Consider the following 72,089-nt stretch of genomic DNA (forward strand, 5'->3'; position numbering starts at 1 on the left):
ACACAGCTAAAGCGAGAGGAGCGCGAGCTAGAAGCTAGGCTGAAACAGCAGGAGATAGAAGCTAACAAGGATGTGGAGCTGAAGCGAGCTAAGCTAGGGCTAGCTCCACCTGCTCTGCCACAGGGCCATTTGGTCACTACTTGGTCCGGGAGACATCTCCCGTCACGCAGGGTGCAGTTGCGCCTCCACAGATCTCCAGTATCATCTTTTGATACTGGTAATGGCTCGAAAGGGCCACCACTTACGGGCTATTCATGCCCGTGCCACCTCTTGGGTGGCTTAATCTTCATCAATCAATCAATCAATCCGCCACAGCAGGAAGACCGCCGAGTGAGGGAGCGAGATTTGCGGGTCTTTGTACCAAACGAAGCTGAAGGTTTCTTCGACCACTTCGAAAGGGTTGCTACTTTGAAGAGGTGGCCGAGGGCGGAGTGGGTGGAGCTGGTTCAGGGTAGGCTCACCGTTGAAGCTCATGAAGCCTACAATATGCTCGACCTCCAAGAGTGCACCAACTACGATGCTGTAAAGAGAGCTGTGCTCCATTCTTTCAAGCTCACGCCGGAATGTTACAGGAAGAGATTCAGGGAATGTACCCGTTCGCCAGGAAAATCTTATGCGGAGACGGCGAGGGACATGGAGAGGAAGTTCCTTAAGTGGCTGGAGTCTGAAGGAGCGAAGTCGGCTGAGGATGTCAAGAGGCTTATGGTCATGGAGTAGTTTATGTCCATGCTCTCTCCTGAGATTAGGGTGAGAGGAAAGGAGGCGGACATAAAGGACCTGAGGGTCGCAGCCGACAGAGCTGACATGCTGGAAGAAGCCTTACGCCCGCGCAGAGAGGGACAGCACTGACCGCCCGTATACTCCGGAAATGGTAGAAATTATAGGAGGACGGACGGATGGAGGACAGGGGCGAATTCTCCCAAGTCCCACCTCTCGAGTGGGGACAACAGAGGATCGAAGAGTGCTGTGGAGCCGGTAAAGAAGTCCCAAGCTGAGAGCTCAGGAGCTGTTGCTGCGACGAAGGAGTCGACGGATGGTGCGAAGAAGACACACGGAGCGATGGCCTCTAGAGGCGGTGCCAGGGCGAGCGGTGGTGGATGGTCTCCGACGAGGAAGATCCGCTGCTACAACTGCGGAGTATTCGGACACGTCGCGCGGGACTGCAGTCGCCCTAAGCAGCGAGGGAACGTTACTTTCGTGAGGGTCGAGGACCAGATGGCCGAGAGGGTGCGGGATGAACCCGTACTGAGTGGGGAGAAAAGAGTTCACCCATTCGTGTGTGAGGGAACCGTAAGGATGGGGGACGCAGACCCCCATCCCGGTGAAGATATTAAGAGACACTGGGGCAGATTTTACCCTGGTGAGTGAAACCCTGCTCACCGAGGGTTACGAGAGTACCAGTGTGGGGGTGGCAAGTGTGACCACTGTGGGAGGCCCAGTGAGGATGCCCCTACACCAGGTGACTCTGAATTCTGATTATGGCTGCCAGACCCTTGTGGTGGGGGTCTGTGCATCAATGCCCAAGATGGAGGCACAAGTCATCTTGGGAAATGACGCATGTGGAGGATATGTCCTCCCGAATCTCGTGAAGGGCGAGGAGTGCTTAGAGCACTATAAGGAGACGGGTGGAGTGTTAGACGCCTGTGGGGACGAGAAAGGAATCGCCACGGTGGCGTTCCCGGTTTGTGCTGTGATGTCGAGGCAGCGCGAAGGACACAGAGGGTGTGGATCTGATGGGGCTGAAGAGACGTCCGACAGCCTGGGAATCGATCACCTCTTCATGGGACCCGGAGAACGAGCGGAGGGCGAAGGCAGCCCGAATGGTGAGTTACAGGTGACCCTCACCAGTTCTCTAGGGGTAGACCGCACTCGTCTTGGAGAGTTGCAGCAGATAGAGTTCCCCGAATTAATTCGTGAGGCCAAAGGAGGACGTGTGGGTCCTGAGAGGGCCACTCATTTTTACATACGGAATGGCATGCTGATGAGACAGTGGAGGCCTGTGAGGATGGAGGCCGGAGAAGAGTCTCTAGGTACGAGGCACCAGGTAGTGTTGCCGGCCCAGTGCAGAGCGGCAGTGTTGGACCTATCGCACTCTGTGGACTCTGCAGGTCACCTGGGGGTGACCAAGACGCTGCGAAAGATCAGGGATCATTTCTACTGGCCAGGTATGGACGCCGATGTGAGGCGTTATTGTAAGACGTGCTTACCGTGCCAGAGGGCAGGGAAGAGCCAACCCGCGATACCGAAGGCCCCGTTGGTCCCTGTTCCTGCGTTTGGGCCTGCATTCGAGCGTCTGTTGGTCGACGGGGTGGGTCCGTTGCCACGGACGAAACGAGGGAATACCTACCTGATGACGATCATGTGTGCGTCCACCAGATTTCCAGAAGCCGTCCCGATGCGACTTTTGACGTCGAGAGGAGTAGCCGGGCAACTACAACGATTTTTCTCTTGGGTGGGGATGCCCAGAGAAATTCAGACAGACTGTGGAAGTATATTCTAGTCTAAGTGGTTCCGACAGACGGTGACAAGTTGGGGAGTGACTCAGATTCGGTCGTCGCCCTACCGACCGCAGTCACAAGGGGCGATCGAAAGGTTTCACTCCACGTTGAAGACCGTTCTGAGAGTGTTCTGCGCAGAACAGGGGGCTGAGTGGGATGAGGCAGTATACCCCGCGTTGTTTGCCATACGTAACGCGGTGGTAGAATCGTTAGGTTTCTCGCCTTTCCAGCTGGTGTATGGACACGAGGTGCGAAGTCCTCTGTCCATGCTGAAGGAACAATGGACACCGGGAGTGACCGTGGGAACGGTCAATGAATATGTTCAAAAGTTCGAGGAGCGTCTCACTCTAGCAATGGAACTAGCTGGGAAACATCTGAAGGAGGCGCAGCGTAAGATGTCGGAATGGTACGACAAGAGAGCTACGCCGAGGGAGTTCCAGGTTGGGTCCCAGGTGATGGTATTGCTGCCGGGTAAGAGTAGAGTGACCGAGTCGCGGTTCGAGGGACCATACCAGGTGCTATGGCGGTTGGGTCCTGTATCGTATGAAATCGGGAAGCCGGATAGACCCCGCAAAAAACAGGTGTGTCATGTAGACCGCCTGAAGCCTTTCTTCCCTGAGGAAGGAGGAGCCGCCGTGCAGGACGGGACTGTGACCCGAGACCCCTAGCAGAAGACGATTTTGTGCATGCAGGTGGACCAGGAACTTCCAGAGGAGGAAGGAAAGTGGTCCAGGGCGGACGGCACCCGTCTCACCAATACGGAGAGTCTGGCGAAGATCGAGGACAAGCTACTACACCTGGAAGGGCAACAGAGCGCGGACCTGACGAACCTACTGAGGGAGAATGCCTCTCTCTTTACCGATGTGCCCCGACGACACAAGAGTGTAACGCACGAGGTGGAGGTGAGGGACGCCAGGCACGTCAAGCAGAGCGCGTATAGGGTGAGCCCGGAGAAGCGAGAGCTGATGAGGAAGGAGGTGGAGTATCTCCTTGAGAACGACCTTGCGGAGCCCAGTAAAAGTGAGTGGAGTTCCCCATGCTTGTTAGTGAAGAAAAGCGATGGTATCTTCCGCTTTTGTACAGACTACAGAAAGGTGAACTCCATCACTGTGGCAGATTCTCACCCCATGCCAAGAGTGAGCGATTGCATCGACCAGGTTGGCAGTACAAGGTACGTATCCAAGGTCGATCTGCTCATGGGGTACTACCAGATCTCTTTGACTCCTGAGGCCAGGAAAATATCAGCTTTCGCAACTCCTGACGGGCTGTACCAATACAAGGTGTTACCCTTTGGAATGAAAAACAGCGATAGCTGTTTCCAGCGCATGATGAATGAGTTGCTAAGGGGGGCCGAAGGCTGCACAGTATACATTGATGGCATCGTCGTGTACGCCGACGATTGGAAGACGCACCTGGAGAGACTCAAGGAATTGTTTAGAAGGCTAGAGGAGGCTAACTTGACTGTGAATTTAGCAAAGAGCGAGTTTGGGAAGGCCCACTTGGAGTACCTAGGCTTTGTCATCGGCCAAGGAGAAGTAACCCCTGTAGATCACAAAGTGTCAGCCATTAAAGAATACCCCGTGCCCAGAACGCGTAAAGAGTTGTTAAGGTATCTCGGGATGATAGGATACTATCGTGGGTTCTGCAGGAATTTTTCCACGGTAGCGCATCCCCTGACCGAGCTACTCTCCAAGAATGTGCGATGGAGATGGGGAGAGGCCTGCCAAGAGTCTTTTGAGAAGACCAAGAAACTGTTGACGGAGGCCCCGGTATTAATATCCCCAGATTTCTCAGCCAGATTCATCTTGTACATGGACGCCAGCGACGTTGGGATTGGGGCCATGTTGGCTCAAGAGAGAAGTGAGATACATAGGCCGGTAGCTTTCTACTCTAAGAAGTTTGTGAAATATCAGCGGGCCTATAGTACCGTTGAGAAAGAGGCATTGGCGCTAGTTATGGCCCTGAAGCACTTCGATGTGTACGTGGAAGGAGGGGTGAGACCTGTTCTGGTGTTCACAGATCACAACCCTCTAACCTTTTTGTACAAAATGAGGAACTCCAACCAACGTCTGACGAGGTGGGCGTTACTACTGCAGGAGTACCGGCTGGACATCAAGCACATCAAGGGGAAGGACAACGTGGTTGCGGATGCCCTGTCCCATATACACTAATTAGACATGACTCTTATTTTAAGGGGAGGGGTATGTGACGGTGTTCCCCCCCTTATATTTCTCCCACGCCTGCTGTAAGAGTCATGTCCACTTTACCCGAGCGTTCTCTACGTCGCAGGCATCAGTTTGATATATGTGGGAGAGTGTAGTGTTCTCGAGGTGCCGAGAAATTTGTAAAAGAAGAGTATTTTGGGCTGTGGTTTAGGCCCTTTAGGAAGCCAATATGGCGCTGGCTACTCTGTTTTGCCGCCAAAACTGTGTGACGTCAGTGGCACCAGATTGGTCACCGACAGCGATGTGGCACAGGGAGCCAATGAAAACTTCCCATGGCGAATATGACGTCACGAAGGAAGGGGGGTCCGGTCAGAGCGCCACGGCAGCGCCATCAGTCTGACACGACACGTCAAGGTGGTCGGATGTGTGAAGATTGATCCTGTCAATCTGACAGTAACACGCCACTCCCGTGGATCTTACGCGTCACCTGTAGTCTGCAAGTACGCCAGAGGTCTTCCTTCATTCCATGTGTGGACCGAAGAGGGAATTGACGGAATATTGAGCATCAAGTGCTCCAGGATCGGGTGGTGTGCAGGTGGAGTCTAGGCAGTATCGTCTGGGACGTCTAATAGCTTCACAGTGACGGCGTAGCGGCTGGGCCAATCCACTGGGAAGCAGTGAAGAAGACACTAATCGGGAATCCGAACGACTGCAGCCGAGACGTAGGCAGGCAGCCATAGCTGGGAGGAGAAGTTGATGGCCAGGAGACCGACTCCAACCCTACAAGAAGTCGTGGAGGAGCACGGACCTGCAGTGGAAAGGCACGGAGACGACGCGTTTATGGTGGGACGTTGATTGAGTTCCTGGAGGACACGACAGGGTGTGTGTGGGGGCGTTCCCTACACGAGGCAGGAGCCTGGACCAGGAGCTACAACTCAACTCTCACCGGAGGATAGGTGGAAGTAGGTGATTCTAGTTTCCCTTCCAATTCCCCTTTAGTCAGCTATATTATTTAGCCAGAGTATTTTGTATGTCGTGAGCAAGGCTCACCTATGTCACAGTAAGGCACAAGTGTGCAGTGGGGCTACATAGAGTCTTCACGATATTTATGATTATTATTGGTGTGTGCAGGCACCCAGAGTAATTGATGAATTTACTGTGTTGATAATGTCTTTCATGAGACTTTAATATGATCAGTTATTGAGAGAGTATATATATATAAATATACCAGTATTTGGTGTTAGGCTAAGTGCCCAGTAACTACATCATTACTATTGTTAATGTCTATGATTTATCTATATATGTATATGTATATGTAGGTGAGATGAATAATATTTCCATGTGTGAAGTGATTAATTGTGTTATCGCCTACGAGAGGAATTACTGAATCTAAGAACAGTACCGTGGTTAAGTGCATCCATTGTAATTATTATTAAGTACAGTGCATTACTCTAGTACAGTGAAATATCACGTTGTGTGCTGTAGGAATGAGTTATTGAACTTGAGATCAGTGTGGTGATTCATTGCGTTCTATTTGCCATTATAGAAGTATTGTGTTGATGACAAATATAGTGACTCATGCGAATTTAAAGAAACAGGCGCCTCACGCCAGGCAAACAAATAAACGAACATTCGCGCGGTGGGAGTCGCCCAGCTGATTTTGACATTGACGTGAGGGTATTCGTTTGCCTTGTTCGGGTAGAAGGTAGACACAGTAGTCGCTTCTGTATACATTTATTGACCGAGACAGCAAGGTATATATCTGCCTAGCCGAGGTCCTTCTACTCTGAGTCTGTGAGGATAACTGAGGCTGCTGGGAGCATGGCTTGATGCTCCTCTGTCTGGCATGACGTCAGAGGCCTACTTGCCTGTGATTGGTTACATTTCAACTGACAGAATTTGAGTATAACACCGCTCGGACACGCTACCAAGTCGACGTCCCTTGTCGACAAGCTCTGGCTAGCTATATAGTTACAATGATACTGAAAGGACCTCGGTGGCATTTTGTGCGTAATACTAACAACTCGGCATATATGCACCAAAAAAAAAATTCATCATAATAGGTGAAAATCATGGTAACAATGCTTTGATTAAACCAGAGTATTAAGAACATGTGTATGTCTACTGATCAGATATGAACAATACAACTCAAGGTATTGCCTAAACAAAATTATTAACATGTGTCAATGGCATGTGCTTGAAAACCATACAAAATTAAACAATTATTGCATTAATGGAACAAAGTTCTGACCTAACAACCACAATTGAATTTCAAGATAGATTATGATTTTCTTTTTTTTCTCATTTTTTTTTTTTTTTTTTTTTCTCTGAAATATACAATATATTTACAAGACCAATGTACAATATATTTAATGTGCAATATATTTACAAGCTATATACAAGACCTGGAACAAGAAGACTAACATCTGCGTGATAGCACTCAGGATTCACTGGCCTCAATGTGGTTGCTAGAACAATAATAACTCTTATGACAAGCACTGTAAAAATACAAATGGTGGTAGACTTAACAATGGCATCTAATTTATAACAAAATAAAGTTGAGAAAAACTATACATTATATATAATGGTAATAATAAGACACATGTGGTAGAAATACTGCAAATGCCTTTTTTTTTTTCAAAACAAACAGAATAACTGCAGAGTGCATTCAATTATAAATTCTGCGGATATCTACACCTAGCTCATCCAGAGCACTATATAACTCTGGCTCTGACTGAAGGTCCGGAACAGATGAAACTTCATGTGACAAACTATCATCTTGAGAGATATCCTCGTTAACATCTAGCCAATGGACATGTGGTGAGTGCACGGTTGAAACGAGAGGTCTAGATCTAAGATTATAATTTCTAGTATGGGGTTGCTGAACATCCAGTGGTCTGTCAACCACAGAAGGTGGTGTCCGAGTAGGAGTATCTGTCTGGGTAAGTTCATTGTCATCTTCCTCATCAGTCTCGTCAACAGTCATTTTAGCTAACTTCATGTGGTCTAAATGTTCATTTATATACTCTCCTGTTAACAAGTTCTTAAGTCTGTATTTGTTACCTTTGATAAGCTCGGTTACCTTATATGGACCCAAAAATTTCTTAGTTAACTTGTACATAGGACCAGACCTGTGTTGGTTAAGTATCATTACTACAGATCCAATAGTTATTTTATTGGGTTTAGCTCGTGCATTCCTTGCTAGAGTGAACTCGGCTGTTGCTTTGGACAGTTGTTCTCGTATTTTCTTGAATACTAGTTGCATTTGTCTACGCTTCACTTGAACAAAATCATCTACGTTATATAAGGGAGTAGGAGGTACGTTAATCAATTCATTAGGGAGGATCTTATCTATACCATAAAGAATAGCGTGAGGTGTGTCACCAGTAGAAACATTAATTGAAGAATTTATAGCACACTGAATTAAGGGTATAAAATCATCCCAATTGTTGTTATCAAAATTCAACGTGACTCTCAAGGCATCTAACACTTTCCTGTTAGTACGTTCAGCTAGTCCATTACTTGCCGGATTATAAGGCATGATGCTACATTTTTTGATGTTATATAAATCACACAAGCTAGTTAGAATACTATTACTGAATTCTGGACCATTATCTGAAAGGATTACTTTAGGCATACTATATCTACAAATTATTTGGTCATGGAATGCGCTGGCTATGGTTTCTGCTGTTTTGTTCGGGATAGGAACTAGTTCGCAAAACCGTGAAAAATTATCGACCAATACAAGCAAATGTTTGTTCCCTTTCTCTGTTTCCGCAAAATTTGTCAATAAATCCATCGATATTCGTTCCCAAGGAGCTTTAGTTGCTGGGTACACCTGAATTGGATTAGGTCCTGAAACATGTCCCTTGTGCTGTAAATAAGTTAAACATCTGTCAACATAATGAGCAATCTCCTTAGCCATTTTTGGCCAAAAATATTTCAATCGACCTTGTTGGAGTGTACGATCCTTTCCTGGATGTGCACTTGCAGGAGCATCATGGATAATTTTTAACACAGTTGGTACCAAGACAGCTGGAACAACTAACTGACAACATTTCCTCGGGGCTGTCCCTAGCTTTACTACTCTACACAGTAAATTGTCCAACATAACTAGTTCTTTCAATGGTACTGGCGGTTTATGAATCGGGCGAGTGTCTTGCTTAGTCAAAAATTTAATGACGGGTGCCCATATGGGGTCTTGTCTTTGTTCCGTTTCTACTACTGTAGCATCTAATGCTGGGTAATTTAACTGAATCGCAGCTACGTGTCGAGAAAACGCATCGGCTACAACATTTTGCTTTCCTGGAATATATCCAAATGTGGGATTGAATTCTTGAATTGTGAGCAAATATCTAGCAAACTTTCCAACTGGATTCTTATTTTTGAACAAGGGAATTAATGGTTGGTGATCTGTAAGAACATGAACTGGGTAATTATAAATTGTATCCTTGAAATGTTTAAGTGCCCAGACAACTGCCAAGGCTTCTCGTTCTGTTGCACTATAATTTTTCTCTTCTTTGGATAATGTGCGGCTAGCATAAGCTATTGCGTGATCTCTGTGACCTTCTGTTTGAAGTAATGCAGCACCTAGGCCTATGTCACTAGCATCTGTAACCAACGTAAAAGGTTTAGAAAAATCTGGGTACCTAAGGACAGGTGACGAAATCAAGGCTGATTTGAGTTTTTTGAATGACTGATCCTGGGCCTCTCCCCAAACAAAGGGTTCATCTTTTCTTTGCTACTTGTAAAGTGGAGCGGCTATAATAGAGAATCCAGCAATAAATGAACGATAAAATCCTACAAGACCTGTGAACTGTCTTACGGCTTCTGCGGTACGAGGTGTTGGAAAATCACGGGCAGCAATAATTTTTGATTCATTCAATGTAATACTTGAAGGTGTAACTGTATGACCTAGGAAATTAATCTTTTGCTTTAAAAATGAACATTTTGCAAGCTTTATTTTTAAATTAGCTTCAGCGAGCTTTGCAAGTACTTTCTCAAGGTTCTGGAAATGAGTCTGAACATCTTGCGACATGATTATGAGATCATCAAGGTAAACTAGAAGAGTACTTCCTATCAATCTACGAAATAGATTTGTCATGAGCCGTGAAAAGGTTATTGGACTACTACGCAAACCAAATGGCATTCTTTTGAAATGAAAATGACCATTGGGAGTACTAAAGGCTGTCAATTGTTTACTTTCCTCATCAAGGGGGATTTGCCAGAATCCCTGCAACAAATCTAACATTGAGAATACTTTGTTTCGACCAATACTTTGCAACAAATCATTGAGAACTGGAAGTGGGAAACGATCAGGTATTGTTACTCTGTTAAACTTGCGATAATCGATTACAGGTCTCCAAGTCCCATCTCGCTTTGGTACAAGAATCAATGGAGCGTTCCATGGCGAATTACTTGATTCAATTACATCACTCTGTAACATTTCCTCTACAAGTCTATCTGCTTCTGCTCTCTGAGAATGGGGAAGACGGTAAGTTGGTACATAAATAGGCGTAGTTCCTTGTTCAAGGGGAATTTTATGTGTAATAAGAGGAGTGAGACCTAATTTTTCTCCTGGTAGAGCAACAACAGCTCTATTCTTGTTCAAAATTTTCAAAAGCTGAGCCACAGAGTCAGGAAAATCAGTAGGACTGAGGTGTTGCGCTTGCACCTCTGGCTGAGATCCCTGTTCTCCTGGTGTGAGTGTACAAACAGTATGATCCATGGAGACATCATCCACAACTCGCACCGGTAACGAGTAATGGGCAAAATCTACAACATGGGTACCAGACTGGAGATGGATATCGGCATTACTTGTGTTTGCGATAAATAATGTGACAGTACCATCCTGCACTGTGTGCCAGGAGGGTTCAACAAATGTACCATTCACTTTACATGTTTCACTTTCCGCAATCACATCCGACAACTCAGACACTCCCTGAACCTTAACTCTTATTCTGGTGAGAGAATGAGGGTGTAGCACAGTGTCAGTAGCCATGGAACCACTGACTTCAGAGATGGAAGCTGCCAGGCGAGCGAGACAACGAGAATCCGTTAGGGCGTCCCCTTCCAGAAAGTCCCGATACTCATTCTCCTTAACAACTGCACAACTACTATGCTTCAATCGAGTGCCTGTTTTCTCGGGTATGCTACCACGACAATGATCTGACAACCCTACGCTAGCAAGGCGGGTGTCAACAAAATTAACGTAATCTGATTGAAGGTTGAACTCGTGGCCCTGTCGATACATGCTACACAAGGGTATGACATGGTCTTTGATACTTATGTTCCAACGATGGGGAAACAATGCAATATTTTCATCAATCATGGTGTACAGACCTAAGAGAATGTCTCCAGGAAAATGAATAATGTCAACAACTAAACATGTTATAGACAATGTGACATCATTGAACTTGAGTGGGAGGTCAATTTCACCCTGAACTTTTACTTTATTTCCTGAAATACCACTTAGAAAAGGTATGTGTGACTGTTTTAAAATAGTAGGGTGCTTACTCTCAATGTCTCTAAGAGCTGAGGGCTTGACAATATTAATTTTTGCACCTGAGTCAAGAAAAACTTTTAAAACTCTACCATGTACAATGGCTGAGACAAGGGGGCCATCACTTGAGACTGGACAAGTTACTATTTTTGACTTATGTTGTCTGGGATATCTGTGTCTTGTTTGTGTCAAATTTACTGTGGATCCGTCAACATCTACAACTGGTCTAGAGTCAGTGTCCTCCTCTGTCAAGTGTCCAAATCTATTTTGGGTAGCTACTGAATACACAGGGAGGGCACTAGGATTGGCTAGCTTGAATTGGTTAGCGGATGGCCTTGGGGGTTTCCCGACGACATGGAGTGAACATTCTGAGCTCCAGCATTCTGTGACTGAGCATTATAATTTGAAGTTGCATTATAGCTGGGCTGGGAGTTGTAATTACGAGAGTTCTGATATTGTCTTGGACGCTGTGAGCCTCGCCAAGACTGACCATGGGAGTTACGAGGTGGAGATGTCCTTTGCCTAGCTCTACAATCCGCAGTGTGGTGACCAACTTGTTTATGGTACGTGGAATATGGAAGCCTAGAATGATTAGATTGACGAGGGGGCCGAGAGAATTGTCTAGGAGGTGATGATCTAGGGGCGGACCAACAGTCTCTTGCAAGGTGGTTACTCTTACCACAATGCCAACATGAGGGAGTGGATGGTTGTGGACTATGGCGTTTCGGCAATTTATGAGGCGGCGAATTTGACTGGGGGCTACGAGCATGGGTACGCTTCTGCGACCAAGAGTTTTGAGAATTTGTGGGAGGATGCTGAGAGCTTGTAACTACATTTACAGCATCAGAGGGTGGCAACAGTTGAGCACTTCGGGGAGCTAGTTTATCTGCGGCATTGTTAATAGCCTCAAATACTTCACCAATTTCATGTTTAACACCAAAATTTTGTTGCTCAACGATTGGTTTTGTATGCTCGGGGGCAAAATGCATTAAAGTACCAAATGCTATCATTTTGGCCATAGCCTCAGGGGACAGATTATTGTCTTTATCTAACCAAGTCGAATTATTCATAGCAGACACTAAGGCATAAAGATACTGATCGAGACGGCTAGTAAACGCATTAAACGATTCACCAGGCTGCATAGTGGCATTGGCAATTTTCTTGACTAACCTATACGGGTCGAGGTCTCCTTTATTAACAAAGCGACGGCGAAAGAAATCCTTAAATTCAGGCCAAGACTGGAGGCTAACAATGGCTTTCTCATCAATAACAAAACGTGCATCACCTTTGGTTGTGTCCACGGCTGACCGTGCAATTGCTAAGTATTCGGCATCAGTAGGCTTAGAAAAACGTGCAACTGTTTTCGCTTCAACCTTACTAAACCATGATTCTAATAAACGCGATTCCCCAGCAAAAAGAGGAATAGCCATTTCCTGAGCTGATCTCTGGCCATTGGGACGAGCAACTGTTCCCATTGATTCTGAAGGGGTTTCAACAGTGGTAGGCATTGTCACAGCCGTGGAAGTAATATTTGAACGCAGATTATAATTAAGTGCACCTGGCATCAGAAATAGTATACACAAAAATAAACACACAAAAAAATATCAACTTGGCTAAAGTAAAAAAAAAAATGGCAGAAATAAAATTATTAAATTGGGCTAGGCAAGAAAATAATTAAGAACAAGCAATTGTAAACTAAATTTAGCAATCTTTCATTAAAAAAATTACTGGAATTAGATGTATGTAAATTAATTAAACCAGACTAAGCACAGCAATTGAGAATATAAAAACTGGAAGTGCAATTGCAAAATTTCATTAAAAAGATTCAACACAACAAGTGGCAATGCAAGAAATATGTATGTAGCACATAAACTGGACACAGGAATGTATATAACTATGGTAAAAAAATTATAATATGCAATGTTAAAGGAATAAATTTCAATTTTAGGCCTGGAGGAATTAAAAAAAAAATTATATTGCACAAATCCTTAACTGCTACTAAAACAAGGATTTCTTACTTCACTGGAATTTGAATTTACCAATAACACTCTAGGAGAACAATTAAAATTCAATGAAATTACTGTAAGAAGCAGGAATGTTGAAATCACACAAGAAAACTGTGGGGAATGGAGTACTGAACCAGCTCCAATATTTAACAAGTCACTGAATGGTTAATTCACAGGATATTATGGGAATTATTACATAAGTCACGTTTTAGAACTTGGCACATTGTTCTCAACTAACAATTACTTATCTCAGGGTTGCAATTCATGAGAATCACCAGTAGCCAAAATTGGAGGAACGTCGTGAAGACCTGAAGAGGCACATGTGAGGTTTGTTTACAAACTGGTGCGATGGCAGCGCTCCTGGCAGCGGTGGCGCGAGAATCAGGGACCCCACACTGTTGACGCTGGAAGCGCGAAGATAAATTCTGACGACGACGATATTGCGACGATGTCGGTGGAGAAACACGATTGGGAGGCAGGAGTTCACACAAAATGATGTAGCAGGGGCTGGTGGCGAGGTGTGAGCTTGAGAGGGAGGCGAGGTGTGTGAGCTTGGGGAGGCTACACTAGTCAAACAATTTCAGTCCACCAAATATTCTCAAGGAACAATACAGCACATACGATGATCAGTTGATAGTTGCGACGATGATTGACCACGATTGCAGTAGCTTGAACACTCACAAAGCTTAGATGCTGTCAGCTTGGGTGGTGGTGATGGTGGTGGGTGTAGGTTCCTACGTGGTGGCGCGAGATTCAAAAATGGCTGGCGCGGAAGCTTCCTTCCTCCTCACTGATGAATTAGCGTTCTCACAGGAAAATATTGACCCTTACTTCTGAAACGTTGGCCTGGAGTAGTGGTTGATTGCAGGACCCCGGTCTGGCACAATATTTGATGCGTGGGTGGCAGGGTGGCGGCTTGTGGAGGTGGCTGATGGCGGTGGCGGCGGTGGTGGCTGTACTGTGACATACACGGCGATGCTGGGTACTTGAATTTTAGTTTCCAGAAAAAAATTTCTGGGTCCCACTGCTGCTACCAGTATTCGTTTGCCTTGTTCGGGTAGAAGGTAGACACAGTAGTCGCTTCTGTATACATTTATTGACCGAGACAGCAAGGTATATATCTGCCTAGCCGAGGTCCTTCTACTCTGAGTCTGTGAGGATAACTGAGGCTGCTGGGAGCATGGCTTGATGCTCCTCTGTCTGGCATGACGTCAGAGGCCTACTTGCCTGTGATTGGTTACATTTCAACTGACAGAATTTGAGTATAACAAGGGGGAGTATTGCCAGCTTGGCGAGTTCATGATTATTTTGTGAGAACGAGCGACTTCCGCATGAAACAGTTGTTTGCTTATTGATATAATCTTGTGATGTCTTGAGTTTTAAGTAAAATACAAAATACCTTGGTGTTTATATCATCCCCTCTATATTTCTTGTGGCTATATAATACCTGAAAGGAAATAGAGTGATAGAAATAAATACCTGCCTGATATCAGATCTATTGAGTGTGTTCTTGCCACTGCTACCACAATTCAACAAAACCACTGACGTGTTACTGGACACCGGAAACACCAGTTGGCGACCTTGTGGTTAGTAGTAGAGCCCATGCCGGGGCGGGCACACAGCAGTTAAGAGAACAAGCTGTGTTCCCACTCTTTCTCGATCAGAGGCCGGTTGGGATTGACTGGGATACTCTCGTGGCGTACAGTGGCACCGCGAGGATAGAGTGAAGACCCGCATGGCTACGGTGAGTGACCTTGAGTATACTGTTACTCGCCCCTCTTATGGTGGTGAACCCCGACACTACAGACTGTCAAATTCTCTGACTTTGTTTAGAGTGTCTATGAATTTTTTGCTGGTTCTACTCATCGCTGGAATATATTGACATCACCTTTAGGAAAATATTATGTAGTCAAGCGTCTGTCTGACAGACGATGGTCAGCACATTTTGATGCTGTTCATGTTCTGTATGGGGGGGGGGTAGTCGAGAAAATAAAACATGGACAAGATTCTCTATCAGCGACAATGAAGAACATGTGAATACAAGGCGAGAGGCAGAATGATTGACCAAAAAAATGGAAAACCCGGAAACAGTCTTTCTCAATTCTTTGGATTAACATCCTAGAAAGAATGAACAAAACAAACAAGGTTCTGCAATCAAAGGATGTTCACATCCTTGTTCATATGAACTCAAAGTCAGGAGTGTGTGTCTAGGTACAGATTACAGTTTTGGGAAAAAACGGGAACGACAACGAAGTGTGCGTCTTAGTAGATATGATGGAACAGCAGAAGAGGTACTTCTCATTAAAATGAAACACTTAAGGTGGAAACTTTCCTCCAAATTCTGGACACTCTAATCTTTGAACTGACAAAACGCGCATAGGCTTATTAACAGATTGGAAATCTGTTTCCATTCTTCTGCGAATTGAAAACTATTGCTTCTGATGCCCTAAAGAAAAATTGTGAACATCTGGCTAATATGTATCACAATAACCTGAATTATCATAACTTTTTAAATGATTGTAAGCGTCTCAAGCACTCAGTCCGTCCTCCAAAAATGGGGAGGTAAATGTAAGAGCACAAGTAAGTGCAATTAGATACTATTCAAAGCAGTCAGGACTTGTACTTATTTTCACTTAGTATTAAATCGTACTGTCAAATATATTGTGAATATTTGAGTTTACCTGAAAAGCTGAATAGAAAACCACAACCTAACCTAATCTTCTTAGTGTTTCAAAATAAGCATTTTATTGCTTCTTAATTAGAATTAGTACTTAACCAATAGCTATATTGATATTACAGTTTTAGAAAACAAATAAAACAAAACTAAAATATATCAATAAATTGTAAAGTAACTAAGAAAATTTTCATTTTTTTTTATAAAATCTCTATTATTCAATGAAACTGAAAAAGAAATTCATGCTATTTAAAACTTTGTATAACAACTTAAACATGGAAACTTTATCCTAAAATTCTAATGCATACATCCCAGTGTCGGTCGTTTTCCAATAAGTTCCGAGCTTGACATGCCCTACAGCAAGAGGCATGTGTTACGCCGTTGACAAATCTCAGTGGCTGGAAAGACGTTGGACTGGGCACATTTACCAACAGCATGCGAAGAAAGAAGCATTCATCTTGATTGGGATGCACGGTGTACAGTCCGCCTATCGTAGTTTATTTGAATATGCCAGGTTGTCCGTCGACTCGCTCTCCTCGTTTGCGTCGTTCAAATGATTTTCTACTGGCATTCCATGTGTAATACGTAGGCACTTCCGAATACAGCAGTGTTTTCGCAAACACGTCATTTTGACATAACGTGAAGAAAGCAGTTAACGTTGTAGCCGGTGGATTCATAGCTGTTTGTTGAACATTTGCAGTTGTGAAATAAACGTGTTGTCCATTTTCTTGTTTTCAAAACGAAAACAAAAAATACTAACGAAATATTTAAATTCAAACGCAGATGAATTGACATAGCTCAATTTCACCACCAATTACACTGAAAAATAAGAAGAACAGTTAAAAAAACGAAATGAAAAACATTGCAAAAAGAAACAAATAAGCTATACCCACGAAATGAACGGTATGGTAAACAACACAGCTCAATTCCAATGCAACGTCACACAAAATAATTAAATCAAAAAGAAAATAAATCAAAATCTAAGAAAATTCAATTTATCAATGCAATCGAAAACATTGAAATAGAATCGTAACATATTTTGGTATCGTGTATGGCTCTAACGTACAACAGATGGTGCTGTTATTAAAAAAACGCTTATTTTTACCTGTCACAGGTATTGCATCTAAATAGTAGGTATATAAAAACACGCACGTATTCGAATGGAAGATTGTGTCAAAATTTCAATGCAATCGATGATGAATTTGCGGAGATTACAGCATGTGTTGCTCGTACGTCCTACAGATGGCGCTGTTTAAAAAAAAAAACTTGTTTTTTCCTGTCACAGGTGAGGCATGCATATAGGAGGTATGTAAAAACACTTGGCTATTCGAATGCAATGTTGTGTCAAAATTTCAAAGCAATCAGTAAAGAGGTTTCGAAGATTTCCCTCACATGAAAAACATCCAAAAAACACAGCATTTAAAAAATGTTTCTTCCCCTTCACAGATGTGACAGCTATATAGTATGTATATAAAAACCCGCTCAGATGCAAAGGGAACGTTATGTGAAAATTTCAAGCCAATCAGTGAAGAACTTTTGGAGATTATCGATTTTGAACAAATGAACATTTCCATTTTTATTTATATAGACTAGCTGTACCCGGCCACGTGTTGCTGTGGCTCAGCAACGCAATGTGCATTGCTGAGCAACAGCAACCATCCTCCTACCTACCAGTCCTCCCCACCATTCCCCCCTCTCCTGTCCCCTCGTCCTACCAACCATTTCTCACTCCCCGGTACCCTCGTCCTCCCAACCATTTCTCACTCCCCGGTACCCTCGTCCTCCCAACCATTCACAAATACACTGTCCCCTCGTCCTCCCCCCACCATTCCCTCCCTCCCTCCCTCCCCCATTCCTATGTCCTCCCCACCATCCACCAGTCCACCGTTCCCCCGTCCTCCTAACCATTCCCCACTCCACCGTCCCCTCGTCTTCTCCACTCTCTCCCATGCCCTCTTCCCCTCGTCCTCCCTACAATTCCCCCCTCCCCGGTCCCCTCATCCTCCCTACAATCCCCCACTTCCCTGTCCCCTTGTCCTCCCCCCCACCAATCTTCATTCCTCTGTCCTCTCGTCCCCACCATATAATGTTTCCATCAGAAAATTGGGAACATCAAATGATCTGATGTTCTAATCACTGATATATAAGAAAACAATTAAAAACGAAATGAAACAAATGAAAAAAATAAAAAAAATAACTTTACTCACGAAATGAACAGTACGGTAAACAACCAAGCTCAATTCCAACACAATGTCACACAAAATAATTAAATCAAAATGAAAATAATTGTAAATCTATGAAAATTCAATTTATCAATGAAATCAGAAACATTGAAATGGAATCGAAACATATTTAGTATAGCGTGTGTGGCTCTTACATGCAACAGATGGTGCTTTTTTTTTTTAAATCATGTCTTTACCTATCAAAGGTGTGGCATCTATACTTATACTCACGAAATGAGTATTTACACTTGTACTTATGAAATGAATGGTATGGTAAACTACACAGCTCAATTCCAACACAATGTCACACAAAATAATTCATGCGCCTTTTCGAATGGAACGTTGTGTCAGAATTTTAAAGCAATCGGTGAAGAACTCTGGGAGATTACAGGGTGTGTTGCTCTTACATCCAACAGATGGCGCTGTTTTTATAAAAAAGCATGTTTTTTTCCAGTCACAGGTAAGGCATGTATATAGTAAGTATATAAAAAACACACTCCTATTCGAATGCAACGTCATGTCAAAATTTCAAAGCAATCGGTAAAGAGGTTTCGAAGATTTCTCTCACATGAAAAACACATTTAACAAAAATCATCTTTTTTTTGTCACAGACGTGACATCAATATACTATGTATATAAAAACCTGCTCGGATGCGAATGGAACGTTGTGTGAAAATTTCAAAGCAATCGGTGAAGAACCTTCGGAGATTAGCAATTTTGAACAAACGAACATATCCATTTTTATTTATTTAAATTATTTATCTCTACTACTTTTACTGGAACGAAATTATATGTGTATGTTTTTATTATTAGTTTTTCTTACTGTGAGTGTTCTTGATGTTTCCAATATTTCTCAGACCCATATCATTTTCGTTCCCATTTCTGTATTCTGTAACCATAATGACATGTGACATCTTTTGGTCGTTAACTTTCACACTCAGACCGCTAGTTTATGACCGTTTAATTAAACCATGTTTATTTGGCCCTTCTGGCCAGATAGCTACGGGCACCATCATATCTAGAAAGGTGGTGCTTGCATGCAGAGTTCTGCCCAATGTATGCGTTTCTATTATTGATTTTATGGGATAGAGTTATCAAAACAATGCCTTTCAAGTTAGCAATAACCTCAAACTGATGTTGACAACAGCTCGCTCCAACAAAGAAATTTGCCAAAATTCCGCTTGCGAATAGAATGTCTCAATTTTCTTTAATTATATTTAGTGCTAACTTAGATCTGTTTAGATGCTCATCATTTCGGCCCCTGACAATAACATTCCTGCCACCACAGAGTTACTGGCCGATGAGATAGTTATCCTCAGTGTTCTCCGTGTCAGACTCGTTACTTATAAGGGGCCCAGGGAACACTCCCTCATCCTGTTACCTCAATAAAAGGTCTGGTCTGCATATCTTATGTAGGAATCACCAATAACTAAGAAAGCGCTACCTCTCTGTTGAACCACCTCCTCCATCCTACTGTTGATGTAAGGAAGAGTTGCTGATGACAGCTGACGTTGTAAGCTGATGATTGCTACTGATGTTGGCTGACGTTCTAAGCTGACTGTTCCTTATGACTGATGTAAGATCCTGATGGTTGATAACTGCTGAGGTCCCGTGTGATAACTGGTGAACACAGAGCGGTCACAGGCACCTGGGAGGGTTCGTATCCCGCCCCCTCTCTTAACAGGACAACGGCAACCACCATGGCAAAGCGACATCATGGCAAACGTGCACTTCATTCCTGGCTCCAACTCTTGTGTGAGTGATTGGAATTTTCAATTTCCCCTTTGTTGGATTTCATGTCTGGCTCCAACAAACAGACGAACGTTTATAGAGTTCCACTTCAAAGGCTTTTTGTGAAACGGAAAGTTTTAAAATGGAAATGTACACAAGTCAGTAAAATAGAAAGATTCGCGTCGATTTAATTTGTCGTGTTTTGATTCTTCTTCCATTTTTATATAATTTCTTCCTTCCTTTATATTCCATTACACCATCATCCATCCTGCTCTCCCCGTCTCTCCCTTTCTCTTTCCTTCTTTTTTGCCATCTGTCTGTACCTCTTCCACCAGCCACGTTTGTGCTACCTTTTCTACCTCTAACTGATATTCCTTCCCTCTCCCACCTATCCCATCACCCTCCCATCTCCCACCATACTCCTCCCTTCACCACCTCCCCCATCACCCTCCCATCTCCCACCACACTCCTCCCTCCACCACCTCCCACATCACCCTTCCCACTCCCCTTCACACTCCTACTGTTTTCTACTTAATTGTTTGTTTTAAGTTATGCATTGACGAAAACATTGTTTAGTGATGGTGATCAGACTTCATTGTTTTAGTGAAGGGTTGGGAAGGTGATGAATGGTTGGGAAGGTGAAGGGTTGGGAAGGTGAAGGGTTGAGAAGGTGAAGGGCTGGGAAGGTGATGAAAGGTTGGGAAGGTGATGAAGGGTTGGGAAGGTGAAGGGTTGGGAAGGTGATGAAGGGTTGGGAAGGTGAAGGGCTGGGAAGGTGATGAAGGGTTGGGAAGGTGATGAAGGGTTGGGAAGGTGATGAAGGGTTGGGAAGGTGAAGGGTTGGGAAGGTGAAGGGTTGGGAAGGTGATGAAGGGTTGGGAAGGTGAGAGGTTGGGAAGGTGATGAAGGGTTGTGAAGGTGAAGGGTTGGGAAGGTGAAGGGTTGAGAAGGTGAAGGGTTGGAAAGGTGAAGAGTTAGGAAGGTGAAGGGTTGGGAAGGTGAAGGGCTGGGAAGGTGATGAAGGGTTGGGAAGGTGAAGGGTTGGGAAGGTGATGAAGGGTTGGGAAGGTGAAGGGCTGGGAAGGTGAAGGGTTGGGAAGGTGAAGGGTTGGGAAGGTGATGAAGGGTTGGGAAGGTGAAGGGCTGGGAAGGTGAAGGGTTGGGAAGGTGAAGGGTTGGGAAGGTGAAGGGTTGGGAAGGTGAAGGGTTGGAAAGGTGAAGGGTTGGGAAGGTGAAGGGTTGGGAAGGTGAAGGGTTGGGAAGGTGAAGGGTTGGGAAGGTGAAGGATTGGGAAGGTGATGAAGGGTTGGGAAGGTGAAGGGTTGGGAAGGTGAAGTGTTGGGAAGGTGAAGGGTTGGGAAGGTGAAGGGTTGGGAAGGTGATGACGGGTTGTGAAGGTGATGAAGGGATGGGAAGGTGAATGGTTGGGAAGGTGAAGGGTTGGGGAGGTGATGAAAGGGTTGGGGAGGTGATGAAAGGGTTGGGAAGGTGAAGGGTTGGGAAGGTGAAGGGTTGGGAAGGTGAAGGGTTGGGAAGGTGAAGGGCTGGGAAGGTGAAGGGTTGGGAAGGTGAAGGGCTGGGAAGGTGAAGGGTTGGGAAGGTGATGAAGGGTTGGGAAGGTGAAGGGTTGGGAAGGTGATGAAAGGGTTGGGAAGGTGAAGGGTTGGGAAGCTGATGGGTTGGGAAGGTGAAGGGTTGGGAAGGTGAAGGGTTGGGAAGGTGAAGGGTTGGGAAGGTGAAGGGTTGGGAAGGTGAAGGGTTGGGAAGGTGAAGGGTTGGGAAGGTGAAGGGTTGGGAAGGTGAAGGGTTGGGAAGGTGATGAAGGGTTGGGAAGGTGAAGGGTTGGGAAGGTGAAGGGTTGGCACTAACGACGACACAGTTGACAATGATTATAATGCTTGACTCTCCTGGCACCGTTGCCACTTACACCTGGCACACCTTCCTGTCCTTACACCTGGCACACCTTCCTGCCCTTACACCTGGCACACCTTCCTGCCCTTACACCTGGCACACCTTCCTGCCCTTACACCTGGCACACCTTCCTGCCCTTACACCTGGCACACCTTCCTGCCCTTACACCTGGCACACCTTCCTGCCCTTACACCTGGCACACCTTCCTGCCCTTACACCTGGCACACTTTCCTGCCCTTACACCTGGCACACCTTCCTGCCCTTACACCTGGCACACCTTCCTGCCCTTACACCTGGCACACCTTCCTGCCCTTACACCTGGCACACCTTCCTGTCCATTCACCTGGCACACCTTCCTGCCCTCACACCTGGCACACCTTCCTGCCCTTACACCTGGCACACCTTCCTGCCCTTACACCTGGCACACCTTCCTGCCCTTACACCTGGCACACCTTCCTGCCCTTACACCTGGCACACCTTCCTGCCCTTACACCTGGCACACCTTCCTGTCCTTACACCTGGCACACTTTCCTGCCCTTACACCTGGCACACCTTCCTGTCCTTACACCTGGCACACTTTCCTGCCCTTACACCTGGCACACCTTCCTGCCCTTACACCTGGCACACTTTCCTGCCCTTACACCTGGCACACCTTCCTGCCCTTACACCTTGCACACCTTCCTGCCCTTACACCTGGCACACTTTCCTGCCCTTACACCTGGCACACCTTCCTGCCCTTACACCTGGCACACCTTCCTGACCTTACACCTGCCCCTTACACCTAGCACACCTTCCTGCCCTTACACCTAGAACACCTTCCTGCCCTTACACCCGCCCTTACACCCGCCCTTACTCCTGGCGCACCTTCCTGTCCTTACACCTGTCCTTACACCTGGCCACCTGGCACACCTTCCTGCCCTTACACCTGGAACATCTTCCTGCCCTTACACCTGGCACACTTTCCTGTCCTTACACCTGCCCTTACACCTGGCACCCCTCCCCCCTGAGGGACGGCACTTCACATTGTTGAAGTAGTTCTTAGTGTTATTCAGGTCGTAAGCTGGACGACCTGACGGTAATGAGGCCATTGTCCTTGGCTTGCTCTCATGGTAATTCCCGGCCAGTCCCTCCCCCTCACACCGTCCACTTACGGAGGAGTGACACCCTCATCCTCAGTCACTCATGCTCAAGTTGACTACCTCAGTAATCTACCTCAGTCACTCGACATATACAAAAAAATTAATATTGAAACAACGGAAAGATAACGCAATTTGCCTGCATGCTAATATATATAAAATATGTGTACAAATAATTCTTGGAGTGCATACAAGTATAGTTCACTCTCATGAACTTGAATTTCCACTATTGTCAATACGTCGCTACTAAGGTAAAGGTTCATATGTGTCAATAAGTTATATTATAGCTCCAGTGCTTATAAGTTACTGCTGACATATATGAGGACTCTATCTCTCCCCTCACATACCATGCTCCTCTACCCTCACATACCACGCTCCTCTCCCCTCACATACCATGCTCCTCTCCCCCTCACATACCATGCTCCTCTCCATTCACATACCATGCTCCTCTCCTCTCACATACCACGCTCCTCTTCCCTCACACACCATGCTCTTCTCCCCTCTAACACCATGTTCCTCTTCCTTCACATAACATGCTCCTCTACCCCCTCACATACCATGCTCCTCTCCCCCTCACATACCGTGTTCCTCTCCCCTCACATACCATGTTCTTCTCCCCTCACATACCATGCTCCTCTCCTTCACATATCATGCTCCTCTCCCATCACATACCATGCTCCTTTCCCTTCACTTACCATAGTCCTCACTCTTCACATACCATGCTTCTCTCCCCTCACATACCATGCTCCTCCCTCCTCACATACCATGCTCCTCTCCCCTCTCATATCATGCTCCTCTCCCCTCACATACCATGCTCTTCACTCTTCACATACCATGCTCCTCTCCCCTCACATACCATGTTCCATTCCCCTCACATACCATGCTCCTCTCCCCTCACATACCATGCTCCTCTCCCCTCACATACAATGCTCCTCTCTCCTCACATACCATACTCCTCACTCTTCACATACCATGTTCTTCTCCCCTCACATACCATGCTCCTCTCCCCTCACATACCATGCTCCTCTCCCCTCACATACCATGCTCCTCTCCCCTCACATACCATGCTCCTCTCTCCTCACATACCATGCTCCATTCCCCTCCTATACCATGTTCCTCTCCCCTCACATACCATGCTCCTCTCCCCTCACATACCATGTTCCTCTCCCTTCACATACCATGCTCCTCTCCCCCTCACATACCATGCTCCTCTCCCCTCACATACCATGCTCCTCTCCCCTCACATACCATGCTCCTCTCTCCTCACATACCATGCTCCTCTCCCCTCACATACCATGTTCCTCTCCCCTCACATACCATGCTCCTCTCCCCTCACATACCATGCTCCTCTCTCCTCACATACCATGCTCCATTCCTCTCCTATACCATGTTCCTCTCCCCTCACATACTATGCTCCTCTCCCCTCACATACCATGCTCCTCTCCCCTCACATACTATGCTCCTCTCCCCTCACATACCATGTTCCTCTCCCCTCACATACAATGCTCCTCTCTCCTCACATACCATACTCCTCACTCTTCACATACCATGTTCTTCTCCCCTCACATACCATGCTCCTCTCCCCTCACATACCATGCTCCTCTCCCCTCACATACCATGCTCCTCTCCCCTCACATACCATGCTCCTCTCCCCTCACATACCATGCTCCTCTCCCCTCACATACCATGCTTCTCTCTCCTCACATACCATGCTCCTCTCCCCTCACATACCATGTTCCTCTCCCCTCACATACCATGCTCCTCTCCCCTCACATACCATGCTCCTCTCTCCTCACATACCATGCTCCATTCCTCTCCTATACCATGTTCCTCTCCCCTCACATACTATGCTCCTCTCCCCTCACATACCATGTTCCTCTCCCCTCACATACCATGCTCCATTCCCCTCCTATACCATGCTCCTCACTCTTCACATACCATGCTCCTCTCCCCTCACATACCATGTTCCTCTCCCCTCGCATACCATGCTCCTCTCCCCTCACATACCATGCTCCTCTCCCCTCACATACCATGCTCCTCTCCCCTCACATACCATGCTCCTCTTCCCTCACATACCATGCTAATCACTTTTCACATACCATGCTCCTCTCCCCTCACATACCATGTTCCTCTCCCCTCACATACCATGCTCCTTTCCCTTCACTTACCATACTCCTCACTCTTCACATACCATGCTCCTCTCCCCTCACATACCATGCTGCTCTCCCCTCACATACCATGTTCCTCTTCCCTCACATACCATGCTCCTCCCTCCTCACATACCATGTTCCTCTCCCCTCACATACCATGCTCCTCTCCCCTCATATACCATGCTCCTCTCTCCTCACATACTACGCTCCTCTCCCCTCACATACCATGCTCCTCACTCTTCACATACCATGCTCCTCTCCCCCTCACATACCATGTTCCTCTCCCTTCACATACCATGCTCCTCTCCCCTCACATACCATGCTCCTCTCCCCTCACATACCATGCTCCTCTCCCCTCACATACCATGTTCCTCTCCCCTCACATATCATGCTCTTCTCCCCTCTCATACCATGCTCCATTCCGGTCACATAATATATTGGGATAATTGTGGGGTAATGTATTGAGGTGATGAAGGTATACTTACATAAAAAAAATTTTAGGTAAGCCATCTGCAGTCATCAGGATTCTCTCACCAAGTCTCTCCGGGGGTTAAGAGAGTGAGATGACTGGGCGTGGGGGGTATAGAACATCCCAATCACTTATCACTCTGCTAAGGGGGACATAACAATTTGTTCTGGTGCATTGAGACCTGCAGAGGCTGTCCACAAGCCCTCACACAGCCTCGGAAAGTTAAAAAAAAAACGGACATTAACCAACAGACTTCTGGTGAGGTCTCCCTCTGTCAGGTCTCAGTCAGCTCAGACCAAACACAGATGATGGCCCATTACACCCATACACAGAACGATGGGGGCGATAACCTCAGGACAACCGATGAGGGCATGATTTTCTAAACTTCTTAAGGCTTGTTCTGTGCATAGGGTAAAGTAATATTTCTTGTACATTTGTAGACCACAGAACGAGGAAGAGTTCACCCCATTCATTATTATCAGAGGAGGTCTGTTCCGGTGAGCCCTCACCATCCACCAGCCTGGCGACTAATAATATGTTTTCGGTCACACACGCCCTCATACCCAGCCACGTCAGGTGGTATCCACATCAGCTCCAAGTCCTCCCTCCTTCAGCTGTTCATCATCACTCACTTGTCAGTTCCTTATACCCATTCCTCCATCTACCATTAATGCAAGGTCAGTCCATCACAAGCCTTCATTCATTGCGCACCATACCACACTACATCAAGGAGAGACGAACTGTCTGTATGTAGTGTGATATCCTATACTTCCCATCACCATATCAGCGCTGTCGTCCGGAATGTGAAAAATGTACCCAGCCTGCCCTAGGTCATTACGTCATCAAGCGTACGCTATGTCAGAAGATTTTTTGTGACAATCGTAAGCATAACACATTTGTTTCCACAGACTCTTAATTGAAAGCTCTATTGCATAGGTGATTTATAATGTAGAAACTAAACAATCTTATAGTGAGAGATTATTTACTTAGCAAGACTGATAAAACTTCCCCATTATTGTATCTTTTCTGTTAAATTTAAGTTTACAGCTCAGTCGCGTGTCCCTACTGCTTACCACCTCGCAATGTTCGCAGATGGCATCAAGTATCACACAAACGTGGCCCGATTTACTACTTCTAGTAAAGGTTCAATGGTGAGTTTAGGTTCAGTGAGTGTTGAGGTTCAGTGAGAGTTGAGGTTCAGTGAGAGCTGAGGTTCAGTGAGAGTTGAGGATCAGTGAGAGTTAAGGTTCAGTGAGAGTTGAGGTACAGTGAGAGTTGAGATTCAGGGAGTGTTGAGGTTCAGTGAGAGTTGAGGTTCAGTGAGAGTTTAGGTTCAGTGAGAGTTGAGGTTCAGTGAGAGTTGAGGTTCAGTGAGTGTTGAGGTTCAGTGAGAGTTGAGGTTCAGTGAGAGTTGAGGTTCAGTGAGAGTTGAGATTCAGTGAGAGTTGAGGTTCAGTGAGAGTTGAGGTTCAGTGAGTGTTGAGGTTCAGTGAGAGTTGAGGTTCAGTGAGAGTTGAGGTTTAGTGAGAGTTGAGGTTCAGTGAGTGTTGAGGTTCAGTGAGAGTTGAGGTTCAGTGAGAGTTGAGGTTCAGTGAGAGTTGAGGTTCAGTGAGTGTTGAGGTTCAGTGAGAGTTGAGGTTCAGTGAGAGTTGAGGTTCAGTGAGAGTTGAGGTTCAGTGAGTGTTGAGGTTCAGTGAGTGTTGAGGTTCAGTGAGAGTTGAGGTTCAGTGAGAGTTTAGGTTCAGTGAGTGTTGAGGTTCAGTGAGAGTTGAGGGTTCAGTGAGAGTTGAGGTTCAGTGAGAGTTTAGGTTCAGTGAGAGTTGAGGTTCAGTGAGAGTTGAGGTTCAGTGAGAGTTGAGGTTCAGTGTGTGTTGAGGTTCAGTGAGAGTTTAGGTTCAGTGAGTGTTGAGGTTCAGTGAGTGTTGAGGTTCAGTGAGAGTTTAGGTTCAGTGAGAGTTGAGGTTCAGTGAGTGTTGAGGTTCAGTGAGAGTTTAGGTTCAGTGAGAGTTGAGGTTCAGTGAGTGTTGAGGTTCAGCGAGAGTTGAGATTCATTGAGAGTTGAGGTTCAGTGAGTGTTGAGGTTCAGTGAGTGTTGAGGTTCACTGAGTGTTGAGGTTGAGTGAGTGTTGAGGTTGAGTGAGTGTTGAGGTTGAGTGAGTGTTGAGGTTCAGTTAGAGTTAAGGTTCAGTGATGTTGAGGTTCAGTGAGTGTTGAGGTTCACTGAGTGTTGAGGTTGAGTGAGTGTTGAGGTTGAGTGAGTGTTGAGGTTGAGTGAGTGTTGAGGTTGAGTGAGTGTTGAGGTTGAGTGAGTGTTGAGGTTGAGTGAGTGTTGAGGTTCAGTTAGAGTTAAGGTTCAGTGATGTTGAGGTTCAGTGATGTTGAGGTTCAGTGTGTGTTGAGGTTCAGTGTGTGTTGAGGTTCAATGAGTGTTGAGGTTCAGTGAGTGTTGAGGTTCAGTGTGAGTTGAGGTTCAGTGATGTTGAGGTTCAGTGAGATTTGAGGTTCAGTGAGAGTTGAGGCTCAGTGAGAGTTGAGGTTCAGTGAGAGTTGAGGATCAGTGAGAGTTGAGGTTCAGTGAGTGTTGAGGTTCAATGTGAGTTGAGGTTCAGTGAGTGTTGAGGTTCAGTGAGAGTTGAGGTTCAGTGAGAGCTGAGGTTCAGTGAGAGTTGAGGATCAGTGAGAGTTAAGGTTCAGTGAGAGTTGAGGTACAGTGAGAGTTGAGATTCAGGGAGTGTTGAGGTTCAGTGAGAGTTGAGGTTCAGTGAGTGTTGAGGTTAATGTACCACCCCAGGAAGGTTACACAGCTGTGGTATCCCGTCCAGGGCATGACCCCCACAATTGTTCCCATTTCTATCAGGGAGCCGGTCGGCCGAGCGGACAGCACGCTGGACTTGTGATCCTGTGGTCCTGGGTTCGATCCCAGGCGCCGGCGAGAAACAATGGGCAGTGTTTCTTTCACCCTATGCCCCTGTTACCTAGCAGTAAATAGGTACCTGCGTGTTAATCAGCTGTCACGGGCTGCTTCCTGGGGGTGGAGGCCTGGTCGAGGACAGGGCCGCGGGGACACTAAAGCCCCAAAATCATCTCAAGATAACCTCAAGATAGATCTGGTATACCACTCAGAATACATATTAAATACTAGCCGTACCCGGCTACACGTTACTGTGGCTCAGCAACGCATGTGTGTTGCTGAGCCACAGCATCCTTCCCTGTCCCCCAGTCTTCCCCACCATTCCCCCAGCAACCCATCTCCTCGGCTTACTAACGATTCCTCACTCCACCGTCTTCTCGTCCTTCCCACCATTCCCCACTCCACCATCCCCTCTTCCTTCCCACCATGCCCCACTCCCCTGTCCCTTTGTATTCCCCACTATTCTCCATTCCCCCATCTTCGCGTTCCCACCGTCTCAAACTCCCCCGTCCCCTCGTCCTTCCCCACCATTGCCACCTGCCTTGTCCCCTCGTCCTCCCCACCATCTCTCACTTCCGTCCCCTCGTCATCCCCACCATTCCCACTCCCTCGTACGATCCCGAATGGTCTGATGTTCCCATCAGAAAATTGGGAACATCAAGTGATCTGATTTTCCCATCACTGAAATATAAGAAAAACTATAAACTAAAAAATATTTATATAAACTAAAAAATAAAAAAAAGAACTGTTAATATGAAAAAGTAAAAAATAAACTATACTCACGAAATGAACGGTATTGTAAACCACACAGCTCAATTCCAACGCAATTCCCACAAAATAATTGAATCAAAATGAAAAAAAAAAAATCAAAATCTATGAAAATTTCATTTATCAATGCAATCAGAAACATTCAAATGGAATTGTAACATATTTAGTACAGCATGTGTGTTGCTCTTACATGCAACAGATAGCCCTGTTTTTCAAGAAAAGCATAGTTTTACCTGTCACAGGTGTGGAATCTATACTTATACTTACGAAATGAACGGTATGGTAAACAACACAGCTCAATTCCAACACAATGTCACACAAAATAATTCAATAAAAAATAAAATTAATCGAAATCTTTGAAAATAAATTTATCAATGCAATCGGAAACACTGATATGGAATTCGTGCCATATTTAGTATAGCATGGATGTTGCTATTATGTGCAACAGATGGTGCTGTTTTTCAAACACGCATGTTTTTACCTGTCACAAGGGTGGCATCTATATAGTAGGTATATAAAAAGACGTGCCTATTCGAATGACACATTGTGTCAAAATTTCAAAGCAATGGTAGAAGAACTTTTGGAGATTACAAAGTGTGTTGCTCTTACATCCAACAGATGGTGCTGTTAAAAAAAAAATGCTTTTTTCCTGTCACAGGTGAGGCATGTATATTGTAGATATTAAACAGGGCGCATCTATTCGAATGCAACGTCGTGTCAAAATTTCAAAGCAATCTGTAAAGAGGTTTCGAAGATTTCCCTCACATGAAAAACACAGTTTTTCAGAAAAAGCATGTTTTTTTACCGTCACAGACGTGATATAAATATAATATGTATATGAAAGCCTGCTCGGATGCGAATGGAACATTGTGTGAAAATTTCAAAGCAATCGATGAAGAACTTTCGGAGATTAGCGATTTTGAACAAACGAACATTTCCATTTTTATTTATATAGATGAAGGTTATTGATATCTCGGCATCATCCTCCACTCTAAAGTGTACACATAGCACTTGGCGCACAATGTGACGTTACGTCACTAACGTAACCCCAGGAGAACTGGGGCCAGATTCACGTAGCAGTTACGCAAACACTTACGAACCTGTACATCGCTTCTCAATCTTTGGCGGCTATGTTTTACAAATATTAACAGTTAATGAGCTCGGAAGCACCAGGAGGCTGTTTAAAACAATAACAACAGTTGATTGCGAAGTTTTCATGCTTGTAAACTGTTTAATAAATGTATCCAAAGCCGTCAAAGATTGAAGAAAGATGTACACGTTCGTAAGTGCTTGCGTAAGTACTTTCGTGAATCTGGCCCTTGGGCCCTCACGGCCAGGGCGTTACCACAAGCTGTTACTAATATCAATTGGCATCCCGAGGCATGTTATGGAAATCCTGCGTCTGAAGAACTCTTGGCCTCCAGGTTAATACATTATGCATATTCGCAGTATTCGATATATGTATAACAAGAGTACCGTGAAATTATATGAAAATTTTTATCTCTCTCTCGGATAAGGAATGTTCATCCACCTGTGAAAAGCAATTTTAGTACACAAAATATCCAACTGAATATAAAATGCCGGGGGACAGAAATACAAAATGCCGGGGGACAGAAATACAAAGTGCCGGGGGACAGAAATACAAAGTGCCGGTTACAGAAACACAAAGTGCCGGGGGACAGAAACACAAAGTGCCGGGGGACAGAAATACAAAGTGCCGGGGGACAGAAATACAAAGTGCCGGGGACAGAAACACAAAGTGCCGGGGGACAGAAACACAAAGTGCCGGGGGACAGAAACACAAAGTGCCGGGGGACAGAAATACAAAGTGCCGGGGGACAGAAACACAAAGTGCCGAGGGACAGAAACACAAAGTGCCGGGGGACAGAAACACAAAGTGCCGGGGGCAGAAATACAAAGTGCCGGGGGACAGAAACACAAAGTGCCGGGGGACAGAAATACAAAGTGCCGGGAGACAGAAATACAAAGTGCCGGGGGACAGAAACACAAAGTGCCGGGGGCAGAAACACAAAGTGCCGGGGACAGAAATACAAAGTGCCGGGGGACAGAAACACAAAGTGCTGGGGGACAGAAATACAAAGTGCCGGGGGACAGAAATACAAAGTGCCGGGGGACAGAAACACAAAGTGCCGGGGGACAGAAATACAAAGTGCCGGGGGACAGAAATACAAAGTGCCGGGGGACAGAAACACAAAGTGCCGGGGGCAGAAACACAAAGTGCCGGGGACAGAAATACAAAGTGCCGGGGGACAGAAACACAAAGTGCCGGGGGACAGAAATACAAAGTGCCGGGGGACAGAAATACAAAGTGCCGGGGGACAGAAACACAAAGTGCCGGGGGACAGAAATACAAAGTGCCGTGGGACAGAAATACAAAGTGCCGGGGGACAGAAATACAAAGTGCCGGGGGACAGAAATACAAAGTGCCGGGGGACAGAAATCATTAACACACAGACTTTTCTTGTTTCTTCGTGGTCGAAAGTTATTTATATTTTCTCCCGGCTTATTACACTGTGAGTTTAACTGTAATCCTTTAACACTCTCCAGTTAAACAGGAATATATAACCCATGGACCAGAGGTCACTGTGTAGGCAGCACCCTACTATCTTACAGAGCCCATTTGTGGCAACAAGGAATATCGAATATTGCAATAATTTATGGACCTGTGTGATTTTTCAAAATGAGGTTGTTTATGCTGGTGAAGCTGGGTGATAGTTGGGAGTTATGAGTATAATTCTTCATATGTAACTCAACACAGTCCAGTACGTAGAACAAAACCTATTCGTACATAGATCAACACCTGACAGAACGATGCAGATCAACATCTATCAGATCAACATCTATCAGTACATAGATCAACACATAACAGATAGAACCAATGCAGATAGTTGTGTTCAGAAAATTAATCTAGTGAAATTAATTAACACGCATGTTGGGAAGTAGAAATTGAGAGACAGAAGAGATTACTATGAACTATACTTCAGCTGGGAATGTCAAAGAATGAAAGGAAGGAAGCGAAAAACGTCAGTAAATAATTCACGGAGACCAGATATTAGTAGTGTTGATAGACCAGATAATACCAGTGTTAATAGACCAGATAATAGTAGTGTTGATAGACCAGATAATAGTAGTGTTAATAGACCAGATAATACCAGTGTTGTAATGGGAGGGGGGAGGGGGGGGGGAATAGCTCTCTTTTGTCCATTATCCCGCCCCCAGTGAACTATTCTAGAGTTCTCCCAGAGTTCCTACCGCAACCTCTCTAGTATAACACCTTGTAACCTAGGTATTTGATTACCTAGGTGCTACATCCACAAGGCATTGTAACTTGACCAGCTACTCGGAACTCTAGAGAGAAACTCTAGAACATTTCACTGCCGCAAACGTATAAAAGTTACGAAAGGAAAGAGATGAATAATGAAGTAATTAGTGAGGGTTTGGGGTGAGGGAGGTAGAGAGGAGGGAGGAGTAGGTGGGAGGAATAAGGAGGGTCGTCAGGTGAAAGGGAAAGGGGGAGAGAGGTGGAGGGAGAGGAGAGGGAGTAGGAAGTGAGTAGGAGAAGTAGGGGTAAAAGGGAAAATAAGTAGAAGTAGAAATGCTGCCACCATCCATTCTTGTCAGTACATATGTTACGGCCCTCTCAGGTCGCAACTGGGTTCGTACTCTGATGTCGTTAGAGGAAGTTGTATCCGGCCCCAAGCCAGTAGTGGCTTTCAAGGGATGAGATCCGTGACGCAAGTAAAATAAAAGGGGAAGGGAAAGAAAGGCAAAAACTTAAGATTATAATTACCTTCACCAATAAGTAATATATAAAAGTTACACAGGGGGAGGGGTATTAACACTACACAAGGGAAGTATATACATGGTTGTCTTCTCCTGAAGACGCGGGATCCTCTCGGTGCCGAGTCCTCGGTGCTTTCGTGGTCTCTTGACGAATCCTTCGATCAAGCTGAGTCTACCCCAGACACAGGCCAGCCAAAACACAGTTCCACTGGGGCACCGCCGTGGAGGCCGTCAACCACAAGTCCAGCAGAACAGCTGGCAGGTTCCGGATCAGCAACGCTGGTCAGGCCACTCCACGAGCGATACTAGGGTAGCGCCCTAGTCAGGAGCCTCGTGTGATACCACAAATCACTCTCCTGTCCTCAATACCCCAGTGGTCAATCGTCTCCAGCAGTCGGTCCCGGGTACGACAATCCTTCTACTGCCACTTCACTGGCAGGGTAACACCACAGTGTTCCTCCGGGAGGCGACTCACAGCTGCTGCAGCAAAGCACAAGGTATGGGGACGGCTGCCTTGGGTAGACTGACTCAACTTCCATCACAGCAGTCCCAGGTCGACTCTGTAAGCAGACACGTCATCAATAACATGGACACACAAAAGCACCTCACTTACAGGCTCAGACACAAACGCCCGCCTATCCACTCCATAGATGGCGCCATCGTGAGCACCACCTCACCAGAGGTCAGCAACGGCTGTGTTATGTGCTGAACAGGACTGGAAACTGGCCCTTGTGACCAGTACACTTCGTTCTCACCAGGTGGCGTCGTCCATTTGGTGGGGGTTTCGGGAGCTGACCCACAGATGGCGCGGTCGTCACTGCTCCGTGCTCGGACGCTGGATTCGGGTCCGTAACAACATACAAGACAAGGAATGGAACTTCTCTGTATCAAAAGATGTTATTAGCATGTGTCAACTGGAATCATGTTCAATGCAAGATTCTTTCAGTCCCTAACTCAAGAGTACTCTACACTCTAGGTTGCATATTAAATCAGAAATTCCAAGATCTCGGGAACACAATTATTAATCAAATTAAAAGTAAGTGAATCAAGTATTTATTTAGTATGATAAATATCAGAACTCAAGCAATCGAACTGAAGGTTCATTATGTCCAGATAAACAATGTGAGCCACCACACAGAACTTTGAGAGTCGCTACAGCTGTCTGTCCTTAGAGATCACACCACATCTTAGTACACGAAATAAGTCACCTTTCATATTCAACTCACCAAGTGTCTGCCTATAGCTGAAAAGAGAGGGGGGGGGGAGGGTCTACAGTTGAGAGAAACTGCCCAGCCCCATCCAGCTGACAGCCTCCCTGGCTATGTTGTCCTCTGTTCTACTCTGCTGGCTGTTCTCCTATCTCTTCCTCTCGAGTGTACAGTACCCTGGGTATATATTGGGGACCAACTAGCTAACTCCGCCCACAAGTAGATAGCCCCTGACTCTCTACCATGCAACTCCTTAAACGTCGGCTTGTTTGAAGGACCCACCCGGATACCCGGCTACAATTATGAGCTTACTAGAAACCAGGTCAACTTTACACGACCTGACCTTGATCACTTGGTGGTCATTAACACTCTAAAGGTGTGACTTTCTTAATTACTAGGGGCCGCCAACCTGGCGCCTCTCAAAACTTGTCTGGCTTGACTCATGTACTAAATATATATATTTAATAAAATTAAACAAAACACCTTTACGGTGTTACAGTGTTGATATACCAGATAATATCAGTGTTGATAGACCGGATAATAGTAGTGTTGATAGACCAGATAATAGCAGTGTTGATAGACCAGATAATAACAGTGTCAATAGACCAGATAATAGCAGTGTTAATAGACCAGATAATAGCAGTGTTAATAGACCAGATAATAGCTGTGTTAATAGACCAGATAATAGCAGTGTTAATAGACTAGATAATAGCAAAGACCACATAATAGCACAAGCAGTGTAAAAGGCAACTCAGCCAACTGTGATTGCAATCAAGTCAACTATTGGATGAGACCAATGTATTCTGAGAACCTTCCTCAGGAGCGTACAGGAGTATCTTTACCAACCTATACCCCTTACCCTGCAGAAACTGGAAGTTTCTGAACCATTATCTTTTGGGCCAAAAAAAGTAGCCCAGTGAAGATGAGAAGTATTAATGTTATATACACGATTCGAGGTGGATTTACAAATAAAATGAAAGTTACAGAAAAAACAGATAAAAACTACCACACATTATCACATTAACGGAAACAAAACTTTGTATTGTAGAAGAGACAATATTTCCATTTGGTTATGAAATAATGAGAACAGTGGAGGAGCTGGTGTAGCCTTACTGCTAGAGCTACACAGAGAAGTAGCATCAGCAGGTGTGTGAGACACGGATCTCTCAGCACACGCTCATGTCCTCTCATTTTCATGAGATGTGCTTTCACATTGCTTTCAGGGCATAACTTTCTTAGGACTGGACAGATATGGGGCATGTTTGGTGTCCACGGTATCTGTGTGGTCTGAGGAGTTCAGTGATATTGTCTATGTTGACCTGTGTCATCTCATTGAGCCGGAATCAATTGAGCAGTTGGTTGTTACTAGGTGGTAAGGACCCAGGAGGGTAGTTGGTGTGTTGTGTGGTAAGGATAGTCAATACGGTGGAAACTCGTTAGGCTAAACCCCAAAATACCTTACTCCTCCCTACCTAAATAGTACATAGATAAAAATTACCATAATACTAAAAAGTTACTGTAATGCTACAAGGAAATAAAGGCTGGGTAGACTGTGTCGTTGTTGATTATTGAAAAACATTTGATACTGTTCCTCATGAAAGGCTGATCAACATTATGAAGAAAAAAACTAGTGAAACTGTGAACAAACTGAATGGTGTAAGGGAGTAAATGATGGCCAGAAACAACGGGTCACAGTCATGGTGGCGTCGGGCTGAAGGACTGTGACAAGACTCGGTCTTGGGACCACTCTTGTTCCTTGTTTACGTGAATGACTTCACTGACAAGTGCACTTACATGTTGAAGTTTGCAGGTGGAGAATATCTAATGAGTGATACAATAACCAAGGAGGACGCAGAAAAATAAAGGAAACCCTTTGACAATTTGCAGTAGTGGTAGATTAATGGCTGCAAGAATTCAATCCCAACAAGTGTATAGTAATGAAAGTGGGATTGGGGAAAGACGACCAAGAGGTATCTGATCCATACGTGGAAGACAACTTGAGGAATGTAAGAGAGTAAAGATTTTGGAGTGCATAAAATTTCAACGTTACCACCTAAGGCGCACAAACAAGCAACTAGCAAACACTGAAACGTCCATTAAAAAAATATATGAGCTCCTTCAAGAAACTCTGTATATTCTGTGTTGCACTAATATTCTCAGGACGACACACAACAGAATAAAAAAACAAAACAAAGGTCTGCGACGAATGTGGCGCCAGAACTAAAACGGTTGAGCTTTGAGGTCAGATGAAGGGAACAACAAAATTAAAAGAAGGAACAAGTGTAGGGGATATGACCAAAATATTATATATGGAGGGAAGTAGACATGATGGACAAGGACAGGTACTTTGTGTTAAGAGAATGTAGAACATGAAGATATACCTGGAGCAGAAATCATAAATGTTTCAAATAATGTAAGGAAATACTGTGCCGATTGTCAAGTGAAACACACTGAGGAATCATGTCTTGGCAGCCACCTCCAGCTGCAACGTTAAGGCCAAATTTGTCAAATCAAAATTCAGAAAAGTTCCATTATATTGCACCAAGTACAATCAGGCTAGTGGACGGGGCATGAAGGCTTGGCCGCCCTCCCCTGACTCACAGGTTCATAAACATCGCTAATCAACCCGTCGTTTTAACTAATAATAATAAATAGACTTTGATAACTTGAGCAAGGATTAAAAGGTAACCCCTCGCACATATCTAATTTTACTATGTACCGGTCTCGTTTGGTCAGTGTGTTGGGAGTGTTTGTACGCTTCTTGTTAGCCCAGGTGGTTGTTAGCCCAGGTGGTTGTTAGCCCAGGTGGTTGTTAGCCCAGGTGGGTGTTAGCCCAGGTGGTTGTTAGTCCAGGTGGTTGTTAGCACAGGTGGTTGTTAGCCCAGGTGGTTGTTAGCCCAGGTGGTTGTTAGCCCAGGTGGTTGTTAGCCCAGGTGGTTGTTAGCCCAGGTGGTTGTTAGCCCAGGTGGTTGTTAGTCCAGGTGGTTGTTAGCACAGGTGGTTGTTAGCCCTGGTGGTTGTTAGCCGGGATGGTTGTTAGCCCAGGTGGTTGTTAGCCCAGGTGGTTGTTAGCTAGGTGGTTGTTAGCCCAGGTGGTTGTTAGCCCAGGTGGTTGTTAGCCCGGGTGGTTGTTAGCCCAGGTGGTTGTTAGCCCAATTGGTTGTTAGCCCAGGTGGTTGTTAGCCCAGGTGGTTGTTAGCCCAGGTGGTTGTTAGCCCAGGTGGTTGTTAGCCCAGGTGGTTGTTAGACCAGGTGGTTGTTAGCCCAGGTGGTTGTTAGCCCAGGTGGTTGTTAGCTCAGGTGGTTGTTAGCCGGGAAGGTTGTTAGCCGGGATGGTTGTTAGCCCAGGTGGTTGTTAGCCCAGGTGGTTGTTAGACCAGGTGGTTGTTAGCCCAGGTGGTTGTTAGCCCAGGTGGTTGTTAGCCCAGGTGGTTGTTAGACCAGGTGGTTGTTAGCCCAGGTGGTTGTTAGCCCAGGTGGTTGTTAGCTCAGGTGGTTGTTAGCCGGGAAGGTTGTTAGCCGGGATGGTTGTTAGCCCAGGTGGTTGTTAGCCCAGGTGGTTGTTAGCCCAGGTGGTTGTTAGCCCAGGTGGTTGTTAGCCCAGGTGGTTGTTAGCCCAGGTGGTTGTTAGCCCAGGTGATTGTTAGCCCAGGTGGTTGTTAGACCAGGTGCTTGTTAGCCCAGGTGGTTGTTAGCCCAGGTGGTTGTTAGCTCAGGTGGTTGTTAGCCCAGGTGGTTGTTAGCCCAGGTGGTTGTTAGTCCAGGTAGTTGTTAGCACAGGTGGTTGTTAGCCCAGGTGGTTGTTAGCCGGGATGGTTGTTAGCCCAGGTGGTTGTTAGCCCAGGTGGTTGTTAGCTAGGTGGTTGTTAGCCCAGGTGGTTGTTAGCCCGGGTGGTTGTTAGCCCAGGTAGTTGTTAGCCCGGGTGGTTGTTAGCCCAGGTGGTTGTTAGCCCAGGTGGTTGTTAGCCCAGGTGGTTGTTAGCCCAGGTGGTTGTTAGCCCAGGTGGTTGTTATCCCAGGTGGTTGTTAGCCCAGGTGGTTGTTAGCTGGGATGGTTGGTAGCCCAGGTGGTTGTTAGCCGGGATGGTTGTTAGCTGGGATGGTTGGTAGCCCAGGTGGTTGTTAGCCGGGATGGTTGTTAGCCCAGGTGGTTGTTAGCCGGGATGGTTGTTAGCTGGGATGGTTGGTAGCCCAGGTGGTTGTTAGCCGGGATGGTTGTTAGCCCAGGTGGTTGTTAGCCCAGGTGGTTGTTAGCCCAGGTGGTTGTTAGCCCAGGTGGTTGTTAGCTGGGATGGTTGGTAGCCCAGGTGGTTGTTAGCCGGGATGGTTGTTAGCCGGGATGGTTGTTAGCTGGGATGGTTGGTAGCCCAGGTGGTTGTTAGCCGGGATGGTTGTTAGCCCAGGTGGTTGTTAGCCGGGATGGTTGTTAGCTGGGATGGTTGTTAGCCGGGATGGTTGGTAGCCCAGGTGGTCGTTAGCCGGGATGGTTGTTAGCCCAGGTGGTTGTTAGCCGGGATGGTTGTTAGCCGGGATGGTTGTTAGCCCAGGTGGTTGTTAGCCCAGGTGGTTGTTAGCCCAGGTGGTTATTAGCCCAGGTGGTTGTTAGCCGGGATGGTTGTTAGCCCAGGTGGTTATTAGCCCAGGTGGTTGTTAGCCGGGATGGTTGTTTGAAGGGATGGTTGTTAGCCCAGGTGGTTGTTAGCCCAGGTGGTTGTTAGCCAGGATGGTTGTTATCCCAGGTGGTTGTTAGCCCAGGTGGTTTTTAGCCGGGATGGTTGTTAGCCCAGGTGGTTGTTAGCTGGGATGGTTGTTACCTCAGGTGGTTGTTAGCCCAGGTGGTTGTTAGCCCAGGTGGTTGTTAGCCCAGGTGGTTGTTAGCCCAGGTGGTTGTTAGCTGGGATGGTTGTTACCTCAGGTGGTTGTTAGCCCAGGTGGTTGTTAGCCCAGGTGGTTGTTAGCCCAGGTGGTTGTTAGCCCAGGTGGTTGTTAGCCCAGGTGGTTGTTAGCCCAGGTGGTTGTTAGCCCAAATAGCTGTTAGCCCGGGTGGTTGTTAGGACATAAGGACATAATAAACAACGACCAGGGGCCAGTGACCTTCACCACTGTAACCATCTTTACTACACACAACCTTCACAACTGTAACCATCTTTACTACACACAACCTTCACAACTGTAACCATCTTTACTACACACAACCTTCACAACTGTAACCATCTTTACTACACACAACCTTCACCACTGTAACCATCTTTACTACACACAACCTTCACAACTGTAACCATCTTTACTACACACAACCTTCACCACTGTAACCATCTTTACTACACACAACCTTCACCACTGTAACCATCTTTACTACACACAACCTTCACAACTGTAACCATCTTTACTACACACAACCTTCACAACTGTAACCATCTTTACTACACACAACCTTCACAACTGTAACCATCTTTACTACAAACAACCATCACCACTGTAACCATCTTTACTATACACAACCTTCACAACTGTAACCATCTTTACTACACATAACCTTCACAACTGTAACCATCTTTACTACACACAACCTTCACCACTGTAACCATCTTTACTACACACAACCATCACCACTGTAACCATCTTTACTATACACAACCTTCACAACTGTAACCATCTTTACTACAAATAACCTTCACAACTGTAACCATCTTTACTACACACAACCTTCACCACTGTAAAAAACTTTACTACACACAACCATCACCACTGTAACCATCTTTACTATACACAACCTTCATCACTGTAATCATCTTTACTACACACAACCTTCACCACTGTAACCATCTTTACTACACACAACCTTCACCACTGTACCCATCTTTACTACACACAATTATCACCACTGTAACCATCTTTACTACACACAACCTTCATCACTGTGACCATCTTTACTACACACAACCTTCACCACTGTAACCATCTTTACTACACACAACCTTCATCACTGTAACCATCTTTAATACACACAACCTTCATCACTGTAACCATCTTTACTACACACAACCCTCATCACTGTAACCATCTTTACTACACACAACCCTCATCACTGTAACCATCTTTACTATACACAACCCTCATCACTGTAACCATCTTTACTACACACAACCTTCATCACTGTAACCATCTTTACTACACACAACCTTCACCACTGTAACCATCTTTTCTACACATAACCTTCACCACTGTAACCATCTTTACTAAACACAACCTTCACCACTGTAACCATCTTTACTACACACAACCATCACCACTGTAACCATCTTTATTATACACAACCTTCATCACTGTAACCATCTTTACTACACACAACCTTCATCACTGTAACCATCTTTACTACACACAACCTTCACAACTGTAACCATCTTTACTACACACAACCTTCACAACTGTAACCATCTTTACACACAATTATCACCACTGTAACCATCTTTACTACACACAACCTTCATCACTGTGACCATCTTTACTACACACAACCTTCACCACTGTAACCATCTATACTACACACAACCTTCATCACTGTAACCATCTTTACTACACACAACCTTCATCACTGTAACCATCTTTACTACACACAACTCTCATCACTGTAACCATCTTTACTACACGCAACCCTTATCACTGTAACCATCTTTACTACACACAACCTTCACCACTGTAACCATCTTTACTACACACAACCATCACCACTGTAACCATCTTTACTACTCAAAACCTTCATCACTGTAACCATCTTTACTACACACAACCTTCACCACTGTAACCATCTTTACTAAACACAACCTTCACCACTGTAACCATCTTTACTACACACAACCATCACCACTGTAACCATCTTTATTATACACAACCTTCATCACTGTAACCATCTTTACTACACACAACCTTCATCACTGTAACCATCTTTACTACACACAACCTTCACAGCTGTAACCATCTTTACACACAATTATCACCCACTGTCACCATCTTTACTACACACAACCTTCATCACTGTGACCATCTTTACTATACACAACCTTCACCACTCTAACCATCTATACTACACACAACCTTCATCACTGTAACAATCTTTACTACACACAACCTTCATCACTGTAACCATCTTTACTACACACAACCCTCATCACTGTAACCATCTTTACTACACGCAACCCTTATCACTGTAACCATCTTTACTACACACAACCTTCACCACTGTAACAATCTTTACTACACACAACCATCACCACTGTAACCATCTTTACTATTCAAAACCTTCATCACTGTAACCATCTTTACTACACACAACCTTCACCACTGTAACCATCTTTACTACACACAACCTTGATCACTGTAACCATCTTTACTACACACAACCCTCAGCACTGTAACCATCTTTACTACACACAACCTTCACCACTGTAACCATCTTTACTACACACAACCTTCACCACTGTAAAAATCTTTACTTTACACAACCTTCACCACTGTAACCATCTTTACTACACACAACCTTCACCACTGTAACCATCTTTACTACACACAACCTTCAAAACTGTAACCATCCTTACTACACACAACCTTCACCACTGTAACCATCTTTATAACACACAACCTTCATCACTGTAACCATCTTTACTACACACAACCTTCATCACTCTAACCATCTTTACTACACACAACCCTCATCACTGTAACCATCTTTACTACACAACCGTCATCACTGTAACCATCTTTACTACACACAACCTTCATCACTGTAACCATCTTTACTACACACAACCTTCACCACTGTAACCATCTTTACTACACATAACCTTCACCACTGTAACCATCTTTACTACACACAACCTTCACCACTGTAACCATCTTTACTACACACAATCATCACCACTGTAACCATCTTTACTACACACAACCATCACCACTGTAACCATCTTTACTATACACAAACTTCATCACTGTAACCATCTTTACTACACACAACCTTCACAACTGTACCCATCTTTACTACACACAATTATCACAACTGTAACCATCTTTACTACACACAACCTTCATTACTGTGACCATCTTTACTACACACAACCAGCACCACTGTAACCATCTTTACTACTCACAACCTTCATCACTGTAACCATCTTTACTACACACAACCTTCACCACTGTAACCATCTTTACTACACACAACCTTGATCACTGTAACCATCTTTACTACACACAACCTTCATCACTGTAACCATCTTTACTACACACAACCTTTACCACTGTAACCATCTTTACTACACACAACTTTCGTCACTGTAACCATCTTTACTGCACACAACCCTCAGCACTGCAACCAACTTTACTACACATAACCTTCACCACTGTAACCATCTTTACTACACACAACCTTCACCACTGTAACCATCCTTACTACACACAACCTTCACCACTGTAACTATCTTTACTACACACAACCTTCATCACTGTAACCTTCTTTACTACACACAACCTTCACCACTGTAACCATCCTTACTACACAAAACCTTCACCACTGTAACCATCTTTACTACACACAACCTTCACCACTGTAACCATCTTTACTACACACAACCTTCACCTCTGTAACCATCCTTACTACACACAACCTTCACCACTGTAACCATCTTTACTACACACAACCTTCATCACTGTAACCATCTTTACTACACAACATTCACCACTGTAACCATCTTAACTACACACAACCTTCACCACTGTAACCATCCTTTCTACACACAACCTTCACCACTGTAACCATCTTTACTACACACAACCTTCACCACTGTAATTATCTTTACTACACATAACCTTCACCACTGTAACCATCTTTACTACACACAACCTTCACCACTGTAACTATCTTTACTACACACAACCAGCACCACTGTAACCATCTTTACTACACACAACCTTCATCACTGTAACCTTCTTTACTACACACAACCTTCACCACTGTAACCATCTTTACTACACACAACCTTCATTACTGTAACCATCTTTACTACACACAACCTTCACCACTGTAACCATCTTTTCTACACACAATCGGCATCACTGTATCCATCCTAACTGTACAGTTTTCATTACTGGGGCCTTTATTGGGTACAAACATCATCACGGTAACCGTCTTTACTACACACAACCATCACCACTGTAACCATCTTTACTACTCAAAACCTTCATCACTGTAACCATCTTTACTACACACAACCTTCACCACTGTAACCATCTTTACTAAACACAACCTTCATCACTGTAACCATCTTTACTACACACAACCTTCACCACTGTAACCATCTTTACTAAACACAACCTTCACCACTGTAACCATCTTTACTACACACAACCATCACCACTGTAACCATCTTTATTATACACAACCTTCATCACTGTAACCATCTTTACTACACACAACCTTCATCACTGTAACCATCTTTACTACACACAACCTTCACAGCTGTAACCATCTTTACACACAATTATCACCACTGTCACCATCTTTACTACACACAACCTTCATCACTGTGACCATCTTTACTATACACAACCTTCACCACTCTAACCATCTATACTACACACAACCTTCATCACTGTAACAATCTTTACTACACACAACCTTCATCACTGTAACCATCTTTACTACACACAACCCTCATCACTGTAACCATCTTTACTACACGCAACCCTTTTCACTGTAACCATCTTTACTACACACAACCTTCACCACTGTAACAATCTTTACTACACACAACCATCACCACTGTAACCATCTTTACTATTCAAAACCTTCATCACTGTAACCATCTTTACTACACACAACCTTCACCACTGTAACCATCTTTACTACACACAACCTTGATCACTGTAACCATCTTTACTACACACAACCCTCAGCACTGTAACCATCTTTACTACACACAACCTTCACCACTGTAACCATCTTTACTACACACAACCTTCACCACTGTAAAAATCTTTACTATACACAACCTTCACCACTGTAACCATCTTTACTACACACAACCTTCACCACTGTAACCATCTTTACTACACACAACCTTCAAAACTGTAACCATCCTTACTACACACAACCTTCACCACTGTAACCATCTTTATAACACACAACCTTCATCACTGTAACCATCTTTACTACACACAACCTTCATCACTCTAACCATCTTTACTACACACAACCCTCATCACTGTAACCATCTTTACTACACAACCGTCATCACTGTAACCATCTTTACTACACACAACCTTCATCACTGTAACCATCTTAACTACACACAACCTTCACCACTGTAACCATCTTTACTACACATAACCTTCACCACTGTAACCATCTTTACTACACACAACCTTCACCACTGTAACCATCTTTACTACACACAATCATCACCACTGTAACCATCTTTACTACACACAACCATCACCACTGTAACCATCTTTACTATACACAAACTTCATCACTGTAACCATCTTTACTACACACAACCTTCACAACTGTACCCATCTTTACTACACACAATTATCACAACTGTAACCATCTTTACTACACACAACCTTCATTACTGTGACCATCTTTACTACACACAACCTTCACCACTGTAACCATCTTTACTACACACAACCAGCACCACTGTAACCATCTTTACTACTCACAACCTTCATCACTGTAACCATCTTTACTACACACAACCTTCACCACTGTAACCATCTTTACTACACACAACCTTGATCACTGTAACCATCTTTACTACACACAACCTTCATCACTGTAACCATCTTTACTACACACAACCTTTACCACTGTAACCATCTTTACTACACACAACTTTCGTCACTGTAACCATCTTTACTGCACACAACCCTCAGCACTGTAACCAACTTTACTACACATAACCTTCACCACTGTAACCATCTTTACTACACACAACCTTCACCACTGTAACCATCCTTACTACACACAACCTTCACCACTGTAACTATCTTTACTACACACAACCTTCACCACTGTAACCATCTTTACTACACACAACCTTCACCACTGTAACCATCCTTACTACACAAAACCTTCACCACTGTAACCATCTTTACTACACACAACCTTCACCACTGTAACCATCTTTACTACACACAACCTTCACCTCTGTAACCATCCTTACTACACACAACCTTCACCACTGTAACCATCTTTACTACACACAACCTTCATCACTGTAACCATCTTTACTACACAACCTTCACCACTGTAACCATCTTAACTACACACAACCTTCACCACTGTAACCATCCTTTCTACACACAACCTTCACCACTGTAACCATCTTTACTACACACAACCTTCACCACTGTAATTATCTTTACTACACATAACCTTCACCACTGTAACCATCTTTACTACACACAACCTTCACCACTGTAACTATCTTTACTACACACAACCAGCACCACTGTAACCATCTTTACTACACACAACCTTCATCACTGTAACCTTCTTTACTACACACAACCTTCACCACTGTAACCATCTTTACTACACACAACCTTCATTACTGTAACCATCTTTACTACACACAACCTTCACCACTGTAACCATCTTTTCTACACACAATCGGCATCACTGTATCCATCCTAACTGTACAGTTTTCATTACTGGGGCCTTTATTGGGTACAAACATCATCACGGTAACCGTCTTTACTACACACAACCATCACCACTGTAACCATCTTTACTACTCAAAACCTTCATCACTGTAACCATCTTTACTACACACAACCTTCACCACTGTAACCATCTTTACTAAACACAACCTTCACCACTGTAACCATCTTTACTACACACAACCATCACCACTGTAACCATCTTTATTATACACAACCTTCATCACTGTAACCATCTTTACTACACACAACCTTCATCACTGTAACCATCTTTACTACACACAACCTTCACAGCTGTAACCATCTTTGCAGACAATTATCACCACTGTCACCATCTTTACTACACACAACCTTCATCACTGTGACCATCTTTACTATACACAACCTTCACCACTCTAACCATCTATACTACACACAACCTTCATCACTGTAACAATCTTTACTACACACAACCTTCATCACTGTAACCATCTTTACTACACACAACCCTCATCACTGTAACCATCTTTACTACACGCAACCCTTATCACTGTAACCATCTTTACTACACACAACCTTCACCACTGTAACAATCTTTACTACACACAACCATCACCACTGTAACCATCTTTACTATTCAAAACCTTCATCACTGTAACCATCTTTACTACACACAACCTTCACCACTGTAACCATCTTTACTACACACAACCTTGATCACTGTAACCATCTTTACTACACACAACCCTCAGCACTGTAACCATCTTTACTACACACAACCTTCACCACTGTAACCATCTTTACTACACACAACCTTCACCACTGTAAAAATCTTTACTATACACAACCTTCACCACTGTAACCATCTTTACTACACACAACCTTCACCACTGTAACCATCTTTACTACACACAACCTTCAAAACTGTAACCATCCTTACTACACACAACCTTCACCACTGTAACCATCTTTATAACACACAACCTTCATCACTGTAACCATCTTTACTACACACAACCCTCATCACTCTAACCATCTTTACTACACACAACCCTCATCACTGTAACCATCTTTACTACACAACCGTCATCACTGTAACCATCTTTACTACACACAACTTTCATCACTGTAACCATCTTTACTACACACAACCATCACCACTGTAACCATCTTTACTACACATAACCTTCACCACTGTAACCATCTTTACTACACACAACCTTCACCACTGTAACCTTCTTTACTACACACAATCATCACCACTGTAACCATCTTACTACACACAACCATCACCACTGTAACCATCTTTACTATACACAAACTTCATCACTGTAACCATCTTTACTACACACAACCTTCACAACTGTACCCATCTTTACTACACACAATTATCACAACTGTAACCATCTTTACTACACACAACCTTCATTACTGTGACCATCTTTACTACACACAACCTTCACCACTGTAACCATCTTTACTACACACAACCAGCACCACTGTAACCATCTTTACTACTCACAACCTTCATCACTGTAACCATCTTTACTACACACAACCTTCACCACTGTAACCATCTTTACTACACACAACCTTGATCACTGTAACCATCTTTACTACACACAACCTTCATCACTGTAACCATCTTTACTACACACAACCTTTACCACTGTAACCATCTTTACTACACACAACTTTCGTCACTGTAACCATCTTTACTGCACACAACCCTCAGCACTGTAACCAACTTTACTACACATAACCTTCACCACTGTAACCATCTTTACTACACACAACCTTCACCACTGTAACCATCCTTACTACACACAACCTTCACCACTGTAACTATCTTTACTACACACAACCTTCATCACTGTAACCATCTTTACTACACACAACCTTCACCACTGTAACCATCCTTACTACACAAAACCTTCACCACTGTAACCATCTTTACTACACACAACCTTCACCACTGTAACCATCTTTACTACACACAACCTTCACCTCTGTAACCATCCTTACTACACACAACCTTCACTACTGTAACCATCTTTACTACACACAACCTTCATCACTGTAACCATCTTTACTACACAACCTTCACCACTGTAACCATCTTAACTACACACAACCTTCACCACTGTAACCATCCTTTCTACACACAACCTTCACCACTGTAACCATCTTTACTACACACAACCTTCACCACTGTAATTATCTTTACTACACATAACCTTCACCACTGTAACCATCTTTACTACACACAACCTTCACCACTGTAACTATCTTTACTACACACAACCAGCACCACTGTAACCATCTTTACTACACACAACCTTCATCACTGTAACCTTCTTTACTACACACAACCTTCACCACTGTAACCATCTTTACTACACACAACCTTCATTACTGTAACCATCTTTACTACACACAACCTTCACCACTGTAACCATCTTTTCTACACACAATCGGCATCACTGTATCCATCCTAACTGTACAGTTTTCATTACTGGGGCCTTTATTGGGTACAAACATCATCACGGTAACCGTCTTTACTACACACCAACGTAACCATTTCTTGACCAAACAATAATTTTAGGACACATTATAAAATTGTTGCACATTTAATTTTCAGTATCAGAAATCAAGGAATAAGGAAACAACAGTTCAATAACTCAGATAAAATATTTTATTTAATCCTAGTAATAACATCAATGATTTTTAATATAAAAATATCTTTTCAATAATTTCATTTTTTTCATTTTTATTTCCTTTTCCTGTTTTCGTTCGTTATTATTTTCCAGCTTATGCGTTTTCTCTTTTTCTTGTCCATACTGCTTATCTTTTTCTTGTCCATGCTGCTTATTTTTTTCTTGTCCATGCTGCTTATCTTTTTCTTGTCCATGCTGCTTATCTTTTTCTTGCCCAAGCTGCTTATCTTTTTCTTGTCCCTGCTTCATTTCTGCCTGCCGTTGTTCTTCAAGGTTCTGCCGGTGTTCTTTCTTCCGTGGGTTCTTCTCCACCTTCTGAAGCTTGGTCTTCATGCGTGCGAGCTTCTCTGCGAGAGCACTGGGCACTGAGCCCACCACTCCCTGCCTGGCTCGCTTGATTCGTGGGTCATGTGACCCCGGGGGAACCACCTCTGCATACCTGCGTTTCACACCTGACCCTGCCTCATATCCTCCATCATGACCTATGAGCCAAGGCGGGACCCCTTCTCCATAACCTTCAGGCAAGTCAGGGTTCCTGCCAGACTCATCCATCCTTGACTGAGGTCTAAGTAAAGAGTCCAGAAGGACTCAGTGAGGCTCAGGTAAATATCCCAGATGGTAAATATTTAGTCAAGGTGATAGTGTTTGTAGTGTAAAGTTAGGTAATTATCAAGAGAAAGCACTAAGGCATTACGACTATACAGCACTTGCAAAGGGTAAGGGGGATAAGTAACTATGATATGATAGAGGAAAGGAATGGTGCCCAACCACTTCGACGGCACCATTCATGTTTTAGTGAGTGGAGGTGCTACAAAGTCTTATAGAAACCCAACCCTCATGTTAGTCATGGTGATGATGATTAAAGTACTCATGACGAATCTGCGAGTGAAATACTGAAGATAAAAATGCCAAGTAGTAGTCAAGAAAAAGATTTATTGTGAGAAAGTGTCAAGATGATAGTCACTGAGCAGTGAAAATGTTGGCACTGCTGGCAATGGTGTAGTGAAGAGTTAGATGCTGGCAGCTTAGTAGTGAGTATGGAAACACTGGAGATGTTGGCACTGCTGGCAATGGTGTTGTCAAGAGTTAGATGCTGGCAACTTAGTAGTGAATATGACAACACTGGAGATGTTGGCACTGCTGGCAATGGTGTTGTCAAGAGTTAGATGTTGGCAACTTAGTAGTGAACATGGCAACACTGGAGATGTTGGCACTGCTGGCAATGGTATTGTCAAGAGTTAGATGCTGGCAACTTGTAATGGGAGCGTAATAGTCATGGTGGTGACGCTGGCTGTGTAATAGTCATGGTAGTGACGCTGGAGTGTAATAGTCATGGTGGTGATGTTGGGAGTGTAATAGTCATGGTGGTGACGCTGGCAGTGTAATAGTCATGGTGGTGATGTTGGGAGTGTAATAGTCATGGTGACGCTGGGAGTGTAATAGTCATGGTGGTGACGCTGGGAGTGTAATAGTCATGGTGGTGATGTTGGGAGTGTAATAGTCAGGGTGACGCTGGCAGTGTAATAGTCATGGTGGTGACGCTGGGAGTGTAATAGTCATGGTGGTGATGTTGGGAGTGTAATAGTCATGGTGGTGACGCTGGCAGTGTAATGATCATAGTGGTGATGTTGGGAGTGTAATAGTCATGGTGACGCTGGGAGTGTAATAGTCATGGTGACGCTGGGAGTGTAATAGTCATGGTGACGCTTGGAATGTAATAGTCATGGTGACGCTGGGAGTGTAATAGTCATGGTGACGCTGGGAGTGTAATAGTCATAGTGATGATGATGGGAGTGTAATAGTCATGGTGGTGATGTTGGGAGTGTAATAGTCATGGTGACGATGTTGGGAGTGTAATAGTCATGGTGGTGACGCTGGCAGTGTAATAGTCATGGTGATATTAATAGTGTAATAGTCATAGTGACGATGTTGGGAGTGTAATAGTCATGGTGATGATGTTGGAAGTGTAATAGTCATGGTGATGAGGTTGGGAGAGAAATAGTCATGGTGATGATGTTGGGAGTGTAATAGTCATGGTGATGATGTTGGAAGTGTAATAGTCATGGTGATGAGGTTGGGAGTATAATAGTCATGGTGATGATGTTGGGAGTGTAATAGTCATGGTGATGATGTTTGGAGTGTAATAGTCATGGTGATGATGTTGGGAGTGTAATAGTCATGGTGATGATGTTGGGAGTGTAATAGTCATGGTGATGATGCTGGGAGTGTAATAGTCATGGTGATGATGTTGGGAGTGTAACAGTCTTGGTGACGCTGGGAGTGTAATAGTCATGGTGACGCTGGGAGTGTTATAGTCATAGTGACGCTGGGAGTGTAATAGTCATGGTGACGATGGGAGTGTAATAGTCATGGTGATGTTGGGAGTGTAATAGTCATGGTGGTGACGCAGGCAGTGTAATAGTCATGGTGATGTTGGGAGTGTAATAGTCATGGTGGTTATGTTGGGAGTGTAATAGTCATAGTGGTGACGCTTGGAGTGTAATAGTCATGGTGGTGACGCTGGGAGTGTAATAGTCATGGTGATTAAGATAAATTGGGATGATGATAAATAGGAATGATGATAATTGAGCATGCTCGAGCCGAGCTCAGACCGGGAGCTACATTTAACTCGTGCCGAGCTACATTGCATCATGGTGATACAATGTAACAATTACAAACGATGCAGAACATTTGCAGAGACGAAATGTCCCTGACATTTCATTGTCACTTGGCAATGTCGAAGTCTTCACTTTGAAAAATTTTGTGCATATTGGAGATGTAAGCGATTGTAAGAAATTTTATTCTACACTTATTAACATGTCCTCATTCTGTTCTTAGTGTATTTATTGGATTTTATATAGTTTAATTGCATTCTTTAGCACCTCCACAGGTGAAGAACAACTACATCAAACATGATAAATTTATCTTATGAGAGACATGATTATAAAGTAAAAATGTGCAATATTTAAAAGAGTGAAATTGAGACTTTTTATCTCCCCTGTCGAATCCCTTTAGAATTTTGTAGGTAATGATGAGGTCTCCTCGAGCTCTCCTGTCTTCCAACGAGGTGGGGTGCATTTCACAACGCCTTTCCTTCATCACTGTAACCATCTTTACTACACACAACCTTCATCACTGTAACCATCTTTACTACACACAACCCTCATCACTGTAACCATCTTTACTACACGCAACCCTCATCACTGTAACCATCTTTACTACACACAACCCTCATCACTGTAACCATCTTTACTACACACAACCTTCATCACTGTAACCATCTTTACTACACACAACCTTCTCCACTGTAACCATCTTTACTACACATAACCTTCACCACTGTAACCATCTTAACTACACACAACCTTCACCACTGTAACCATCTTTACTACACACAACCAGCACCACTGTAACCATCTTTACTACTTACAACCTTCATCACTGTAACCATCTTTACTACACACAACCTTCACCACTCTAACCATCTTTACTACACACAACCTTCACCACTGTAAAAATCTTTGCTATACACAACCTTCACAACTGTAACCATCTTTACTACACACAACCTTCACCACTGTAACCATCTTTACTACACACAACCTTCACCACTGTAACCATCCTTATTACACACAACCTTCACCACTGTAACCATCGTTACTACACACAACCTTCATCACTGTAACCATCTTTACTACACACAACCTTCACCACTGTAACCATCTTTACTACACACAACCTTTACCACTGTAACCATCCTTACTACACACAACCTTCACCACTGTAACCATCTTTACTACACATAACCTTCACCACTGTAACCATCTTTACTACACACAACCTTCACCACTGTAACCATCTTTACTGCACACAACCAGCACCACTGTAACCATCTTTACTACACACAACCTTTATCACTGTAACCATCTTTACTACACACAACCTTCACCACTGTAACCATCTTTACTACACACAACCTTCATCACTTTAACCATCTTTACTACACACAACCTTCATCACTGTAACCATCTTTACTACACACAACCTTTACCACTGTAACCATCTTTACTACACACAACTTTCGTCACTGTAACCATCTTTACTGCACACAACCCTCAGCACTGTAACCATCTTTACTACACACAACCTTCACCACTGTAACCGTCTTTACTACACACAACCTTCACCACTGTAACCATCTTTACTATTCACAACCTTCATCACTGTAACCATCTTTACTACACACAACCTTCACCACTGTAACCATCTTTACTACACACAACCTTCACCACTGTAACCATCCTTACTACACACAACCTTCGCCACTGTAATCATCATTACTACACACAACCTTCACCACTGTAACCATCTTTACTACACACAACCTTCATTACTGTAACCATCTTTACTACAGACAACCTTCACCACTGTAACCATCTTTACTACACACAATCGGCATCACTGTAACCATCCTAACTGTACAGTTTTCATTACTGGGGCCTTTATTGGGTACAAACATCATCACTGTAACCGTCTTTACAACACACCAACGTAACCATTTCTTGACCAAACAATAATTTTAGGACACATTATTAAAATGTTGCACATTTAATTTTCAGCTTCAGAAATCAAGGAATAAGGAAACAACAGTTAAATAACTCAGATAAAATATTTTATTTAATCCTAGTAATAACATCAATGATTTTTAATATAAAAATGTCTTTTCAATAATTTCATTTTTTTCATTTTTATTTCCTTTTCCTGTTTTCGTTCGTTATTATTTTCCAGCTTATGCTTTTTCTCTTTTTCTTGTCCATACTGCTTATCTTTTTCTTGTCCATGCTGCTTATCTTTTTCTTGTCCATGCTGCTTATCTTTTTCTTGTCCATGCTGCTTATCTTTTTCTTGCCCATGCTGCTTATCTTTTTCTTGTCCCTGCTTCATTTCTGCCTGCCGTTGTTCTTCAAGGTTCTGCCGGTGTTCTTTCTTCCGTGGGTTCTTCTCCACCTTCTGAAGCTTGGTCTTCATGCGTGCGAGCTTCTCTGCGAGAGCACTGGGCACTGAGCCCACCACTCCCTGCCTGGCTCGCTTGATACGTGGGTCATGTGACCCCGGGGGAACCACCTCTGCATACCTGCGTTTCACACCTGACCCTGCCTCATATCCTCCATCATGACCTATGAGCCAAGGCGGGACCCCTTCTCCATAACCTTCAGGCAAGTCAGGGTTCCTGCCAGACTCATCCATCCTTGACTGAGGTCTAAGTAAAGAGTCCAGAAGGACTCAGTGAGGCTCAGGTAAATATCCCAGATGGTAAATATTTAGTCAAGGTGATAGTGTTTGTAGTGTAAAGTTAGGTAATTATCAAGAGAAAGCACTAAGGCATTACGACTATACAGCACTTGCAAAGGGTAAGGGGGATAAGTAACTATGATATGATAGAGGAAAGGAATGGTGCCCAACCACTTCGACGGCACCATTCATGTTTTAGTGAGTGGAGGTGCTACAAAGTCTTATAGAAACCCAACCCTCATGTTAGTCATGGTGATGATGATTAAAGTACTCATGACGAAGCTGCGAGTGAAATACTGAAGATAAAAATGCCAAGTAGTAGTCAAGAAAAAGATTTATTGTGAGAAAGTGTCAAGATGATAGTCACTGAGCAGTGAAAATGTTGGCACTGCTGGCAATGGTGTAGTGAAGAGTTAGATGCTGGCAGCTTAGTAGTGAGTATGGAAACACTGGAGATGTTGGCACTGCTGGCAATGGTGTTGTCAAGAGTTAGATGCTGGCAACTTAGTAGTGAATATGACAACACTGGAGATGTTGGCACTGCTGGCAATGGTGTTGTCAAGAGTTAGATGTTGGCAACTTAGTAGTGAACATGGCAACACTGGAGATGTTGGCACTGCTGGCAATGGTATTGTCAAGAGTTAGATGCTGGCAACTTGTAATGGGAGCGTAATAGTCATGGTGGTGACGCTGGCTGTGTAATAGTCATGGTAGTGACGCTGGAGTGTAATAGTCATGGTGGTGATGTTGGGAGTGTAATAGTCATGGTGGTGACGCTGGCAGTGTAATAGTCATGGTGGTGATGTTGGGAGTGTAATAGTCATGGTGACGCTGGGAGTGTAATAGTCATGGTGGTGACGCTGGGAGTGTAATAGTCATGGTGGTGATGTTGGGAGTGTAATAGTCAGGGTGACGCTGGCAGTGTAATAGTCATGGTGGTGACGCTGGGAGTGTAATAGTCATGGTGGTGATGTTGGGAGTGTAATAGTCATGGTGGTGACGCTGGCAGTGTAATGATCATGGTGGTGATGTTGGGAGTGTAATAGTCATGGTGACGCTGGGAGTGTAATAGTCATGGTGACGCTGGGAGTGTAATAGTCATGGTGACGCTTGGAGTGTAATAGTCATGGTGACGCTGGGAGTGTAATAGTCATGGTGACGCTGGGAGTGTAATAGTCATAGTGATGATGATGGGAGTGTAATAGTCATGGTGGTGATGTTGGGAGTGTAATAGTCATGGTGACGATGTTGGGAGTGTAATAGTCATGGTGGTGACGCTGGCAGTGTAATAGTCATGGTGATATTAATAGTGTAATAGTCATAGTGACGATGTTGGGAGTGTAATAGTCATGGTGATGATGTTGGAAGTGTAATAGTCATGGTGATGAGGTTGGGAGAGAAATAGTCATGGTGATGATGTTGGGAGTGTAATAGTCATGGTGATGATGTTGGAAGTGTAATAGTCATGGTGATGAGGTTGGGAGTATAATAGTCATGGTGATGATGTTGGGAGTGTAATAGTCATGGTGATGATGTTTGGAGTGTAATAGTCATGGTGATGATGTTGGGAGTGTAATAGTCATGGTGATGATGTTGGGAGTGTAATAGTCATGGTGATGATGCTGGGAGTGTAATTGTCATGGTGATGATGTTGGGAGTGTAACAGTCTTGGTGACGCTGGGAGTGTAATAGTCATGGTGACGCTGGGAGTGTTATAGTCATAGTGACGCTGGGAGTGTAATAGTCATGGTGACGATGGGAGTGTAATAGTCATGGTGATGTTGGGAGTGTAATAGTCATGGTGGTGACGCAGGCAGTGTAATAGTCATGGTGATGTTGGGAGTGTAATAGTCATGGTGGTTATGTTGGGAGTGTAATAGTCATAGTGGTGACGCTTGGAGTGTAATAGTCATGGTGGTGACGCTGGGAGTGTAATAGTCATGATGATTAAGATAAATTGGGATGATGATAAATAGGAATGATGATAATTGAGCATGCTCGAGCCGAGCTCAGACCGGGAGCTACATTTAACTCGTGCCGAGCTACATTGCATCATGGTGATACAATGTAACAATTACAAACGATGCAGAACATTTGCAGAGACGAAATGTCCCTGACATTTCATTGTCACTTGGCAATGTCGAAGTCTTCACTTTGAAAAATTTTGTGCATATTGGAGATGTAAGCGATTGTAAGAAATTTTATTCTACACTTATTAACATGTCCTCATTCTGTTCTTAGTGTATTTATTGGATTTTATATAGTTTAATTGCATTCTTTAGCACCTCCACAGGTGAAGAACAACTACATCAAACATGATAAATTTATCTTATGAGAGACATGATTATAAAGTAAAAATGTGCAATATTTAAAAGAGTGAAATTGAGACTTTTTATCTCCCCTGTCGAATCCCTTTAGAATTTTGTAGGTAATGATGAGGTCTCCTCGAGCTCTCCTGTCTTCCAACGAGGTGGGGTGCATTTCACAACGCCTTTCCTTCATCACTGTAACCATCTTTACTACACACAACCTTCATCACTGTAACCATCTTTACTACACACAACCCTCATCACTGTAACCATCTTTACTACACGCAACCCTCATCACTGTAACCATCTTTACTACACACAACCCTCATCACTGTAACCATCTTTACTACACACAACCTTCATCACTGTAACCATCTTTACTACACACAACCTTCTCCACTGTAACCATCTTTACTACACATAACCTTCACCACTGTAACCATCTTAACTACACACAACCTTCACCACTGTAACCATCTTTACTACACACAACCAGCACCACTGTAACCATCTTTACTACTTACAACCTTCATCACTGTAACCATCTTTACTACACACAACCTTCACCACTCTAACCATCTTTACTACACACAACCTTCACCACTGTAAAAATCTTTGCTATACACAACCTTCACAACTGTAACCATCTTTACTACACACAACCTTCACCACTGTAACCATCTTTACTACACACAACCTTCACCACTGTAACCATCCTTATTACACACAACCTTCACCACTGTAACCATCGTTACTACACACAACCTTCATCACTGTAACCATCTTTACTACACACAACCTTCACCACTGTAACCATCTTTACTACACACAACCTTTACCACTGTAACCATCCTTACTACACACAACCTTCACCACTGTAACCATCTTTACTACACATAACCTTCACCACTGTAACCATCTTTACTACACACAACCTTCACCACTGTAACCATCTTTACTGCACACAACCAGCACCACTGTAACCATCTTTACTACACACAACCTTTATCACTGTAACCATCTTTACTACACACAACCTTCACCACTGTAACCATCTTTACTACACACAACCTTCATCACTTTAACCATCTTTACTACACACAACCTTCATCACTGTAACCATCTTTACTACACACAACCTTTACCACTGTAACCATCTTTACTACACACAACTTTCGTCACTGTAACCATCTTTACTGCACACAACCCTCAGCACTGTAACCATCTTTACTACACACAACCTTCACCACTGTAACCGTCTTTACTACACACAACCTTCACCACTGTAACCATCTTTACTATTCACAACCTTCATCACTGTAACCATCTTTACTACACACAACCTTCACCACTGTAACCATCTTTACTACACACAACCTTCACCACTGTAACCATCCTTACTACACACAACCTTCGCCACTGTAATCATCATTACTACACACAACCTTCACCACTGTAACCATCTTTACTACACACAACCTTCATTACTGTAACCATCTTTACTACAGACAACCTTCACCACTGTAACCATCTTTACTACACACAATCGGCATCACTGTAACCATCCTAACTGTACAGTTTTCATTACTGGGGCCTTTATTGGGTACAAACATCATCACTGTAACCGTCTTTACTACACACCAACGTAACCATTTCTTGACCAAACAATAATTTTAGGACACATTATTAAATTGTTGCACATTTAATTTTCAGCTTCAGAAATCAAGGAATAAGGAAACACCAGTTAAATAACTCAGGTAAAATATTTTATTTAATCCTAGTAATAACATCAATGATTTTTAATATAAAAATGTCTTTTCAATAGTTTCATTTTTTTCATTTTTATTTCCTTTTCCTGTTTTCGTTCGTTATTATTTTCCAGCTTATGCTTTTTCTCTTTTTCTTGTCCATACTGCTTATCTTTTTCTTGTCCATGCTGCTTATCTTTTTCTTGTCCATGCTGCTTATCTTTTTCTTGTCCATGCTGCTTATCTTTTTCTTGCCCATGCTGCTTATCTTTTTCTTGCCCCTGCTTCATTGCTGCCTGCCGTTGTTCTTCGAGGTTCTGCCGGTGTTCTTTCTTCCGTGGGTTCTTCTCCACCTTCTGAAGTTTGGTCTTCATGCGTGCGAGCTTCTCTGCGAGAGCACTGGGCACTGAGCCCACCACTCCCTGCCTGGCTCGCTTGATACGTGGGTCATGTGACCCCGGGGGAACCACCTCTGCATACCTGCGTTTCACACCTGACCCTGCCTCATATCCTCCATCATGACCTATGAGCCAAGGCGGGACCCCTTCTCCATAACCTTCAGGCAAGTCAGGGTTCCTGCCAGACTCATCCATGCTTGACTGAGGACTAAGTAAAGAGTCCTGAAGGACTCAGTGAGGCTCAGGTAAATATCCCAGATGGTGAATATTTAGTCAAGGTGATAGTGTTTGTAGTGTAAAGTAAGGTAATTATCAAGAGAAAGCACTAAGGCATTACGACTATACAGCACTTGCCAAGGGTAAGGGAGATAAGTAACTATGATATGATAGAGGAAAGGAATGGTGCCCAACCACTTCGACGGCACCATTCATGTTTTAGTGAGTGGAGGTGCTACAAAGTCTTATAGAAACCCAATCCTCATGTTAGTCATGGTTATGATGATTAAAGTACTCATGACGAAGCTGCGAGTGAAATACTGAAGATAAAAATGACAAGAAGTAGTCAAGAAAAAGATTTATTGTGAGAAAGTGTCAAGATGATAGTCACTGAGCAGTGAAGATGTTGGCACTGCTGGCAATGGTGTTGTCAAGAGTTAGATGCTGGCAACTTAGTAGTGAATATGACAACACTGGAGATGTTGGCACTACTGGCAATGGTGTTGTCAAGAGTTAGATGCTGGCAACTTAGTAGTGAATATGACAACACTGGAGATGTTGGCACTGCTGGCAATGGTGTTGTCAAGAGTTAGATGCTGACAGCTTAGTAGTGAATATGGCAACACTGGAGATGTTGGCACTGCTGGCAATGGTGTTGTCAAGAATTAGATGCTGGCAACTTAGTAGTGAATATGACAACACTGGAGATGTTGGCACTGCTGGCAATGGTGTTGTCAAGAGTTAGATGCTGGCAACTTAGTAGTGAATATGACAACACTGGAGATGTTGGTACTGCTGGCAATGGTGTTGTCAAGAGTTAGTTGCTGGCAACTTAGTAGTGAACATGGCAACACTGGAGATGTTGGCACTGCTGGCAATGGTATTGTCAAGAGTTAGATGCTGGCAACTTGTAATGGGAGCGTAATAGTCATGGTGGTGACGCTGGCAGTGTAATAGTCATGGTGGTGACGCTGGGAGTGTAATAGTCATGGTGGTGATGTTGGGAGTGTAATAGTCATAGTGACGATGTTGGGAGTGTAATAGTCATGGTGATGATGTTGGAAGTGTAATAGTCATGGTGATGATGTTGGAAGTGTAATAGTAATGGTGATGAGGTTGGGAGTGTAATAGTCATAGTGACGATGTTGGGAGTGTAATAGTCATAGTGATGATGTTGGAAGTGTAATAGTCATGGTGATGAGGTTGGGAGTGTAATAGTCATGGTGATGATGTTGGGAGTGTAATAGTCATGGTGATGATGTTGGAAGTGTAATAGTCATGGTGATGAGGTTGGGAGCGTAATAGTCATGGTGATGATGTTGGGAGTGTAATAGTCATGGTGATGATGTTGGAAGTGTAATAGTCATGGTGATGATGTTGGGAGTGTAATAGTCATGGTGATGATGTTGGGAGTGTAATAGTCATGGTGATGATACTGGGAGTGTAATAGTCATGGTGATGATGTTGGGAGTGTAATAGTCATGGTGGTGATGTTGGGAGTGTAATAGTCATGGTGACGCTGGGAGTGTAATAGTCATGGTGACGCTGGGAGTGTAATAGTCATGGTGACGCTGGGAGTGTAATAGTCATGGTGACGCTGGGAGTGTAATAGTCATGGTGATGTTGGGAGTGTAATAGTCATGGTGGTGACGCAGGCAGTGTAATAGTCATGGTGGTGACGCAGGCAGTGTAATAGTCATGGTGATGTTGGGAGTGTATTAGTCATGGTGGTGATGTTGGGAGTGTAATAGTCATAGTGGTGACGCTGGGAGTGTAATAGTCATGGTGGTGACGCTGGGAGTGTAATAGTCATGGTGATTAAGATAAATTGGGATGATGATAAATAGGAATGATGATAATTGAGCATGCTCGAGCCGAGCTCAGACCGGGAGCTACATTTAACTCGTGCCGAGCTACATTGCATCATGATGATACAATGTAACAATTACAAACGATGCAGAACATTTGCAGAGACGAAATGTCCTTGACATTCCATTGTCACTTGACAATGTCGAAGTCTTCACTTTGAAAATTTTTGTGCATATTGGAGATGTAAGCGATTGTAAGAAATTTTATTCTACACTTATTAACATGTCCTCTTTCTGTTCTTAGTGTATTATTGGATTTTATATAGTTTAATTGCATTCTTTAGCACCTCCACAGGTGAAGAACAACTACAACAAACATGATAAATTTATCTTATGAGAGACATGATGATTATAAAGTAAAAATGTGCAATATTTAAAAGAGTGAAATTGAGACTTTTTATCTCCCCTGTCGAATCCTTTTAGAATTTTGTAGGTAATGATGAGGACTCCTCGAGCTCTCCTGTCTTCCAACGAGGTGGGGTGCATTTCACAACGCCTTTCCTTCATAACTGTAACCATCTTTACTACACACAACCTTCATCACTGTAACTATCTTTACTACACACAACCCTCATCACTGTAACCATCTTTACTTCACACAACCTTCACCACTGTAACCATTTTTACTACACACAACCTTCACCACTGTAACCATCTTTACTATACACAACTTTCATCACTGTAAATATTTTTAATACACAGAACCTTCACCACTGTAACCATCTTTACTACACACAACCTTCACCATTGTAACCATCCTTACTACACACAACCTTCACCACTGTAACCATCTTTACTACACACAGCCTTCATCACTGTAACCATCTTTACTACACACAACCTTCACCACTGTAACCATCTTTACTACACACAACCTTCATTACTGTAACCATCTTTACTATACACAACCTTCACCACTGTAACCATCTTTACTACACACAATCGGCATCACTGTAACCATCCTAACTGTACAGTTTTCATTACTGGGTCCTTTATTGGGTACAAACATCATCACTGTAACCGTCTTTACTACACACCAACGTAACCATTTCTTGACCAAACAATAATTTTAGGACACATTATTAAATTGTTGCACATTTAATTTTCAGCTTCAGAAATCAAGGAATAAGGAAACACCAGTTAAATAACTCAGGTAAAATATTTTATTTAATCCTAGTAATAACATCAATAATTTTTAATATAAAAATGTCTTTTCAATAGTTTCATTTTTTTCATTTTTATTTCCTTTTCCTGTTTTCGTTCGTTATTATTTTCCAGCTTATGCTTTTTCTCTTTTTCTTGTCCATACTGCTTATCTTTTTCTTGTCCATGCTGCTTATCTTTTTCTTGTCCATGCTGCTTATCTTTTTCTTGTCCATGCTGCTTATCTTTTTCTTGCCCATGCTGCTTATCTTTTTCTTGTCCCTGCTTCATTGCTGCCTGCCGTTGTTCTTCGAGGTTCTGCCGGTGTTCTTTCTTCCGTGGGTTCTTCTCCACCTTCTGAAGTTTGGTCTTCATGCGTGCGAGCTTCTCTGCGAGAGCACTGGGCACTGAGCCCACCACTCCCTGCCTGGCTCGCTTGATACGTGGGTCATGTGACCCCGGGGGAACCACCTCTGCATACCTGCGTTTCACACCTGACCCTGCCTCATATCCTCCATCATGACCTATGAGCCAAGGCGGGACCCCTTCTCCATAACCTTCAGGCAAGTCAGGGTTCCTGCCAGACTCATCCATCCTTGACTGAGGTCTAAGTAAAGAGTCTTGAAGGACTCAGTGAGGCTCAGGTAAATATCCCAGATGGTGAATATTTAGTCATGGTGATAGTGTTTGTAGTGTAAAGTAAGGTAATTATCAAGAGAAAGCACTAAGGCATTACGACTATACAGCACTTGCAAAGGGTAAGGGGGATAAGTAACTATGATATGATAGAGGAAAGGAATGGTGCCCAACCACTTCGACGGCACCATTCATGTTTTAGTGAGTGGAGGTGCTACAAAGTCTTATAGAAACCCAATCCTCATGTTAGTCATGGTGATGATGATTAAAGTACTCATGACGAAGCTGCGAGTGAAATACTGAAGATAAAAATGCCAAGAAGTAGTCAAGAAAAAGATTTATTGTGAGAAAGTGTCAAGATGATAGTCACTGAGCAGTGAAGATGTTGGCACTGCTGGCAATGGTGTTGTCAAGAGTTAGATGCTGGCAACTTAGTAGTGAATATGACAACACTGGAGATGTTGGCACTACTGGCAATGGTGTTGTCAAGAGTTAGATGCTGGCAACTTAGTAGTGAATATGACAACACTGGAGATGTTGGCACTGCTGGCAATGGTGTTGTCAAGAGTTAGATGCTGGCAGCTTAGTAGTGAATATGGCAACACTGGAGATGTTGGCACTGCTGGCAATGGTGTTGTCAAGAGTTAGATGCTGGCAACTTAGTAGTGAATATGACAACACTGGAGATGTTGGCACTGCTGGCAATGGTGTTGTCAAGAGTTAGATGCTGGCAACTTAGTAGTGAATATGACAACACTGGAGATGTTGGTACTGCTGGCAATGGTGTTGTCAAGGGTTAGTTGCTGGCAACTTAGTAGTGAACATGGCAACACTGGAGATGTTGGTACTGCTGGCAATGGTATTGTCAAGAGTTAGATGCTGGCAACTTGTAATGGGAGCGTAATAGTCATGGTGGTGACGCTGGCAGTGTAATACTCATGGTGGTGACGCTGGGAGTGTAATAGTCATGGTGGTGATGTTGGGAGTGTAATAGTCATAGTGACGATGTTGGGAGTGTAATAGTCATGGTGATGATGTTGGAAGTGTAATAGTCATGGTGATGATGTTGGAAGTGTAATAGTAATGGTGATGAGGTTGGGAGTGTAATAGTCATGGTGATGATGTTGGGAGTGTAATAGTCATGGTGATGATGTTGGAAGTGTAATAGTCATGGTGATGAGGTTGGGAGCGTAATAGTCATGGTGATGATGTTGGGAGTGTAATAGTCATGGTGATGATGTTGGAAGTGTAATAGGCATGGTGATGATGTTGGGAGTGTAATAGTCATGGTGATGATGTTGGGAGTGTAATAGTCATGGTGATGATACTGGGAGTGTAATAGTCATGGTGATGATGTTGGGAGTGTAATAGTCATGGTGGTGATGTTGGGAGTGTAATAGTCATGGTGACGCTGGGAGTGTAATAGTCATGGTGACGCTGGGAGTGTAATAGTCATGGTGACGCTGGGAGTGTAATAGTCATGGTGACGCTGGGAGTGTAATAGTCATGGTGATGTTGGGAGTGTAATAGTCATGGTGGTGACGCAGGCAGTGTAATAGTCATGGTGGTGACGCAGGCAGTGTAATAGTCATGGTGATGTTGGGAGTGTAATAGTCATGGTGGTGATGTTGGGAGTGTAATAGTCATGGTGGTGACGCTGGGAGTGTAATAGTCATGGTGATTAAGATAAATTGGGATGATGATAAATAGGAATGATGATAATTGAGCATGCTCGAGCCGAGCTCAGACCGGGAGCTACATTTAACTCGTGCCGAGCTACATTGCATCATGATGATACAATGTAACAATTACAAACGATGCAGAACATTTGCAGAGACGAAATGTCCCTGACATTTCATTGTCACTTGATAATGTCGAAGTCTTCACTTTGAAAATTTTTGTGCATATTGGAGATGTAAGCGATTGTAAGAAATTTTATTCTACACTTATTAACATGTCCTCTTTCTGTTCTTAGTGTATTTATTGGATTTTATATAGTTTAATTGCATTCTTTAGCACCTCCACAGGTGAAGAACAACTACAACAAACATGATAAATTTATCTTATGAGAGACATGATGATTATAAAGTAAAAATGTGCAATATTTAAAAGAGTGAAATTGAGACTTTTTATCTCCCCTGTCGAATCCTTTTAGAATTTTGTAGGTAATGATGAGGACTCCTCGAGCTCTCCTGTCTTCCAACGAGGTGGGGTGCATTTCACAACGCATTTCCTTCATCACTGTGACCATCTTTACTACACACAACCTTCATCACTGTAACCATCTTTACTACACACAACCCTCATCACTGTAACCATCTTTACTACACGCAACCCTCATCACTGTAACCATCTTTACTACACACAACCCTCATCACTGTAACCATCTTTACTACACATAACCTTCATCACTGTAACCATCTTTACTACACACAACCTTCACCACTGTAACCATCTTTACTACACACAACCAGCACCACTGAAACCATCTTTACTACTCACAACCTTCATCACTGTAACCATCTTTACTACACACAACCTTCACCACTGTAACCATCTTTACTACACACAACCTTGATCACTGTAACAATCTTTAATACACACAACCTTGATCACTGTAACCATCTTTACTACACACAACCTTTACCACTGTAACTATCTTTACTGCACACAACTTTCGTCACTGTAACCATCTTTACTGCACACAACACTCAGCACTGTAACCATCTTTACTACACACAACCTTCATCACTGTAACCATCTTTACTACACACAACCTTCACCACTGTACCCATCTTTACTACACACAACCAGCACCACTGAAACCATCTTTACTACTCACAACCTTCATCACTGTAACCATCTTTACTACACACAACCTTCACCACTGTAACCATCTTTACTACACACAACCTTGATCACTGTAACAATCTTTACTACACACAACCTTGATCACTGTAACCATCTTTACTTCTCACAACCTTTACCACTGTAACTATCTTTACTGCACACAACTTTCGTCACTGTAACCATCTTTACTGCACACAACCCTCAGCACTGTAACCATCTTTACTACACACAACCTTCATCACTGTAACCATCTTTACTACACACAACCTTCACCACTGTACCCATCTTTACTACACACAACCAGGACCACTGTAACCATCTTTACTACACACAACCTTTATCACTGTAACCATCTTTACTACACACAACCTTCACCACTGTAACCATCTTTACTACACACAACCTTCATCACTGTAACCATCTTTACTACACACAACCTTCATCACTGTAACCATCTTTACTACACACAACCTTTACCACTGTAACCATCTTTACTACACACAACTTTCGTCACTGTAACTATCTTTACTGCACACAACCCTTAGCACTGTAACCATCTTTACTTCACACAACCTTCACCACTGTAACCATTTTTACTACACACAACCTTCACCACTGTAACCATCTTTACTATACACAACTTTCATCACTGTAAATATCTTTACTACACAGAACCTTCACCACTGTACCCATCTTTACTACACACAACCTTCACCATTGTAACCATCCTTACTACACACAACCTTCACCACTGTAACCATCTTTACTACACACAACCTTCATCACTGTAACCATCTTTACTACACACAACCTTCACCACTGTAACCATCTTTACTACACACAACCTTCATTACTGTATCCATCTTTACTACACACAACCTTCACCACTGTAACCATCTTTACTACACACAATCGGCATCACTGTAACCATCCTAACTGTACAGTTTTCATTACTGGGGCCTTTATTGGGTACAAACATCATCACTGTAACCGTCTTTACTACACACCAACGTAACCATTTCTTGACCAAACAATAATTTTAGGACACATTATTAAATTGTTGCACATTTAATTTTCAGCTTCAGAAATCAAGGAATAAGGAAACACCAGTTAAATAACTCAGGTAAAATATTTTATTTAATCCTAGTAATAACATCAATAATTTTTAATATAAAAATGTCTTTTCAATAGTTTCATTTTTTTCATTTTTATTTCCTTTTCCTGTTTTCGTTCGTTATTATTTTCCAGCTTATGCTTTTTCTCTTTTTCTTGTCCATACTGCTTATCTTTTTCTTGTCCATGCTGCTTATCTTTTTCTTGTCCATGCTGCTTATCTTTTTCTTGTCCATGCTGCTTATCTTTTTCTTGCCTATGCTGCTTATCTTTTTCTTGTCCCTGCTTCATTGCTGCCTGCCGTTGTTCTTCGAGGTTCTGCCGGTGTTCTTTCTTCCGTGGGTTCTTCTCCACCTTCTGAAGTTTGGTCTTCATGCGTGCGAGCTTCTCTGCGAGAGCACTGGGCACTGAGCCCACCACTCCCTGCCTGGCTCGCTTGATACGTGGGTCATGTGACCCCGGGGGAACCACCTCTGCATACCTGCGTTTCACACCTGACCCTGCCTCATATCCTCCATCATGACCTATGAGCCAAGGCGGGACCCCTTCTCCATAACCTTCAGGCAAGTCAGGGTTCCTGCCAGACTCATCCATCCTTGACTGAGGTCTAAGTAAAGAGTCCTGAAGGACTCAGTGAGGCTCAGGTAAATATCCCAGATGGTGAATATTTAGTCAAGGTGATAGTGTTTCTAGCGTAAGGCTAGGTAATTATCAGGGGAAAGCGCTAAGGCATTACGACTATACAGCACTTGCAAAAGGTAAGGGGGATAAGTAACTTGGATATGATAGAGGAAAGGAATGGTGCCCAACCACTTCGACGGCACCATTCTTGTTTTAGTGAGTGGAGGAGCTACAAAGTCTTATAATAACCCAACCCTCATGTATGTCATGGGGACGATGATTGAAGTACTCATGACGAAGCTGCGAGTGAAATACTGAAGATAAAAATGCCAAGAAGTAGTTAAGAAAAAGATTTTTGTGAGAAGGTGTCAAGATGATAGTCACTGAGCAGTGAAGATGTTGGCACTGCTGGCAATGGTGTTGTCAAGAGTTAGATGCTGGGAGTGTAATAGTCATGGTGACGATGTTGGGAGTGTAATAGTTATGGTGACGATGTTGGGAGTGTAATAGTCATGGTGGTGACGCTGGGAGTGTAATAGTCATGGTGACGCTGGGAGTGTAATAGTCATGGTGACGCTGGGAGTGTAATAGTCATGGTGATGTTGGGAGTGTAATAGTCATGGTGGTGACGCAGGCAGTGTAATAGTCATGGTGGTGACGCAGGCAGTGTAATAGTCATGGTGATGTTGGGAGTGTAATAGTCATGGTGGTGATGTTGGGAGTGTAATAGTCATAGTGGTGACGCTGGGAGTGTAATAGTCATGGTGGTGACGCTGGGAGTGTAATAGTCATGGTGATTAAGATAAATTGGGATGATGATAAATAGGAATGATGATAATTGAGCATGCTCGAGCCGAGCTCAGACCGGGAGCTACATTTAACTCGTGCCGAGCTACATTGCATCATGATGATACAATGTAACAATTACAAACGGTGCAGAACATTTGCAGAGACGAAATGTCCCTGACATTTCATTGTCACTTGACAATGTCGAAGTCTTCACTTTGAAAAATTTTGTGCATATTGGAGATGTAAGCGATTGTAAGAAATTTTATTCTACACTTATTAACATGTCCTCATTCTGTTCTTAGTGTATTTATTGGATTTTATATAGTTTAATTGCATTCTTTAGCACCTCCACAGGTGAAGAACAACTACATCAAACATGATAAATTTATCTTATGAGAGACATGATTATAAAGTAAAAATGTGCAATATTTAAAAGAGTGAAATTGAGACTTTTTATCTCCCCTGTCGAATCCTTTTAGAATTTTGTAGGTAATGATGAGGACTCCTCGAGCTCTCCTGTCTTCCAACGAGGTGGGGTGCATTTCACAACGCATTTCCTTCATCACTGTGACCATCTTTACTACACACAACCTTCATCACTGTAACCATCTTTACTACACACAACCCTCATCACTGTAACCATCTTTACTACACGCAACCCTCATCACTGTAACCATCTTTACTACACACAACCCTCATCACTGTAACCATCTTTACTACACATAACCTTCATCACTGTAACCATCTTTACTACACACAACCTTCACCACTGTAACCATCTTTACTACACACAACCAGCACCACTGAAACCATCTTTACTACTCACAACCTTCATCACTGTAACCATCTTTACTACACACAACCTTCACCACTGTAACCATCTTTACTACACACAACCTTGATCACTGTAACAATCTTTAATACACACAACCTTGATCACTGTAACCATCTTTACTACACACAACCTTTACCACTGTAACTATCTTTACTGCACACAACTTTCGTCACTGTAACCATCTTTACTGCACACAACACTCAGCACTGTAACCATCTTTACTACACACAACCTTCATCACTGTAACCATCTTTACTACACACAACCTTCACCACTGTACCCATCTTTACTACACACAACCAGCACCACTGTAACCATCTTTACTACACACAACCTTTATCACTGTAACCATCTTTACTACACACAACCTTCACCACTGTAACCATCTTTACTACACACAACCTTCATCACTGTAACCATCTTTACTACACACAACCTTCATCACTGTAACCATCTTTACTACACACAACCTTTACCACTGTAACCATCTTTACTACACACAACTTTCGTCACTGTAACTATCTTTACTGCACACAACCCTTAGCACTGTAACCATCTTTACTTCACACAACCTTCACCACTGTAACCATTTTTACTACACACAACCTTCACCACTGTAACCATCTTTACTATACACAACTTTCATCACTGTAAATATCTTTACTACACAGAACCTTCACCACTGTAACCATCTTTACTACACACAACCTTCACCATTGTAACCATCCTTACTACACACAACCTTCACCACTGTAACCATCTTTAATACACACAACCTTCATCACTGTAACCATCTTTACTACACACAACCTTCACCACTGTAACCATCTTTACTACACACAACCTTCATTACTGTAACCATCTTTACTACACACAACCTTCACCACTGTAACCATCTTTACTACACACAATCGGCATCACTGTAACCATCCTAACTGTACAGTTTTCATTACTGGGTCCTTTATTGGGTACAAACATCATCACTGTAACCGTCTTTACTACACACCAACGTAACCATTTCTTGACCAAACAATAATTTTAGGACACATTATTAAATTGTTGCTCATTTAATTTTCAGCTTCAGAAATCAAGGAATAAGGAAACACCAGTTAAATAACTCAGGTAAAATATTTTATTTAATCCTAGTAATAACATCAATGATTTTTAATATAAAAATGTCTTTTCAATAGTTTCATTTTTTTCATTGTTATTTCCTTTTCCTGTTTTCGTTCGTTATTATTTTCCAGCTTATGCTTTTTCTCTTTTTCTTGTCCATACTGCTTATCTTTTTCTTGTCCATGCTGCTTATCTTTTTCTTGTCCATGCTGCTTATCTTTTTCTTGTCCATGCTGCTTATCTTTTTCTTGCCCATGCTGCTTATCTTTTTCTTGTCCCTGCTTCATTGCTGCCTGCCGTTGTTCTTCGAGGTTCTGCCGGTGTTCTTTCTTCCGTGGGTTCTTCTCCACCTTCTGAAGTTTGGTCTTCATGCGTGCGAGTTTCTCTGCGAGAGCACTGGGCACTGAGCCCACCACTCCCTGCCTGGCTCGCTTGATACGTGGGTCATGTGACCCCGGGGGAACCACCTCTGCATACCTGCGTTTCACACCTGACCCTGCCTCATATCCTCCATCATGACCTATGAGCCAAGGCGGGACCCCTTCTCCATAACCTTCAGGCAAGTCAGGGTTCCTGCCAGACTCATCCATCCTTGACTGAGGTCTAAGTAAAGAGTCCTGAAGGACTTAGTGAGGCTCAGGTAAATATCCCAGATGGTGAATATTTAGTCAAGGTGATAGTGTTTCTAGCGTAAGGCTAGGTAATTATCAGGGGAAAGCGCTAAGGCATTACGACTATACAGCACTTGCAAAGGGTAAGGGGGATAAGTAACTAGGATATGATAGAGGAAAGGAATGGTGCCCAACCACTTCGACGGCACCATTCTTGTTTTAGTGAGTGGAGGAGCTACAAAGTCTTATAATAACCCAACCCTCATGTATGTCATGGGGACGATGATTGAAGTACTCATGACGAAGCTGCGAGTGAAATACTGAAGATAAAAATGCCAAGAAGTAGTTAAGAAAAAGATTTTTGTGAGAAGGTGTCAAGATGATAGTCACTGAGCAGTGAAGATGTTGGCACTGCTGGCAATGGTGTTGTCAAGAGTTAGATGCTGGGAGTGTAATAGTCATGGTGACGATGTTGGGAGTGTAATAGTTATGGTGACGATGTTGGGAGTGTAATAGTCATGGTGGTGACGCTGGGAGTGTAATAGTCATGGTGACGATGTTGGGAGTGTAATAGTCATGGTAATTATGATAAATTGTGATGATGATAAATAGGAATGATGATAATTGATCATGCTGGAGCCGAGCTGAGACCGGGAGCTACATTTAACTCGTGCCGAGCTACATTGCATGATGATGATACAATGTAACAATTACAAACGATGCAGAACATTTGCAGAGACGAAATGTCTCTGACATTTCATTGTCACTTGACAATGTCGAAGTCTTCACTTTGAAAATTTTTGTGCATATTGGAGATGTAAGCGATTGTAAGAAATTTTATTCTACACTTATTAACATGTCCTCTTTCTGTTCTTAGTGTATTTATTGGATTTTATATAGTTTAATTGCATTCTTTAGCACCTCCACAGGTGAAGAACAACAACAACAAACATGATAAATTTATCTTATGAGAGACAAGATGATTATAAAGTAAAAATGTGCAATATTTAAAAAAGAGAATTTGAGACTTTTATCTTCCCTGTCGATTCCTTTTAGAATTTTGTAGGTAATGACGAGGTCTCCTCGAGCTCTCCTGTCTTTTAACGAGGTGGGGTGCATTTCACACCGCCTTTCCTTGTAACTCTAACCTCTTAGTTCTTGGACTAGACTAGTGATTTACCTCTGAACTTTTTCCAGCTTTGTTCTGTGCATGACAATGTGCAGGCCCCATGCTGGGGCCGCATACTCTAGCATTAGTCTTACATATGTGGTATACATGATTCTGAAGGCTATATAGATGTTAGCCGTGTGAGACAATATGCAGGAAGAACCATCTTGTTCTTTAAAATCATCTTTGATGTCTTTGAGAACGGTGTTTGTTGGTGGAAATGGAAATTTTTGTGTATTCCCAATGACTCTGAGGAATAACTTTGAATGCGAGAATAATATTTTGATGAGTTTGAGAGTGATGATAAGCAGAAATACATTGACATTGTTTCACAATTAAATTTGGCTGAATGGATAAATATAATGCTTTATAACTAACTAAAATAAATAATTTGAACTAACTAAAAATTAATTTGTTGAAAACAATAATGTCGTTGAAAATTCGAGGCCATGAACTAGATACTGAAAGGAAGAAAGAACAAAAAATCACGATATTGAAAAGAGTTTGAACTGAAGTTGTAAAGAATTTGAAAGTGAATTATTATATGTAGTGTGAAGTGCTTCAGGAAAGCAGTAAGTAAACTTAATTTGAAAAAGATAATGAGTAGTCTGAAAAAGTATGACACTGTGAAATAAGTAAAATAAGAAGCAATGATCTTCATAGAACATAACCATGACCGTAATTAATACATTGTGAACCCTCGTAAAACTTAACACTCTGCAAAAGTTAAATCAGCCTAGTATGAGCTATAATCCCAAAACAGAAGTTGTATTGCTGTATTAGAACTGTTTAAAGTAATGCTTCAAT

General features: G+C 43.3%; 2 protein-coding genes across 2 annotated transcripts; one reads left to right on the plus strand and one right to left on the minus strand.

Moving 5' to 3' along the window:
- Positions 1 to 30,743: 30,743 nt before the first annotated feature.
- Positions 30,744 to 34,898, plus strand: LOC138357830 (uncharacterized). Its single transcript, XM_069315005.1, has 2 exons — positions 30,744 to 31,495; positions 34,655 to 34,898. The coding sequence occupies exons 1-2, from the start codon at positions 30,744 to 30,746 to the stop codon at positions 34,896 to 34,898; spliced, it is 996 nt and encodes a 331-aa protein (XP_069171106.1).
- Positions 34,899 to 48,171: 13,273 nt separating this feature from the next.
- LOC138357845 (splicing regulatory glutamine/lysine-rich protein 1-like) lies at positions 48,172 to 49,125 on the minus strand. The gene has a single exon (XM_069315015.1). It carries the CDS (start codon positions 49,119 to 49,121, stop codon positions 48,570 to 48,572), a length of 552 nt encoding a protein of 183 aa, XP_069171116.1. The 5' UTR covers positions 49,122 to 49,125; the 3' UTR covers positions 48,172 to 48,569.
- Between the last annotated feature and the right edge of the window lie 22,964 nt (positions 49,126 to 72,089).

This window comes from Procambarus clarkii, chromosome 80, assembly GCF_040958095.1.
Source record: "Procambarus clarkii isolate CNS0578487 chromosome 80, FALCON_Pclarkii_2.0, whole genome shotgun sequence".
Classification (NCBI taxonomy): domain Eukaryota; kingdom Metazoa; phylum Arthropoda; class Malacostraca; order Decapoda; family Cambaridae; genus Procambarus; species Procambarus clarkii.

Excerpts from the sequence above, each read along its gene's own strand:
- LOC138357830 (XM_069315005.1), top strand. The coding sequence starts at position 30,744 with ATGCCGGGGGACAGAAATACAAAGTGCCGGGGGACAGAAATACAAAGT. Across the intron at positions 31,496-34,654 it reads CCGGGGGACAGAAACACAAA|TGTTGATATACCAGATAATA; the intron begins GTGCCGGGGGAC and ends ACGGTGTTACAG.
- LOC138357845 (XM_069315015.1), bottom strand. The coding sequence starts at position 49,121 with ATGGATGAGTCTGGCAGGAACCCTGACTTGCCTGAAGGTTATGGAGAA.